The sequence below is a fragment of the Cricetulus griseus genome, chromosome 8, assembly GCF_003668045.3.
Source record: "Cricetulus griseus strain 17A/GY chromosome 8, alternate assembly CriGri-PICRH-1.0, whole genome shotgun sequence".
NCBI lineage: Eukaryota > Metazoa > Chordata > Mammalia > Rodentia > Cricetidae > Cricetulus > Cricetulus griseus.
In genome coordinates, this window is record NC_048601.1 from 89627645 (window position 1) to 89699733 (window position 72089).

A 72089-nucleotide genomic window follows, 5' to 3' on the forward strand; every position below is an offset into this window, starting at 1 on the left:
CCGTGCTGTGCTACTGATGCAGAGGACGCCAGGTCTAGAGGCTGGATGCTAGGTCTAGAGACTAGATACTACAGCAGCTGGCCTCTTGGGAAACCCTGCTAAGAGGCCTGCTGGATCAGCACCGGGGGCCAGGCAAGGGACCCTTTCCTCTACCATGGCTCTCTTCCCCTTGATAGGCATCACTAGCACCCCCAGGGAGGTGGTCTGGTTGGTTTCGTGTGTCACAATTTTCATCTTCCCAGAATTCTGTGAGCTATGGTCAGGCTCTCTCCAGCAACATCAAGGTTCTTAGTGGCTGTGGTGTGCCTTACATATCTGCTAGTCTCATATGGTTAGACTTCTGTTTTGTTAGCCAGTACCTAGTTACCAAAATCTCTGATACAGTCCATGGTGCATAGCAAAGTGTGTGCTGATTCATCTCTATGCCTCCCTGTATAGCCATAAGCTTGGGCTTTTCCCTTGAGACTGGCCCTGGGCATCATTGCTGAAGAAAGGCTCAGTAGACGCCTGTTGAGTGCATGAGTGCATGCAGAATGTCCTGGTCTGAGGGGCAGTTAAGAGTGAGGCATGTGCCAGGGTGATGCCAATCAATTTATAAATCTCTAAAGTAGGTGAATGATTTCTACACTTTGAAAGCTTTATGTGCCATCAATCTTTTCTTTGCTTTTTACATCCTGGCTCCAATTCCATGCCTCCTGAAAATGTCACAGAGCACATATTTGATTTTTAATGAAAAGTAAATAAAGTCTGTCCATTGGGTATCTTTTGCGAATTTTCCAAATCTTCTGAGGCAATGAGAAACACCCATCTGTGTAGGAAACACATGAACAAACAAATGAATTCTGTTACTACTCGGAAATTACTTAGGAGAGACTGACAAGTGACCTGATTAATGAAAGAGTCCTAGCACAACCAAATGAAGAGACACTACATTTGGTGTCTTAGGGGCAGAATGTGAACCTTTGGGAACCGGTAGTTCAGGGTGAGCCATAAAGTCAACCAAAACAAGCACATAGCCACCATGGCTTTCCCCCAGCTAGGCTGCTATAACCTATCACTCCATCTGTGTCAGAAACGCTGTGGAAATCAGGTTATCACACCCAAAACTAGCTTTTATGGCAAAACATCATGGTACAAAGAAGGGAGCAAGAGGGTCACGTTCCTGGAAAAACTGCTTGTCTATGAGCATCTCTGAAAACCTTGATGGGCAAGTGTTACAATAAATCTTTCCGCCAAAAGCTGCCCAAGCACCACAGCCACGTGTGCACTTTACGCCAGCTGCCCGAGTTCTGCCCGCCGAGTTAGGGCCCCAAATAATACACAGAAACTTCTATTATGTACAAATGCTGCTTGGCCAATGACTAGGATTCTCATCTGTTAGCTCAGTCTTAATTATCACAAATCTATATATTTTATAAGACTTATCTTATCGGACGCCTTCCATTAGCGTCCCTCCTTGCTGGTGGATCACATCGCGAATCTGGAGGAAGAGAGGAGGGGAAAAGGGACCACTTCCTGCTTGTCCTTGCTTAAATATGAATCTCCTTGCTATGTCACTTCCTGCCTGGATCACCACTTCTCTACTACATTTCCCAGAATCCTCTTTGACTCCTAGTCCTGTCTAACTTGCTGCCTCATTGGCCAAACAGTACTTTATTCAACAATCAATAAGATAAACATACACAGAAGTACATTCCCCATCAGGCAAGTCTTTCAAAGTCAACACTGCATTAACCAGGGAGGTAGAGTGTTTAATCTAACAGTTCCAAAGCCTGGTTCCTCAGGACAGGTGTGTCTTTGCAGTTACCTCAAAAGGTTTAAGGGAGAATGAGGGAAGGATGGGGGTGGTGTTGATCAAAACACAGAATGCATGTTCAAAATTCTCAAGTAATAATAAAAAAAATTCAGTTGCAAGCGGGGGACAGATTTAGGAAACCTCAAAACTCTCACAATGGTTCCTGTGGCGATCTGTACTTTAAAGCTGGATGCCTGCTTTGTGGTCCTTCATGGAGGGGTGAAGCAGGAGCAGAAATGTCCAGGAGGAAAATGAGTGATAGTGTATGTAATTTTCAAAGCCTGGGAATCATCCACGTTGTAGGAAAGTGCACAGGTAAGTTCACATTACCCTGGTATGTACCACACTTTTAATAACCCCAAATATGGGCATAAAATCATTATACATGAGCTGGATAGACAAGAATCAGTGGGTAAAGGTGCTTGCCACCAACAACAATGTGAATGGACCTAATGCCATTGGATAGTGCACTTTGAAATGGGAAAAAATAGAAATTTCATTTTATATATTTCATCAAAGTAAAAAAACGCAAAGACTGATAACAAAAAAAAAGATGACATCAATGTTTATGTTGTGGGTGGGATACTATTCTAAATGCTTCCATATGCTGCTTGAGTTGATCCCCAGCAATCTATGAAATAGGCACTATAATCCCCAGATGAGAAAGGGAGAGCCAGAGAAGCCAGGAACCTTGCCTATAGAAATGAAGAAAGTAGCAGAGCTGGAAGAACAAACCCCAGGGTCAGTGCTATATGCTGCACACACTGCTGGCTGGAAGATTGTGCATGAATCAGATCAAAGGAGAGGCCCATCCAGACCCCCTCGCCACTGGCCACACTTGTAGACCCATGAGGCAGCCTTGGGCCAGGGCTGCCTCCTTCTGACCTTTGCTGCTCTTACTGAGCACAGCCGTGGTGATGTAGTCCCAGATACCACTTCCATCAGCATAAAAAGACATGAGATCTATGCCTCTGACAAGGGGACATTCTTTAGGAAAGGGCCAGTGGGATTGTGTGCCCTTTAAAGTTATCTGGCCATTACTTACCCCAAGTCCTTTGAAGTTTAGATAAAATGGAATAGCTAATGGTGGATTAGTCACTAAAACACTTGCAAAATCTAGGTTTGAGAAAGTGCTCAGACTGGAGATTTCAAGTGTTAATATTTTACCCGAGTACGTGCCCTGGCTTTTAACATACTAATATATCAGTTTAGTGCGTTGTTAATAGGGTTCTGGCTTTGACATATTTTTTAAATCTCTCTGTCTTTCAGTCTTTATCCCTATCTCTCTCTGTGTGTGTCTCTGTCTCTCTCTGTATGTGTCTCTTTCTCTGTGTGTCTGTCTGTCTTGTCTATCTCTGTGTCTGTCTGTGTGTCTGTGTGTCTGTGTGTCTGTGTCTGTCTCTCTCTCTCTCTCTCTCTCTCTCTCTCTCTCTCTCTCTCTCTCTCTCTCTCTCTCTCCTGGCGTTAGTATTTATTGAGAGCTTATGACATATAAGTTCACTATGTGTGTATTTAACCCTCACACCCATTCCATACCTGAGAAAAACACACATGGGGTTTAAGTGACCTGCTCATCATCAACATCAGAAATGCAGAGAACAACCAGGTGGTGGTGGCACATGCCTTTAATCCCAGCACTGGGGAGGCAGAGGCAGGTGGATCTCCGTGAGTTCGAGACCAGCCTGGTCTACAAGAGCTAGTTCCAGTACAAGCTTCAAAACAATACAGAGAAACCCTATCTTGAAAAACCAAAAAAAAAAAAAAAAAAAAAAAAAAAAAAAAAGGCCGAGAACTGCCTCCCACATACAGTCTGGTAGGGATGTTTCATTTAGCCTAGGCCACGATCTTAGGGTGACCTGTCCACACTCTGTGAGACCCGTTTTCCTCATCTGTGTGTGGTGGAATGTCCCGATGTTTTTGTTGTTTTGGGGTCTTTTGGTTTGGTTTGGTTTGGGTTTTTTTTTTGGTTTTTCGAGAGGGTTTCTCTGTGTAGCTTTGGAGCCTATCCTGGCACTCGCTCTGGAGACCAGGCTGGCCCCGAACTCACAGAGATCCGTCTGCCTCTGCCTCCCAAGTGCTGGGATTAAAGGCGTGCACCACCAACGCCCGGCATGTCCCGATGTTTTGCTTCATTCCAGCTCCAGCATCATCTATGCCCTGGTCCCCTCACTCAACTGACCCTCTACCAGGGTTTCCCAGGTGGGTGTCCATCAGCAGGTTTAGGTGAGTTCTGGTGCTGATGGACCTGAAACAAAGCTGAGACAGGCAACACTGATAGGACCCTACTTCTGTCCTACCCTCCAATTCCTGCCACAGCTCTCCCACTGCACACAGCTCCTAGCTGGCTAGGAATCCCCACTATCCCAATGAAGACTCCCCAGGTTTGCACAGCTCAGTAAGGGGATGTAACAGAGGATGGAAAGGAGGAGGAAGCTCCTTGGTATTCTCATCACACTCTCCTTTCTTCCTCTGGAATCACATGATCTCTTCTCACGAGCCTAACAAGCGTAGGCCTGTATTCATGAATATTTAACCACTAAGCCCAGACTCCAACAAACAGAGGCCTGATTAGAATCATCTTCCAAGTTCTGCAGTTTACTCCCACTGTGGCTGATACCTAACGACCATCTCAGAGTCACTCAGTGGAAACTGGAGCCTAAAGTACTGTCTGTCCATTTGCTCATGCATCCAAGGAATAAGAACAAGGTTTCCCTTAGACATTTATTACAAAGAAAATTATAACTAGCTTTCTTCTTTTCTCTCTAAAATTGTGTGCATACATGTGTGTGTGTAGGTATGTATACATGAGTGTACATACGCACATGTGTACAGGTGAGTATGTGTGTGTACAGATCCATGCACTCACACACATGAACAGAGGACAGAGAAGGACAGTGTCCTGCTCAATCACTCTCCACCTATTCCCTTAAGACAGGCCTCTCACTGAACATGGAGCCAGGCAGATCATTTCCTGTCTCCTCCTCCTTTTTACCCCCATCCCAGTACCGGAGGGTTAAGGGTGTGTGGACACATGGCCATGCCCAGAATCTTTCTCAGGTTCTGGAGATTTGAACTCAGTTCCCCATGCTAAACCTCTCCCTATCCCCTCACTTGTTTTCCTGGAAGATAATGCTGCCTCTTGGGATACAACCAGTGAAGGATGACTTTTCTACTTCCAAATAATTTCAAATTATGAACTGGGGATATACCCCAGTGCTTAAACACTTGCTTAGCATGTGGAAAGCCTCGCCCTCGTACCATAAACAAAGAAGCAATGAAATAACTAGTTTACCCAGGTCATCCTCGTGTGTATCCATCCAGCCTGCTGTCCACAGTTGCTTCTCTTGGGGTAGACATTTTCCTTGACACTCAGGAAGCACTGAAGAAAATGACATCAAAATAGCTTTGTAGTAACCTGCTTGTTGTTGAAAGTTTCCAAAACCAATGAAAACTCAAGTCCCACCACTCACTTGCTGTGGTTTCTTAAGAAAAAATCAATTCACGTCTCTATGCTTTCATTGTCTCCCTATAGAAACCATCATGCTAGTAGCTGTTGTGAGGGTTGAGGAGTTAGTTATACACACCGTGTCTGAGAAGCTCCCTATGGATGTCAACAGTTGTCACCATCAAGCACAGTCAAGAGTTTCCTGCGTGCTGCCCAGCCATCTCTCCAACAGTTGGTGTAGTCCTTGACCTCACTTTGCAGGTGCCAACAGTGCCTAGCGAAGAGGATGCCATAGCAACTACTTGATGAATAAACAAATAAAGCCATTAATTGATGAAATGTCATCGATCAATATGACTAACAAACATCCTTGCCACAAATAAACCACTAGTCTGTCATCAGGACACAAGGCACATTGACACCTTGTCAGCCCCAAGGAAGATGGCCAAGAATAAGAACAGGAATGACTTGCCAGAGCTATTAGCATATGTTTATATTCAAGAATGTTTATTTTTTATAAGTGTGGTGATTTGGAAGAAAATGGCCCCCAAAGGAAGTGGCATTATTAGGAGGTATGGCCTTGTTGCAGGAAGTGTGTCACTGTGGGGGTGGGCTTTGAGGTATTTTTCTCAAGTTTCACTCAGTAGGACAATCAGTTGACTTCCTTTTGCCTTTGAATCAAGCTGTAGGAGTCTCAGCTCCAGCACCACGTCTGCCTGCAGGCTGCCAAGCTCCCAGCCATGATGATAATAGACTGAACCTCTGAAGCTGTAAGCCAGCCATCCCAATTAAATGTTTTCTTATAACAGTTGGGACAATATATGAGGCCACTGACAGTGGGTGCAAGATCTAACTCTGATGCTCAAACTGACTTAGTGGAGCCCATTCTATATGGAGAGATACCTTGCTCAGCCTAGACACAGGGGTGTGGGGGATGGAAAGGTACCTTAGTCCTGCCTCAATAAGATGATGGGACAGACTTAGTAGACTTCCTAGGGGAATCCCTACCCTCTCCGAGGAGTAAATGGTAGGTGGAGGTGGGGGGGAGAGTGGGAGGATTGGGAGGAGAGGAGGGAGGGGGAACTGGGATTGGAATGTAAAAAATTAATAAAAAAAAACTTTAAAAAGAAAAACAAATATTTCCATAAGATGGTCTTCTGGGGAAAGAAAAAAGGAGTTGCCATTGTCATGGTGTCTCTTCACAGCAATAGAAATCCTAAGACAATAAATAAGAACAGGGCGTTGGTAGCACACGCCTTTAATCCCAGCACTCAGGAGGCAGAGACAGGCAGATCTCTGTGAGTTTGAGACCAGCCTGGTCTACAAGAGCTAGTTCCAGGTCAGCTTCCAAAGCCACAGAGAAACCCTGTCTCGAAAAACAAACAAAACAAACAAACAAACAGACAATAAGTAAAAAATGAAAACAGGCTAAATGTTCATCAGCAAGGAAAAGTTTGAGAAAATGATAAATGAGGTATTTGTTTTCAGCTGGTACCTATTAATGTAAAAATTCTAATTGTAATAAATGAAAATATTAGTTAGATAAACAATATAATATTAAAGCTTGCTTTTTAAAAATGTATTTGCATGAAGATGGAAAAAAAAAAGAGACACACAAGAAACATACCAAAGCCGGGCATTGGTGGCGCATGCCTTTAATCCCACCACTTGGGAGGCAGAGGCAGGTGATCTCTATGAGTTCGAGGCCAGCCTGGTCTCCAGAGCGAGAGCCAGGATAGGCTCCAAAGCTACACAGAGAAACCCTGTCTCGAAAAACCAAAACAAAAAACAAAAAAAAAGAAAGAAAGAAAGAAAGAAAGAAAGAAACATACCAAAATCACAATCAGCTATTTCTGATTTATGAAATTTAGGGATATTTTAATTTGTTTCTTCTTGGTATGTGTCTATATTTTCTAGATTTTTCTAAAAAGTGATAAAAAGAAAAGAATTGCTATTGAATGAAGTAGGTCTGGAATATCAGCCCTGGAGTTAATGTAGCAGGAAAGAAACCCCATGTCTGTCTATGCATACAGATTCTCTGGACACTCACTCCATCACCCCCTACATGTCCAACCAGTATCACCTCTTACCACTCCATTCTCACGCTCCCATAGTGTCCCCAGACTGACATGGCAGCACAGTCTCAGTCCTGCAAATACAACACCACCATCCCAGCTACTTGGAAACACCAGGGATCACAGTGTTTTACTGTCTTTTCAGGCATCTGACATCCAGCAAATACAGTGAGCCTCACATAGACATATTCCCAGCTATTAAAACCAAGCCCACATGTGTTATCTCCTGCCCTTGAGGTGCCTGATACAAGGGAAGCATGATTGAACACCTGGCTGATAAGGCTGAGCAAATATGTCTTTTGAAATGGGCTACATGGAAAGCCCAAGTTGGAACTGTGCAATATGCATTAAAGTCTAGCTAGGTTGGAGGAAAAGGTGAGTCTCAATTTAGTGAAGTGTGACTCCTAGAATATTTGTCTAAGAAAAGCCATTTTATTACCTTCAACTCCACTAGGACTTGCAGTATAACATTGAGAGTCTAAAGCAAGGTGGTAAGTACATAAAAGGCTTTCTGGGATAAATGAAAATCATGTATAATGAGAATATTGTTCTAGTCTGACTTGATCCTTCTAATATGTTTTAAAATAACTTATTTGGAATAATAAAGGAGTGACTTTTATCTTCATCAATAGAATCTTATAGAACTTGGAAGAATCAAGGTAGAAATGGCCTACAAACCTCCTCCCTGAGAACTAATTCACATAGCATCTGAAGGTGCTGTGCAAGCTACCAAGAGACAAAACCAATCAATAATCCTACACAGCTGTTAAGCCTGAACCTCAACAGTAACCAGCCTGGCAAGACATCCCCTGTGGTGATATTTTGTTTATGATCTAACAAATAAAGCTTGCCTGAAGATCAGAGTACAAAGCTAGCCACACTAGTCAGCCATACATGCCAGGCAGTGGTGGTGCACACCTTTAATCCCAGCACTAGAGAGGAATATAAGGTGGGTGGAGACAGGAGTACAGGTATTCAATCTACAGTCATGCTAAAGTCAGAATCTCCCCAGCCTTGGTAGAGGTAAGAACTCTCTAGTGTTTGGCTGCTTTGCTTTTCTGATCTTCAGCTTGAACCCTAATATTGCCTCTGGGTTCTTATTAATCATACTATAATCCCCAATGGTGCAATAGTAACACTCTTATCTTGGGGGTAACCACTTAAGGTCCACTCATTAGGATGGAATTCATGCCTAGAACTGTAAAAGATTATAAGAGAAGCTACTGATGCCATTTTCCTAAGCCAATGTAATTTTTAACTGTATTTTAAATACTTTTATTCACAGATATGTGTAGCTTTCACCCCTCATCAAAGAAGCATCTTTTTGCAGATAGAGACCATTACAGAGACCCACAACTGTCAAAATGCAGAGGATAAATTGCTGTGAAGTACCCAGCCCTAGTTGATACATATACAACACAACCCCTGCACCAAAGACTCGGGGAACATCACAGAAGACAGGCATCAAACTTGTGCCTTCTAGATATGACAAAGAAGCTACACCCACAAAATCTCAACAGTATAGTGGCTTAAGAAAGACCTGAACAATGATGACTCTGGTTGACATGACAGCACGAATGGGGAAAATTTCACAAGTCCCACCCCTGGATGAAGAGCTATAGTCAATCAATGGCTGCAGAGAGAGGGAGCATTATTTTTCTTCAGGGCCAAGCCCCATGACTGGTTGTCCAACCCAAGTGATCAGCCCTAAGCGCATGAATGTAAGAGCAACATTAAATGGATTCTCTCTCTCTCTCTCTCTCTCTCTCTCTCTCTCTCTCTCTCTCTCTCTCTCTTCTCTCTCTCACACACACACACACACACACACACACACACACACCCCACACCACACCACACCACACCACACCACACCACACCACACCAATAATAATGAAAGAAGAGGTCATAAATTTGAGGAAGAGTTGGTCAGGGGGAGACATGGGAGGAACTTGTGGGGAGGAAAGGGAAGGATGAAGTGATAGAAACACATGTTCATGTATAAAATGCTCAAAAAAATTAAAAAGTAACTTACTCCCTTAGGTAGAGCAGTTTTCTCAACTGTATTTTCATTCTGTTTTGCATGTGTGTGGTATGATGCTTGTGTATACATGTGTTTGCATATGTTGGGTGTGTGAGGGTGTGTGTCTGTGAGTGTATGTAAGAAAGAGGTTGGCATCAGGGTATCTTCCTTGACTCTTTCCATTTTCTTTATTGGAGCAAGTTCCTTTTCACCCATCTACAGAGATAACTTATGCATGGCCATCCATTGGACCACCAGACAGAGTGGTGTCAAATAAATGTCAGAGGCCTGGGGACAAGAATTAGTCAGGGCCAGATTTATTCTCCAAGAATGATTGGCTGCAGAAGCTTGGTGAAAAGATGAAAGCCACTCGGTCCCTGGTGGGATGACGTAGAGCTGAAAATGGGAAGCGGCCCATGGGGTGGAGCCTAGCATTTATATATGTGAAGCAAGAACACTTATTTATCTGCCATTCTTTCCAAGCCAGATGACTGAGGCATGTCACAGGCTTGTGTTTTGGCAATCCTGGTGGAACAACTCCTGAGCACAAGCTTGTCACTCTTCTGCCTCTTTCTCCAGAACACACATCAACTGCCAAGTCTGAGTCACGTCTACAGAGCTGAGGGCTGACCTACATACACCACGAGCTAACACCTGGCCATCATTGTGAAGAATTACCGTGGCAGTGCCAATTCTCCAAGCGGCTCCCTGATCGTATCCCAAATCACTTATGCTTCATTCTAGTTCCCAAGCTCCGCCCACTGCCAGGGTTCTTCCTTCCTGAGGGCCTCACATTTCTCATTTTCTTTCTATTTCTTCAGCTGCCACATAATTCCACGTGTGAGCCTGTGCAGCTCCTGACATCTGGGGCATCATGTCCTTTCCACCACTTTGGCTGGTCTTCCAAACAGCTCATGCATTGGGAGCTTAGAAAACATACCCCCACCCTGTGACCCATTCATTCATTCTTTCAAGTATCCCAGTGACAAACTTTCTACTCATTCTTGGTTTGTTCATCTGAGGTGCACCAGGGGTCTTACTGGGTCCTGGGGCTGTGCAGTGATCAATATGCCAGAACTGCAGGTTCTGGGTGGAATTTATAACCTTGGCTCTTTGGGGTTTTTTTCCCTGAATTTATATATGTTCACGTGTATTTATTCATACATATGAATATATACTTGTCTCTTTGGCAAGGCATGTCTGAAATACTGTCAAAGGGAGACTGTGGTCACTGCGTTGTATTGCAGGGAAGCAAGTTATATGAGGAATGGCTTCTCGAGTTCTACTCCACAGTACAATAACCACAGTTAACAATGAATAGGTTGTTTCAAAATAGTGGTGAGAATGTTGAGCATTCCATCACAGAGCAAGATAACACAGAGCAAGATAGGTACGCCAGTGGTCCTGATCTAGCGTTACACATCATGAACATACCATGGATGTACCTGGCAAGAAATTGTTTTCCAAAAGTGTAAAAAAGAGAAAGATGGGCTGGAGAGATGGCTCAGCGGTTAAAAGCACTGCCTGCTCTTCCAAAGGTCCGGAGTTCAATTCCCAGCAACCACATGGTGGCTCACAACCATCTGTAATGAGACTTGGTGCCCTCTTCTGGCCTGCAGGCATATATACAGGCAGAATACTGTGTACATAATAAATAAATCTTTTAAAAGAGAGAGAGAAAAAATAATAAAAATAAAAGAGAGAGAGAGAAAGATTTAATTCTAGCACTCATGAGGCAGAGGCAGAAGCAGAGGCAGGGGGTCTCTATGAGTTCAAGGCCAGCCTAGTCTACATAAGTTCTAAGCTAGCCAGAGCTATACAGTGAGAACCTGTCTCAGAGAAGAGAGGGGGGGAGAGGAAGAGAGAGAATTGTAGATATGTACAATTGTACAGTCACTGTGCATCAGTTAATTAAACATGCATGTCTTTGACATGCTGAACACACAAAGTACCATCTGTACAAAGATTAAGAACAACACCTGTACCAAGTCAGAGCTTTTAAAATGACCCGGCACATTTCACAAGCCTTGCAGGACTGGGGTGTAGATACCCAACAAAGAGAGGAGGGACCTACTGGTAGGCCCAGACCCCGCCCATCCCTCTTCCATCATGCAAGTCTTTGTGTCTTGTTCTTGGCTGCTCCCAGGCTTCCCATCGAGTTCTTTGAACAGAACTTTCTATGACTGAGAAAATTTGAAAGGCACTAGTTGCCTCAAGTTTCCCAAAGTGTCTCTGTATCCAGTTTGGAGATCTTCCTAACTGTGGATTTCTCCCAAAAATCTCTTTATATCCTCTAGTTTATGACTTTCTTTTTCCATTTTTAAACATTTTTATTCAACTTTTTCATACAATATATTTTGATCGTGTTTTCCCTCCCCCAATTCCTCCATATCCTCCCCAGCTTGCTGCACACCCAACTTCATGTTTCTCCTCTTTCTCTCTCTCTCTCTCTCCCTCAACAAACAAACAAAACACAATAGGACCAGGACCAAAAATAGGCAAATAAAACAAAACAGAAGAAAAAATGTCACACACACACACACACACACACACACACACACACACACACACACACACAAGCACGCACACAAAGAAGAGCCTGTTCCCTGTAGGTCAGCCTCTCCTGGGCACAGAGAGGAGATTGATACACCCAGGGACATTCTATTCTAGTTGTAATTTTCTTTTTACTTCATGATTTTTACTCTGTAGCCCAGGCTGGCCTGAAACTCACTGTATAGCTCAGGCTAGCCTTGAACTTTCACTTATCCTCCTGCCTCAGCCTCCTACATTCTGTGATTACAGACTTAAGTCACTATGCCTAGTCTTTGTGATTAATTAATGGTTTTACCGATACCTGCTACATGTTGGATATGTAATTAGTGAGCAATAGCAAAAATGTGATCAATAACAAAATCTCAGCCATGCAAGCATGCTAGGGACTTAAAAACCTGGACCCATTTTATCTAATACGCAACAGGGAGGAAAAACTAACCCAGTTAGGAACATATCAGAAACAATAGTGAAAATGTACACAAGTGTAACACTCTGACATAAATTCTAAGTGATAGCATTTGGCATTTATTTAATACTTGCTGTGTTTCTGCAACATGATGGTTAACAATGCTTTTTATCTGATTCTTTTGTACCTTCAAACAGCAGACTTTCATTATTCACACACCACCCCTGTGATGTTTTTAAAGTGATTTTTTTGTAAGCAGCTATACTACTAAATACTTCACATGACAGAATTAATTGGTGTTTATAGACATTTATTTTAAGAGAAAACTTCACATCACTGTCTACAAGTCCAATGGTAGCTGGTAGCTGTAGCATGACTTTGTGATAACGGCTATATTATTTTCCTCTACAGGTGCTGCGGGACACCATGTCTGGGGACCATCATTAGGCTCATGACATCACAGGCCCAGGGAGTGGTGAGCAGCTAGAGCTTCTCCTTGCTGCCTGCCCTTCACGCATGCGCCGCTCTCATACACACTCTCCTCACTCAAAGCCCACTGGCCACTGCTATTTGATAAGCTGTTAGCCTCTTAGTTTGCATATTAATAAAGGATTATTCATTTTTCTAAGCTCAAATTGCAGGACTTTCCTAGAATTTTCGGGATGATGTTGCAGAAACGGAGCGTTTAACTGGGCTCATGAACCACGGGTGATGTGCACACCACTTCCTGCTCACACACAGCCTTGTGCTCCCCGTCCCCAAAGTTCCTGTTTAGGTTTCTCCCCAATGTAGAAACTTGCCCAAGACAAGGTGTTAGACGAGCAAAGGTGTTAGGATTTGACAGGCACGTTCCTCTCAGACCGCGATGGCATTCTGGGAAGGAAATGGGGTTCGGCCACTTCTCACACCAACAGCTAGAGTCCGCCTCTACCTCACCCCACACCTGGCGGTGAGGGAGGGAAGCTGGCCACGGAGTCTGAATACTGAGTGACGTCGGTGATTTGTTCTCCACTCACATTCTGAAGTTTGTGCTCGTTAGACAGCTCTTCTCCCAGGGCATGCTGGGAGGGCTGTCACAAGTGAGGTTTCCCAAGAAACAGATGTGATGAGACGAGACAGAATGCAATCAGGCATTGGGCTCTAGAGAGACCCAACTGTGAGGGGTATCGGGGCTGGGTGGAAGAAAAGGTGAACTCTGTTGCACTCAGCGCAGAGGCCTGGGCCAGCACCGAATGACCTCGGAGGTCTCAGAGCTAGCCTGCAGAGGCAAGGAGTAGGACTCCATGTTGTTCAATCATGAGATTTAAGATGTCCCCATGGAGTGGTCATAAGCTTGAGCAAGGTAGCCCTCTTTGATCAAGTGATTCAATAACAAGACACCAGCAGGTATAGCTGGGGAAATGACAGTTTGGTCCTCAGAGTCCTCTTCCTTGGGGAAGAGCACTCTGGAGCTACCTCAGTAGTGAACCCATTAGTGCCCCTCTCCCCCACCCCGCTCACAAAGAGTGGCAGCAGAGACAAGTTACAAGGCCTGGTCCCAGGAAGCTCCTCGTTGTGGTGTTTCAGTGGGCCCTGCTAGCTGTAAAAGAAGGTGCAAGGCTGTATAAGAAGGGTGGGGAGGAGGCAATATGTGGTGGGGCAGGGGTGGGGAGGGGGAGAGGGGCGGGAGGAGGCAAGGGGAAGGGGGAGGGGAGGGGGCGGCAGTGCACCCACCACATCTATCTTGATATTCTACCTCACCCTTCTGCATTCACCTCTCCTCCACTGAAAAATTTCCTGGGCAGGAAACAAATGAGATCTTGATGCCCACTGGGCTATCAATCTTGAGATACAGCATTCCATTTCATAGCTATTTGACCAAAGCCAAGTTACAAATCTTGAGGGAGCTGGCTTTCCAGAGAGACAAGGACACCTGAAGGCACGAACTGGGGTGAACCTTAGCAAAGCCTCGGGAGTCTTTGGCTGCCAAAGTCAACCAAGCATTTGCTTTCCTTGAGCCTGGTTGGAGCAGGAGGGGGTGGGGGGATTACGGGGTGCTGGAGTGGTCAGTGCAAGGCCCGAGAGGTAGATCTGAGGGAGGAGGCAATCTCCCCCATCCGCTTTCTGCTCCAGAGCCAGAACACAGATGAGTAATGAGACCAAGGTCACTCTGCTCTTCTTGGGAACAGAGTGGAATTAGGAGCCTTTCTCCTCCCACAGCTTTTCCTTACGTGGGTCTGACTCACAGAGAGGGAGGAGTGCCATCATTTTGTAGTAACCCGTGCCCCGGATGGAGATGGCTCATAGAGGACTCTGGCATTAGCAACTTGGTAGAACTCGTGATGATGTCAATCTGGGGGACTGAAGTTATTTGCTTTGATGCCTCTCATCCCGACATTACTTCAAATGACGGTCCAAGGGAAGGCCCAGCAGAGACGCCATGACTTATAATGATGGCAGGAGATCCACACAACTGCATGAGTCACCTTCTCTCACTTGCTTCATTCTCTCTCAAACACTAAGATGTGTTGTCACTTGCAGAAGACAGACAATCCCTGTGGCAAAGAAACAGGGAGATGAGATGCAGCAATATTGCCCTGGGAGTCTAAGGAATGGCCCCAGGCCCTTGTCCCTTAATGGGTTGGAAAACCCACCCCCCAGCAGCCAGGCCACAGAGGAAGGCTCTGCGTAGTCCCCACGGTTGAGCAATACAGTGTGCAGATTGGCTGCCATTGTCCCCTCCTTTGATGCTTATCCGTCCCTCCTGGATAGAAGAAACCCTCCCTTCTTACCTGGAGAAATCAAAAAAGCAAAGAAATGAAGTGATTTGCCCTGGGCTTCCAGACACACACTCAGTAAAAGGCCAAGGCCAGAGTAGGATCCCAGGCTGCCTGGCTCCTGCCTATTTCTGTCGACGGTTCAAAAGTCCCCACTCTTCCCTTGCCATGAGACGGCCTCACAGGTGTCCTTTCACATAAAACAGACACTGCCTAACCTCCAAAAATATTTTATTAGCATGTATTCATTGTACAAAAGAATAGGTTTCCTTCTGAGATTTTCCTACAGATATATAAATGTACTTTGATCATATTCTACTCCCATTATCCTCTTTTGTCCTTCCCTCCTCTCCCCCAAATAGTCCCTAAAAGGGACATTTAATGGCAGCTTAAGGTCTATGCAGAATCCTGTTCACTGCCATGCTCAGCTCAGGTGCCCTGAGCTCAGGTTACCTCAAGGTCAAAGACTTCTCTGCTGCTTTTCAACCTTCGCAGTCACGCACAGCAATGCCTTCAGTATGCCAGATACCCGACAAATGTCGCTGGCTGGCTGGCTGATGTACAAGCGAGGTCAAAAGGTAAATCAGCCAAGGAGAGAGCTGGCCCATATTTTCACAAACAGGCAGTGTGTCACTCCAAATAAAGTGCTTGTGCACTTTGGATCCAACTTCCTTCCCTTATTCTGAAAATCGGGGATCCTATTTGCTTGTGTTCTGTTGGTCATTTACTTAAAAGAAATTAACTTGGGGAGAAAAATGCTACTGCTAATTAAGCCTGAGATGATAATTAATACCTGTCACGGGTTTTGCTGCTGATGGAAACACGTGGGCTGTGTAGCCCTTAGCACGAGTGGTCATACCTGTTTATGTACGGCTTGTCCTGCCCCATATTTCACAGATGATAGGATATGGCTCTGCATCTCTTCATGTTAATTCTATTTGAAATACTCCCCACCAACATCTTAGGGCCCTGCCATCTAATAAGTGCAGCCAATTTATTGATCATAAATCTAGGACAAGACAGACTCACGTTGGTGTGGGCCACAGGGCATTTAAATTAAACAGGAACTCTCCAGCCATCTGTGTTTTAACTTTTTTATGCCTTGATAATAAGCCCTGTTTAGAATAATTTGCTGTGGAAGCTGGGACTTCGTGACTGACAGAGAAAGGCCGGGTATAAACAACCCAAGCAGGCCCCTGAATTTGCGAGAATGTCAGGCGAATTTAGACTCATCATAAAAGAATTCTCAGTGACTGTATTTCAATATGACACTTTTATGGTTTTTTATTTTCTAGCCCATTGCAGCCCCACAGCCCTGGCATGATTTATACAGCCTGGCAGTGCATAATCTTTTGTATAAGATATACAGGCCTCCAGAGGTTTAATTTCTTCTCTCACCGCCACTGACAGCATTTGTGCTTGCCTTCTCTTCTATTTTCATTTCTAATGAGATATTGGACTTTGCTCAGTGAGAGGTGATATTTCCACATTTGCAGGCTGACAGGCTAAATCACCAGATCTCAGTGGTGAGGATACAAACCCATTTAAACTGTGTCAAAATATTCATGGAGCCCCATTGATTTGGGCAACGGTTATTAGGAAGCTATTTGGAAAGTTCAGGTTTAATTTTTGGAGCTTTCTGCTGCAAAATCACTCAGTTACATCACAGAGAAAATGGCATTAGGAGGGTAAAGAAAAGTGAGAGGTGTGGACTGTCTCCTTCCGGAGGTCGGGATTGCTTTTAGTACAGAGACAACCTTTGTTAAAAAACAAAACAAAACAAAAATCCCGGAAGGATACTTTAGTTAATGCGTAGCAGGAAGCAAAGTAAATTCTTCCCATTGCATAAAAATGAATAGTATGTCAAGCTATTGAAATGATTTTTTTTTTCTCTATATATAAAGCAACAGTGAACACCACTGACAGGAGATTAATGCTTGGCGTTGCTACGCTGACTTTTACCTCTGCCTTTGATCTTAAATCTGGCTGCAGCTATTGCAAACAGGGGCTGAGTGCCTGAGTGGGATGGGTTCACATAGCTCAGCTTCACTTAGCATTCAGGAAAATTCCCATGAACTGGGCAGGAAGGGGCACTGAGGTAGCCATGCCACAAATGACCCACAGAGAGGATTGGGGCTCACAGCTGAGCTCGGGAAACGCACATGGATGAAGAAACCCTTCACGTGAGACTTGCTGGAGCAACATTCTGGGATGTCCTTGGATACTGCAAAAGATGAAAGTCCTTTGGTGGGACCAAGCGCAGTTGACCTTTCCATGGTAAGGTCATTTGCAATAGTTGCTTGATTTACAGCCTGGGACTTTATGGGAAGTTCATATTTACTAGGGTTCCTGAGTTCACAAGGACCTCATTAAGTGGCACACATGACACACACATACACACACAGAGGGAAATCACTTTGGCAATTTGCAGGCAATAAAGTGTATTCTGTACCACTTTACAATAAGTGGACATTAATGATTGCTAAATTACTGCAGAATTCCTGTGGAACGGCATATTACATTCACATTAATAGCAAATGAGTTCATTGTGAGACACAGTATCACGGCACATATCATGGGAATTAGTGAGGAATTAGGAAGTGCCAGGGCAATTAGACCCATGTGGAGAGAAGTGGCCACCCATTCGGATGAAGATCCACTCAGATGTCAACACCTCCTGACCTGGCTTTAGCAAGAACTTTGGTGCCAGGAGAACTACAGGGTCCTTGGGGAGTACATATGTCTGCTCTCACACTTGAGAACTATAACCCAAGATCCAAAGTTCCCAGAGCTGTATGAGTTTCTGGCCACAGGTCCTTTTGATCTGAGAAATGTACTCAACTGTAGAGAGGAATTTGGGGTAGATGTTAAAAGTTTAAGATCATCTGAAGGAAAGCTTGTTAAACAGTGGAAGAGCCACATGAGAAGAGTACTGAAGTCCATCTCTCAGGTGCTTCAAGGATGAACTTGTCAAGCAACTGGCTTCCTTGAGATCCTTTTCTTTCAAGGTTCAGGGACTTGACCTCTATGGAGAAAGTCAAGTGAATTCTCACCACCACTTCCAGAGCCACAGCACCCTGCAGCAGCTCCTTTATTCCCACGTAGCTCTAAAACACCCTGCATGTCCTCTTAAAGCAGAGTCGGATGCACCGTAGCATAACCCAAAGCATTATGAATGGACCAGACACTGGGGGCCCTGGGAAAGGAAAGCCCTGTCTTATTGCCAACCTCTTTCAGCAAAGAGGAAGGCTTGTAGGCATGCCCTATGCCAGCTTCCGAGAAGCATCCCAGCTCCAGGGAAAGCACAACTGGTTATTGATTCTTTCTGAGCCTCAATTTCTTAAATGTAAAATAAAATTGGTAGGGTGATTCACAAAACTGTGGTATTTAGATGGGACATTGTTAATGTGTTGTGCAACAGCGTTACTGGCTTGGAGAGTAACAAGAGTGACAAATGTGGTCTCCATTTCCTTCCCATCTTCTCTTCCTATTTCAACTCTGTCTTTGCTGATCCATTTTCTGTTTGTTCTTGCAGTGGGTATTTTATGTAACTAACAATTCATTGGCAGGCTCATAAAGAAAGACACTCTGTCTGGCATTTTTGAGCACCCACTGAATATAAACTCTGTTTTGGGCAAAACAGCAGATAAAGAATCGAGTCATGCTGGACGTTGGTGGCGCATGCCTTTAATCCCAGCACTCGGGAGGCAGAGGCAGGTGGATCTCTGTGAGTTCAAGACCAGCCTGGTCTACAAGAGCTAGTTCCAGGACAGCCTCCAAAGAAAAAGAAGAAAATTAAAAAAAAAAAAAAAAAGAATCGAGTCACACACACCCCGCTGTCAAGTTGGTAGCCTTGTTTTGATTATTATTATTATTATTGTCATACACATATATGTGTGTGTTGTGGGATACCTGTATACTCTGTAAAGATGTATTTGCTGTGATTGTTGTAATGAAAAGCTGAACAGCCAGGCAGGAGAGATATGCAGGATTTCTGGGAAGAGAAGGCACACAGGAGATGCCAGGAGACATGGAGAGGAAGCAGGAGGTGCAAGATGGAAGAGATGTAACTCCATGTAATAGGACATAGATTAATGTAAATGGGTTAATTTAACTTATAAGAGCCAGTTAGGAACAAGCCTAAGCTATAGGCTAAGCTTTCATAATTAATAAAAAGTCTCTGTGTCATTATTTGGGAACCGGCTGACGGAACAGAGAAAGACTCATTGTGTGTGTGTGTGTGTGTGTGTGTGTGTGTGTGTGTGTGTGTGTGTGTGTGTACATACAGATACATACAGATACAACCTGCTAAGTCTGTTTTTGTTGGTGGTGTGTATATGGGAAGTAAGATAGTTGGGAGGGGCTGGGGGAAGGGAAGGAAGGGGAGAAGGTACTGTAATTCTATTTAAACTAAAAACATAATTCGAAAAAATTAGAAAGTATAACTAACACAATAAGCTTAAATCACAGATTTTCAAAAAAGAAAGAAAAAGGAAAGAAAATGCTAAATAAATAGATAAATAAATAAAAACTGAGTCAGACACAGGCATTTACTCAAGAGACCCACAATCCACCAGGTGACATAAGCCCCTGAATAAGTTTGCTTCCTACTTGTGATGCTCAGGGAAAAGCTCATTAGGGCCATGACTCACTGCTCAAGGTGGAGGGACTGAGAACAAAGAGAAGCTGCCTGCATGTGGAAGCTGCAAGCTTACTGTCGTCAGTTCATCACACACTGTGCTGATTTAGAGAAGATGCATAATTCACAAGGAGAAATAAAACTGACCAAAACACTGCCTTATAATTCCAAATAGTCAAAGAATCTCCCCAAAAAGCATTTGTCTGGTTTTGGCAGGCTCTTCTCACCATTCCCACTCAAGGCTCCAAACGAGGCAGGATAGAGTTCTGAGAGGTGTAGTGGCTGATATTTTCATCCACATTCGTGAGTGAAACTAAAGTAGGAAAATGAAGGCATCTGTCAAAGACTGTATGGGCTCATAGATGACATCTGAGCATCTTTGCTAAGTTGGACATAGTATTCAAATACTCAAAGAGTATTTCCTCAGATATTCTAGTGACCTTTACAATGTAACAGCAGCATACATGACACACTTAAGCTCTCTGCACTGGGAGTTTTTTTACCCTCCATCTTTTTCTTAAGTCTAGCTAGTCACCAAAGCAATAAGTGTAGGTTGGTTTTCAGCCCTTGATTGTTTCTCTTTCTATACCACTAGCACAGTCAGTTGCCAAGCTGCTGGAAGCAAAATTGGGACGAGACACATCGTATCTGAGCTCACCACTGCATGGTGGATCCACTTCACAAATAGAGCAGACTCAAATAACCTTCAGGACTCGGAGGAAAGACGAGTGACACCTGGGAAGCACTGGACTCTGAGTATCACTAAATACATCTTTGGGTTGCAGTAGAATTTATTTAATTGAAAATTTATTTAAAAGAAAATGGTGAGTTTTCTTTCGAGACCCAATAGATGCTTGGGAACCTGCACTTTCCTTCACAAGAGCTGTTCTGGCAGCTGGTACCTGAGAGCAGTGGTGGCTCCAAAGGTCACTTCCTCTATGCCAAGAATTGGCCCACTTCTGATCTCCCTGGATGTTTGATCTTTATTTCTAGTGACCCAACTCCACGGAGGTAGTCCACTGCTCTCCCTCACCTCCATGGAAGTGAGTCCATTGCTCCCTCAAAGGCAATGTTTATTTCAGTTCTCTGCAGAGCTTTACGATACAACCACTAGTTTGCACATATTTTTAAATCTAGAATATTTTTTTCTTTTTCTCTTCTCTTTGCACTTTACTAAAAAAAATAGGATTATGTGTAGTTAATTCCTTTGGAAAGGAAAGGGCAATGTTAGCATCTTTTGTTATAGGGAGCCAAGGAAACCCTGAGTGAAGGAAGTTCTAATGTGTGTGGTTGACATGGGGAAGACCTAAGCTCGTGTGTTGTTGACTGGGCACAGCCATGCCAAGGTCTCCTAAGCCTCAGACTGATGAGAAAATGGCAGAGCCTTCCCCAAGCCAGGCTCAGGGGAATAGTAAAGCCTTCCTGAAGAATCCAAGTATGGATATTGATGATGTGTGCAGAAAATGTCCAAAATGGCTTTCTCCCCTCAAGATGTTTATGTCCTGAAGACTGTGCCCTAGAGACTGCTCCTACTGAGATTAGTTAAGCCATTCCCCCTCGATCCAGCTGTCTACCATAGACTCTGCCTCCTTGTTTACCCCTAGGTAATAACCCTGTCTCCTTGTTCAGTGTACGAAAACCCTACCTTTCCCTTCAATTCTATAGAATAAACACACTGAACTCCCATGGTGCCGTGGCTTCTCCATCAGAGAGCTCAGCCCACCCAAGCCCAGCTTTCTGTCTCTGTGTGTTTGTCTTTTCTTCATTCCCTTCATGCTTCCAATCATTTCTATCCCTGGGAGCTGTGCAAGGATGCAGAATTTTCTGGTTTGGACTTTTCCCCAAGTGATTGCACACTCTGTATTCTCTTTGGTAGTAGAGCCCAAAGGGGATGGGAGGAGAGGAAAGAGAAAGCTGGACCAGGGAGGAGACTGAGGAAGCCTGGAGAGAGGCGGAGCCTGGTGAGGACAGTCTGCAGTTTCCCAGTCAGCTCCCAGCCATCCCCTCTCATCAACCACATGTGCGCCCCACACACACACAACTTTAGTCCCAGGTCAGCCTTTTCCTGAGCATTTTTAGGGTGCAGATTCCTAGGTCCCACTCCTGCACCTGCCATAGTTAGAGGCTCTAGTGGGCTCCCATAAATCAGGTCTATGAGTATCTAAATTAGGGTTTAGGGCCACTCCATCAGCCTCAATGCTGGAGACCATCTGACTTCTGGACTACTCTATAATCCTGGTGTATTCACATGGCAAGTGAAAATGGCCTCCATTGGTCGCCTGGCTGTACATCAGCTCCTTCAAGATGTTAGACCCCCGAAAACTCAAGTATTCGGTGTCCCAGGCCACGTTCACGGTCACCCCAATCACCAGGCGGATTCGAGAGCTTGCTGCAAACTGCACGAGGCTTTATTGTAATTTAACGAGCTAACCCATGTTAGCTCGGGTCTTTCACCCACCCGCCATGGCGGACGGCTAGAAAAGACGGCTAGAAGCTGCTACGCATAGATCTTTATAGGGCAGCGTAAGGGGAGTGTCTAGGGGTATGCACAGGCTCACGATTGGTGTGCCTCCAGGCTTGGAGGGCTTGCCCTGTGTTGATTGGTCAACTGGTTGTTATGGCTCATAGGCCCTCCCAGGGTGGTTGCTATGCTCTCTACGTCATTGCTGTGCGCTAGTCCGTAAAGCACACCCAGGGTCGTAAAGCATAGCACCACCAGCTAACTTCTGATTGGTTCCTTGTCACGAGACAGGCATCTGACTTTCTAGTGACTAGGTCAAGGTCATAGAAGCACATGTTCGGCTGTTATGGCTGCCGAAAGGGAAGCTGGTTCCTTCAAAGAGTTTGAGAAATTAATAGTATAGGATGGCAGAGTGACTCTATTCATCGGCTGAAATAATAGATGAAAGTAAGAAAACCTAGCATAAATGACAGGAGAAGGCAATAATCGATATCCTGACATAAAACAATAATGCAGCTGGCACAATAAAGCAATCCCACTGGGAGCCGTGGAGAGCATCGTTAGTGTCCTGCTGTAATGAAGCCCACAGAACTCAGCTCGCATTAGCCAAGATGAAGCCTCCTCATAGCTGACTTTCTCACCACGTTGCAGGCACATTTATTTTATTTGAAAGAAGAATGGTCCTGTTGCCAAGCCATCAGATGCTGAAAAGAGATATGTTTGATGGATAATTTTTTAAAGGGTCTGCCACAGACTCGCAGAAAACATTTCTGATGAAAATACCCATAGTACACAGACTTCACAGAGTGATACGTAGGTGTAGCTGACAAAGTGAAGAGTGCCAGGGAGAGCCTGTAGGTGAGTCAGGAGTTTGGCCAGAGAGAGGGAGGCCATTATTTTTAACAATAACAAACAACAACAACAACAAAAAATAAATAAATATGCCACGAGACCAGCATCATCATGTACTAGCAACCTGCTCTTGTGAAACAGACTGACAGCCCCTTTAATATGAAATAAATCAGGCAGGAGAAGAAGTGTCTGGAAGAACATACAGATTGAGGGCTGACTGACAGAATACCCATTTGCCTTTGTAGCCGCTAACTTGAAAGGATGTGTCAGGTGCTCTGAAAGGCTGGGACACACTTAGAACCTGCAGAATGCAAATGCACTTGCTCCAGGTTCTTCTGGCTGGAGTCCTGCTGTGCACCGCCAAGATGAGGAGCAGGCAGACTCTGCAGATGAATCCAACTGGCCCTTCTAGTCTCCCTGGTGACCTTGGGGGAAAGAGCCACTTGGCCCAATATGGGGTTTCACACTCGTTAGCACAGCAGATCCTCCTGAGCCAGTGCACACAGACCAAGGCATTAGAGCCAGTCACTTCTCAGCAAGAAAGCGTGCTAGTAATGAGCCATGACACTTTCCTAGGAGGTATGTGGTCAGCGGAAGGCCCGTGGAGCCTTCCCACCTCACTCGAGCCTGTGAGATGCTGAAATCCTTTGGTTAGCTGTCCCCTTTGATTTCCTAAACTGTCTGCTGTCCACAGTGATTCCTCAAAGCAAACACCAGGACAACCAAAGCCTGTTTCAACCTCTCCTAATACACAGGAAAGGAAGTATCTTGCTGAGAGGGGAAAATGGTGCTTGAGCGGCACGGGGGAATCAGGAAAAGGAACAAGAGAAACCCAAGAATAGGTGAGCAGGTAGGCGCAGGCAGCCTCACTGTGCTCAAAGTGTGTCTTCGCTCTCAAGTTTTTCTGTTGCCCTTGTCTGCACTCTTGATCCCTTCTGCCTACCCAGACCACTTGACTGCCAGCATTTAATCAGAAGCTCACTTCTACTGTCCTGGTCCTTCAGCAACAGGGGCTAAGCATCAAGAAAGGATGCATCACCGTCTTAGATACCAGGACTACAGTGACACATCCGTCTCACAAAGCTGCTGCCCTTATAGAATTTACATACAACAAAGAAACAAAATGCTTTTGCCAACAAGATAAGTGCATATCAAGATAAATACTGCACAGTCAGGGAACTTGATCTCGCACGTGAAGCTTGTCCAGTCAGGAGGGCTATTGTCCTTGGTGTGACCAGGGACAGGCTGTCCCAGAAGTGACATGTAAACTGACCTAAAATGTACAAAGAATCCATCCACGAGGTAAGGGGCACTAAAGCTCACAAACCTAGAGTTCAAGGCCACTGAGCCCAGGGAGTCCATTTGGGGCTGGGAATCCAAAGCCTGTATGGCTAGGCTAGAGGGAAGGTCCGGCCAGCCTGGCTGGAGAGACAGGAATAGCTGTCATGAGGCCTCTGACCCCAGAGCCCTCCACCTGTGTGATCCTGAGCAGTTAAGCTCCCCAATGCTCTCCCGCTGTGCTGGTAGCACCTGCTGCAGAGCACCTGTCTCCTCTATTGTGAAGATTTCAGCAGCTGAAATGATGCTAGCAGATTGTGCTACACTGTGCTGGGCACAGAGTCAGCATTCAAGCACCTTTCACTGCTACTAGACTTTCCAAAGACATGGGTTCATTTTGGGGTTGGGATGGGAGTATTAACTCAACTTCTGGAGGCCATTCTGAGCCAGCATACCTGAGCTCCCTATGATGTCAGGCCACCACAAGCATTTATAAATTATAAAAAAGTCATAAAGTGCAATTATAAAGAAATTACTTTCCCAGCAATTAATCACCGGCATCAGGTTGCCAATACACATCATTGCAACATTATGACACGTGGCATCATGCAATCTGAATGCACAGTAGAGAGGGGCCCACCGCAGCTGACCTAACTCAAGTCAAATAAGCTGGATCAATTGAAAGTCTGTGGGAGTTTTGTCTGAATAAGGCTGAAGACCAATTATTGGAAAGCATAATAAGACAAAGGGACGTTTCTAAAGATGTTGTGTCCTACAGTGGTTTCTTACAGTCCAAAGATATGTGGAAGGAGTGAATGCCTCTGTAACTCAGGAAGCACATTGCTCAGAAAGGTTTTCTATCTGATCTGCTATTTTGAGAGATGCTGTCTGCATTTTTTGATAGCCTCAAGAACAAGGTAAACGGCTAATGTGAACATAAAACTAAAGGGCCACTGACTGGATGAGCTGTGCCTGCTACAGCCAAATGGCAGGAAGTCACTGGAATGTATTCTAGAGCTCTGACTTCTCCAGTTTGCAAAGCCACCTGTGCAGAGGAGATATAATTGGCCCAGACTCTTACTGTTAAACACTTAGTTATTCCAGGGCTGTGGATGTAGCCTGGTCAGCAGAGTACTTGCCTAACATGCACAAGGCCTGGGTACAAGCTCCACAATCACATAAACAATGTCTGTAATACCAGTGCTACGGAGGCAGAGGGGGAAGGATCAGAAGTTCAAGGTCTTCTTCAGCTGCATAGAGACTTGGAGGCCATCATGGAATACAGGAGGCCCTGTCCGCTCCCCACACACACACACACACAAAGTTATTCTGTATATTTTAAGGCAAACCTTACCTATAGATCAGTGGTTCTCAACATGTAGGGCATGACTCCTTTGGGGTTGCATATCAGATTTTGCATTGCATTTCATAGGAGTAGAAAATTACAATGATGAAGTAGCAATGAAATAATTTAATGCTTGGGGTCACTACAACACGAGGAACCGTATTTAAGAACTGCAGCATTAGGAAGGTTGAGAACCACTGCTGTCGATTGCTTGCTGACCTTACATTACTTACAAGCCTACTTCCTTTGACTTCCCTCCAAGCATCAGCAAGAAGCTAAAGGAAGGTGGATTATCTTTTCCTGGCTTCAGCCACATCTTCCTTCTCTCCAGTCTTCAGGCTGACCATTAACTGCTGGCTCTCACCATCAAGGTTGTCAGCCACTCCAACAAAATCATGTGAATTTGTAAACATCTTGATCAGAAGACTTCATAAAAACATTTTCTAAACACAACCTGTTGAGAGTCAATATAATGATGTCACCTATGTGTGTTTTGGGGACTGACCATTTTGGCACTGGACGGCCAGTCAGTGTATTCTTCCCTAGGGAAGACCATCTCTCCTTCCCAGCTTTCCTCAGTTTCCATACTGCTTTGTGTAGGGCTAAGGCCTCGTTGGCTTTTCTTCATCCAGCTTAGCATGTTCATTGATGTCAGCCTTGTTCAGCTCACATTTGGGCAGTCATGTTGGTGAGACTTTAAAGGTATAGCTTCTGATGTTACTAGGAGACACAATCTCACAACAAAGTCCCTGATGCTCTGGCTCTTACAGTCTTCCTGCCCCCTCTTCTACAGTGTTCCCCAAGCCTCAGATGCAGGGTTTTGTAGATGTGTCCATTGGGGCTGGGCTCCACAACTACGCATTTTGATTGACTGTGGTTTTCTGCAGTGGGTCTCTGTTGAAAAGAGAAGTTCCTTGATGAGGGGTGAATTCTACACTTCCCTGTGGGTATAAGGACAGATGTTTATAGATTCTTGTGAGGGATTATGCTGATTTAGTGAATTAGAGTTGTAGATTCTCCTCCAGTAACCATGGTTTCATTAGCACTGAGTAATTAGCTAGGTTTCCAGTACTAGGTATAGTGGTTCCTCTTGTTGAGTAGGTCTATAGTCATACACATATGTGCAAACAACAACATTTAATGAAAAAAGAAGTCATGTATTTGAAGGAGATCAGGGACAAGTATATGGAAGGGTTTGGAGGAGGAAAGGAGAAGTGTTATGATTAAGTTATAATCTCAAAAATTAAAATATAATAAAATATTTCATATATTAAGTTTGGTGAGTATATTTTCAATTGGGTGAGCAAAATGCATGATAGACTATCAGTAAGTTGAGAATGGAAATCACACCTTTTTTCCCCTACCCTTCATCAAGTCCTGCACTTAAAAATTCTCCTATAAATAAGCACTATGTAATTGCTAAGTTACCAAGAAGTTAAATTGCTCTGTCTAGACAGAGAGGATTGATTTGGCCTGTGTGAGTCAAGCTGATGAAGTTAAAAGTCCAGAATCCATGCTCGAGCAATAATGATAGTGCCTGACTCCAAGCCTGCTCCATAATCTACAGCCAGTTTTACAGGTCAGGGGGAATTAGCTGGACCTCTGCAGTAAGAGGACCTTAGAATTAGAAGAATGCAAAGCTGGAAGGATATACTGTGCTCAGAAGGTTTCTGGCTTCAATGGTGTTTTCAGAAGGTTTCCTAGTGGATAAAAAGGTGAGTAACCCAAATTTCCAGAAAAACAGCTTGAGGCAGAAGCTAATGTGATGAAATGTCCATTGCTGTCTTCAAGTACAATCCCCATGTAGCCAGGAAGGGAAAGGAGTGACCTAGCAAGGAGGAGACGTAAGGAGATGAAACACTGAGCTGGGTCCCCTTGCTCTAAGCCCAGATACTTGCCAGTTGTGCAGGCTAGTCTCAAGGCTACCCTCCGGGTTCCAGATGTCAGCCCACCTGTCAGAGCAGGGGGGGGGATGCTGGGGAGTGGGGGGGCAAGAACATTTATCCTCTAGCTCCCATACCTCCATGTCAAAATTTTGTTTCATCAGATATTTGCCCCTTGTCATGGTTAATTTTACACGTCGGAATGTGTGATTAAATCAGGAATTGCTGTCAGCATCTAGAGTGGAGATGCACTACCAGCTGTCCTGGATCCCAGGGTGTTTCAAAATGTCTCACACCACAGATTTTGTCCTGCCAGTCTCCATTATATGCATAGGTATGAAAACATTACATACATGTGATATACACAGCAATGTAAGTGTATAAATGCATATGGTGCATTCTTTGCTGCTATAACAGAATATCTGAAACTGGGTAATTTATAGAGAACAAAGGGAATTTAGCTCATGATTCTGGAAGCTGGTCAAAGTAAGAGCTCATTGTTGGCCTCTGGCAAGAGTCTTTGTGCTTTGTCGTCCATCCATGGCAGAGGACAGAACTACAAGAGAGGGTGAGAGTAAGAGACAGATTATGACAAATCTGTTCTTGAAATAACCAAGCAACTCCCATGATAATGACATTAATCCACTATTTCTTATTTGTCTCAACCTCCCAACACTGTTCCATTGAGATTAAGCTTCCAGCACTTGAGTTTTGAGGAATCTATTCAAGCCATAGCAACTGATTGACTATTTTCCCACGGCGCCTTTATTGACATTCTTCCGCTGCTCATGGAAGATTTCATGTAGTCTTCTCATTCATTGTTATCCACAGGGTGGCCATGGACAGCCATGAGGTAGGCACTGTGAGGGTTCACCCTACCAGATAGCCATCCTGGAGAAACCAGGAGGAACAAGTAAGCAACAGCAGCAATGCAGATACAAGGGTCTGTGGTAAGGCAGTACATGATGAGAAATGCCAAGACCAGGTTCTAAATCCTCCTACAGTAGCCCTGTGGATAGCATGAGGCAATGTGTGCTCATTTGCAATTAGCAAGGTGGTACATAGTCCCTGCTAAGTTCATAGTTTCGTGCATATCTAGAGGCGAGTCTTCAGGAAAACCTGTCCAGCTCTTGGCTTGCTGATGTTTTAAATGAGAGCATTGGACTAAATGTGCAAGACTTCTCTAAGCTCTGAGATTTTCAGGGTATACACAAATCATATACATTAAACATCAAATTCAGAATCTTTAAATATTTCATTAATATAAATAACAGGCCGAATGAATATGGGGAGATTCAACTGAAAGATAAACGTCACAGCTATATCCAGCAGGCTCCATAGGTGCAGACTAAGAGAACTTGGCTTGAAAGCCATTTGAGTTAAAGACACCAGCAGCCCCGGGGAATTGCTGTTGATCTCAAAGTAAACAGAGTCAATCAGTGACTGAGTGAGCCGTGCTTACTGGAGTTCCTTCACCTTCACCAGAGAAACATGGGGAAGCAACTCATGAGGCCTGTGAGGATCTATTGAAGGCCACACATTTCATCCCTGTGCTCTCTGCCCATTGGTCTTACCTTGGCCCAGTGAGTACAAGTAGATCATGACACAGGGCACATTTGATTCAAGGTCAAGTGGTTTTATAAGGCATTATGGGGTCAGTGAATGGTATAAAATCTTTCTTGGAGCCTCTTGGCTTTGCCTTACACCCCTCCCCCTAAGAGGCAATTGTTCTAGGTCACAACCCTCCCCTCCTGGTGCACAAAGTCACCTAAACACAAAGCCCATAGCCAGAGGCAGCTTCTGGAATTCTCACTCTCTCAGCTCCTCAAGAGTTATGGGCATTAATCGGTGGTCCCCTGGAGCACACTGCCACTCTGCTGACTGGAACCAAATCCATCTTAAAGTTGGAAATATGCCCCAGTGGGGGACAGACTGTGATTTAATGCCATCCAAGTACTACGGGGCACACTTCTTAAAGAAACCATTGTAAATTATTTGTGGATAATTCTGCTGGTGGACGGAGGGCATGGTATGTTCTGAAGAACAAGAGCCCAGCTTGTATCTAATAATTGTTATATCTCCTCTGAAATTTACTGCCGATGTCTCAATTTTAACAATTTAAATAACAAGCTTAACCAAGTGGAACGAAGCTCAGGCAGGCTGGCGCTCGGGATGTAGGCAGGACAACTCATGTCTCAGCGAATTTTCACTTTGACATGAGCGGTGACACACAGAGATGAAATCTGGTTAAAGCGGCAGCTTTGGCAACCCCATGACAGCTTCTTAGGCTCAGCAAAACAATTTCAAGAGAGTGCACACATATACTTGTTAACTTTACTTAAGAAGACTGATTAGAGACAACAGTTATGAATATGCTAATAAGAGGTGCGAGCCGGAAGGTACACCATAGAGCTGGGTAATTGGCACTGCTGTTTCCATCGCTTTTAATGGACTGCTTGATCGTCTTAATCTTTGGCTGCATCTGTTGGTTTGGGAACTGGAGGGATCTTTCGTATGCCTCAAGGATTAATGACCACAGAACGTTGCTGTCCCACCTGTGAGTTGGTGCAGAGATGTTTTGTGGTCAGTCCTAAACCCCTTTAGATTATCCTCCCTTAGGCTTTCTTTATTCTGTGTCCTGAAAGAGTCCCACAATGTCAAAAAAAAAATGCCCTATGCCCAAAGTTTAATAATGCATACAAAGGCCAATTTTGAGAGAGCTGTGCCAATGGCAGCTATAACTCAAGGAAAACTGAAACATGAGTAGCGGTATCTCTCTCCAATTGCAAAGTTGTGAAAGCAAAGAGACCAGCCCAAGAGCTAAAAGTCACTTCTGTGGATCATCGCTTCCTCTTGAGCAAGGAACTAAATGTGTGATATCAAGGGCATATCTGTTTTATAATCTTATGCTTTGACCTACAAGCACCTTAGACTAACTCAAATTCACTTGCATTACCTTAATTAAATAATGGAAACCTTAATTGGATACATTCACTCTATCAGTTTGGCAATTTCTTAAACTGTTAAACATGCATCTGCCTATGACCTAAATGTTACCCAAAGAAAATAAGTACGAAAATCTACAGAAACTCTTGGACATAAATATTCACACCAGCATTATTTCTAATGACCTCAAGCTGGAAACAACCCAAAGAACCATCAACGTACAAACAAATGGATAAAGTGTGCTCTAGCTGTCCAAGAGTTGGCACCTTTAGCAGCACCAGCAAGTCTCACAATACATATGCTGAGTGAAAAAAAGCCAGACAAAGAAGATACACTGCCTATTGCCACTTTACAAGAGACTCCATAAGCAAACTAACCCCTAGTGATAGCCAGTAGATCAGAAGGGTGTAGGAATTCCCCTGAGGTAGAGTGGGGAAAGCCCCCAGGAGGAAGGAGATTGCAGTGGGGTACAAGGGCGTTGTGTGTGTTCACTCTCCCATAGTGGTAATGGCTTCATTGAGGCACAACTATGTCAAAGCTTATTCAATGTTCAAAAATGGATAGTCTAACCTGTTCAACCATATTCGCTGCTACTCTATTCATAATAGTCATAAACTGAAACAACTTAGATGTCCATCAGTGAACAAGTGAATGGATAAAGAAAATGTGGTACATTCGCACACAATGGGATACTACTTAGTTGTTAAAAATGAAATTATGGGATTTTCAGCTAAATGGATGGGACTAGGAAAAAAAATAATCCTGAGTGAGGTAACCCAGACCAAAAAGACAAATAAGGTATGCATTTACTTATACGGGGGTGTTAGCTGTTAAGTCCTTGATAAGTAGGCTACAATCCATGTAATTTCAGAGGTTAGGTGTAAAGTAAGGACCTGGTGGGGAGAGAGGATTGGATCACACTGGGGAGGGAAAGCAGAATTGATAGTTACGGATGGATATAGATGGTGGGCTGGAATGAGAATAAATAGGGAGGGAAAGGTGAGGGAGAGACAGCTAAAATGAAGTGCCATTTGGATACAGCAGAAACTTCCTGAAATATATACATATATGAAGGCAATCCAAGCAGAATCACCAAATAATAAGGGAGACAGAACCACAACTGAATATTTCTTGTCACCAAATGAAACCTCGAGTTCCAGGAATGGATTGTTGGCCAAAGGGGTCCCATGGGAACTCCAAAACAGCACAGGCTATTGCCAAAGCGGTTGGTTGCTCTCCACAAACGCATGGTAAGGCCTCATTGCTGCAGACAACATCTGTACCACTCATTAAACATGGAGACGTTGAGCAGGTGCCTGCCGAGAGCCTTCACCCCCACAGACTAGTTTTCATGGTACTAGAAGGTACTCTGAATGCTACCAAAGGAGAAATGCAAACCCCAGCCCAGCTACAACCCTTTTTTAAATCTGCAATGGTGACCTGCGTGTAAGCTGTGCTAATGCAATGATGGCAAGAAGCTTGTGGAAGTCAGTAACCAATATCTGATTGTATTTAAGGCCTACTCCATGAGATGGAATCCATCCCTGACAAGAACCTGAGACTAGATAGGCCAGAGACACGGGGGAAACCAAATACTGGTTCTGCTACAGGAGCATAGCAATCAAATGACTCCTAACTACATTCTGCTATACTCATAGATCAGAGAAGCTTCCTCCTACAGTAGATGGGAATAAATACAGAGACCCACAGCTAGATATTATACAGAGATTGAGAGACCTTGGAACATTCAGTTCTCTGCAGGATATCTCCATCAATTCCCTCTCCTCAGAGATCAAGGAACCCTGTGGAAGAGGAGGCAAAAGGATTGTAAGGGCCAGAGAGGTCAGGGAACACCAAGGAAGCAAGGCCTTCTAAAGACATCAGGACTGATGCATCAATGAACTCACAGACACTGTGGTAGCATGCATGGGGACTGGGCAGGTCTGGGCCTGATGGGTTCCAGTGCTGAAAGGGGACTTGGACATGAGCCCTCATTCTAACCCAGAAACTAACTCAATTGATAACCACTTGCAAATGAAAAATGAGTTTTCTCCAAAGGAGTCTGACACTTAGGGCTGGACACTTTGTATAGCTGTAGATGATCAAAATAAAATGAACTCAATGCCATTGGGGAGGTTTTCTTTGTCTCATAATGCTTTATTAGTTTATTTTGTAAGCTTATGGGTCCTTCATGTATATATTATGGTTTAAGTTTTGTACCTTGATGGGATTTCTGTGTATATTAATGTGTCTGTCTTGCATCTATATGTATTTCTTGAAGTTTTTCTTTGGCTCTTTTTCTTTTGTTTGTTTTGTCCTATTCTTGTTTGTTTGCTTTTATTTTATCCAAATTTGTTTTATTACTGTTATTATTATTTTAGATGTCTGTTTGTATCCTAATGAGTGAAAAAAAGAAAAGGTGTTGATTTGGGTGGGTGGAGAAATAGGGAGGATCTGGGAGGAGTTGAGGAAGGGGAAACCATAATCAGAATATACTATAATTTTAAAAACCAAATTACAGTTAAAAAAAAAGAAAGAAAAAGAAAAATGGATAGTCTATTGAGTGCCAATTATACTGCCATGGAATCTAACTTTTTTTTATATGTCAGACATTACTATGTCTTAGTTCTTCCCCCACCTCTTTGAGTCAAACTTGCTACATAGGATGACCTTGAACTCCCGTGGACTCTAACTTTTAATAAGTTTAAATACATGCATAAACCTAAATTCTCAGAATTTATCATAAAAAAATCAAAATTATGTACTGGGGTGTAACATAAGGTACATGCACTGCAACACCAGAAACAGACACACACAAAAGGAGGGCAGTTTAAACGTCTGCAAGAAGAGAACTGAGCAAAATGCACCACCTCTGTGTGTTGCACTGAGATGTAGCTATTGAAAGCCCTGTGGAGAAGGCTGGGGAAATGGCTCAGTGGCTAAGAGCACTTGCTGCTCTTGTAGAGGACTTGGGTTTGTCTCCCAGCACCCACATGGTGACTTACAACCACCCATTCCTCCAGTACTAGAGGATCTGACACCCCCTTCTGACTTGCTGCTGTCAATATACGAGGTCCACATCCATACATGCATGCAGAACAATGATACCCACAAAGTGAAATCCTAAAAATTGTTTCCTAAGTCACACTGCAGGCAAAATGTGGTCATGAAGAAAATACCTGTAGATTAGAGCATCGCTCAGCCATCATCAGAGGAGTTCCTTTTTTCAGGAAATGGTGATTAATAAATACAGAAGCCCACAGCAGACGATCAGAGACTGTGGACCACTTAGCTCTGAATAGGACATCTATGTCACACTATCATCACCAAAATCTCACGGGTCATCTCTGAAAAAGAGGCAGAAACAGTGTAAGAGCCAGAGGTAGTGGAAACAGTATTTGTCTGACATAACAGTGCTGTTGCACACATGAACTCACAGCAGCTGCGACTTGCACACAAAAAAACCAGCACAAGATCAAGCCAACCAAAGCCCCAGCGTGAGGTGGGGGCTCATGAAGGTCTACCAAGAGCTGACGAGCTATTGGTGGTTGATAGATGCTGGGAAGATGAAGGAGCCGGTTTTATTCAGGGATCCAGCGCCTGTGGGGTTCCAGTAGATGGTCCTACACCAATGCACATGCAGGCAGCACTGAATCAACTCAGTGTTTATATATATATATATATATATATATATATATTATATATATATCTGAAACATGAAGTTGGGAGGGCAAAGTGGTGGGAAGGCAGGAGAGGAATTGGAGGAGAGGGGAGTCAGGGGATAAGAATAGATTTGATCAAAACACATTATGTGCATTATGAAATTCTCAAACTATAAAAGAAATAAGTTATTTTCCAAATGGGAGAGGATGACTTCCTTTATGAAAAATTAAGATAAAAACAATATTTATTGTATGATAGTATAATATTTTCTGAAGTTTATGTTATAGGCTGATAATTAACCATACTTTTCACTCAGACTCAGAAACCAGTGGAGACACACTAAAGAGCTGGGCAGGTAAAGAACGAAGTGCCATGCTGTTGTTGAGTATTCTGAATGGAAGCAAAAAGGTTTGAGCTAAGGTCTTCTCCACTCTTTCCCTAGTTCTTCTTGCTGACTGCACAGTACAGCCAACCCTGGGGACCTGATCCTGTGTAGTTGTCTCTAGACAACCAGCTGTTAGGCAGGGATTATCTGACAAATTTCAGAGAATTTAACACCCCTATTTCCACTCAATAGGAATCATAGTCTCCTCCAGTTCTTACTGTAACAGGGGAATACTTCATACATTTGATTAGAGAGCTATTGGTTACAACCAAGGAACACATACCACTACTGTGGCCCTCTGGTCATCATGCCGTGTTGATCATTTTTTATGGTTCATAGATGTCATAGCTGGGTAGGACTGTTGGTTGCTTCCCTCCTTTGGAAGCTTGCATGTTACCTTCTGTTTAAGATAATGTGGAAAGTCTAAACTCGAGGCCCTCTTCGAATAGGTTACCAATAGTGTTTCTTCACAGTGGGCTGAATCAATCAAACTGCAGCTATCATACAGACACTATCCAAAGCTTGTGAGAGTAACCCACCAATATCTGATTTGACTTCAGGCCCCATCCATTGGATGGAACCCTACGTTAGACTGCTTGGGTGACCAAGAGCCTGAGACTAGGGGCCCAATATAAAGCGAAGTACTAACTTCTGTTCTGCTAACAAATGACTCCTAACAGCAGTAAAATGATCCCTATCAATATTCTGCTATACTCATAGATCTATGTTTTCTTGCCCAGCCATTACCGGAGACATTTCCTCCTGCAGTAGACAGGAATAAATACAGACTCAGCTGGACAACAGGCAGAAAGGGAGAGGTCTTGGGACACTCAGTCCTAAATGAGGTGTCTCAATCAAATCCCTCCCCTCAAGGCTCGGAGAACCCTGCAAAAGAGGAGGCAGAGAGAGTGTAAAAGCCATCGAGAGGAAACCAAGAAAACAAGACCCTGTAAATCAACAGATCAGCACACAAACGAACTCACAGAGACTGAGGCAGCATGCCCAGGGCCTACATGTGTCTACACTAGATGGGGTCCTAAGAAGGGAAAGAAGTGGACACCTGCCCCCATCCCTAGCCCAGAAGCTATCCCCAATAGATAACCACTTGCAAATAAAAATTTTGTTTTCTCCAAGGGAGTCTCATGAGGGAAGCAAGCTACTCTTAAGGGTAGGCTGCGTGCCCAGCAGTAGATGCCATCACAAAATGAACTCCACATCATCTTTGGAAGTTCTTTGTCGCTTAATGTCCTGTCAGGGCTTTTTCTTTAAAAAAAAAAAATTATCTTATTTTGCCAGGCGTTGGCAGCTCATGCCTTTAATCCCAGCACTCTGGAGGCAGAGGCAGGTGGATCTCTGTGAGTTCGAGACCAGCCTGGTGTACAAGAGCTAGTTCCAGGACAGCCTCCAAAGCCACAGAGAAACCCCATCTCGAAAAGCAAAAACAGAAACAAATCTTATTTTTAGTTTTATTTTGTTATATATTTTTATTTTTTTCTTCTCTTTTTACCATACAAGGCCTTTGCATTTGTATAACACAAATGTACCATGTGTGTGTCCAGGAAAGAGAGTCCAGATACCTTGGACTTGGAGTTACAGACAGTTGTGAGCTATCATGTGGGTGCTTGGAATCCAACCTGGGTTCTCTGGAAGAACATGGAGCACTCTTAACATGGAGACATCTCTCCAGCCCCCACTGGGGAAGCAATGTTTAAAGCACAAAGTTTGGATCCTGTTGGGCAAGCACTGTGCAACCAAGAGTACTGAAGACTGGAATGAGGGTCCAGACTGGCAATCAAGGAGCTTGAGCCAAAACAGGACGGGGACTCATGGATCCTGGCTTATGCTGGGAACTCACAGCATCAGACTTCCTCTAAGTTAACTTATATGGAGGTAGAGTAAGTGTTACAATAAATCTTTCTGCCAAAAGCCTCCTGAGCCCCACCGCCACGTGTGAGCTTTACACCAGCCGCCCGCCCAAGTTAGGCCCAAATGAATACACAGAAACTTGTATTAGGTTTAAAGCTGCTTGGCTAATGACCAGGATTTCTCATCTGTTAGCTCAGTCTTAATTATCATAAATCTATATATTTTATAAGACTTATCTTATCGGATGCCTTATTGGCGTCCCTCCTTGCCGGTGGCTCACATCCTGCCGCTGGAGGAGGAAGGAGAAAAAGGGACCTTTGCTTAAATATGAGTCTCCTTGCTATGTCACTTCCTGCCTGGATCAGCACTTCTCTACTACATTTCCCAGAATCCTCTTTGACTCCTAGTCCCGTCTACTTGCTGTCTCATTGGTCAAACAGTATTTTATTTAACAATCAATATGATAAACATACAAAGAAGTACATTCCCCATCAAGTAAGAGTTACATTTTGCATTGTGAGCCGGTGTAAATATATCGGTTTTAAGGTGTCCACTAAGCACTCCTTCCAGGACCCTGTGGATACCAAAACCTGGAGGTATCGAGGTTCCCTATGGAAAATGCATCTTGCATTTTCCTGTGGCCAGCACACATCCTCTCTTGGACGCTAACTCTTCTCTAGATAACTTGCATCTACTATAGGAGAGATGCTGCATAAATGTATTTTACACTGGGTTACTGGGAAAAGGCCCACGTGGGGCGGGAAACTCATCTCTAAGCTGATACAGACAGAAGCACGTGACTGAAATTGGCTCTTGAGAAGTCAGCCTGATGGGGACTAGAGGCTCGGTGGTTATTTATAGGAAGAACAAATTCAAACAAGACCGTAGGAAAGGGTTTTCCCCGTCACCAAGCATCATGCTCGCCAGTGCTCCCTGTGTTGTGTTGTTCTTTTTGATCTCTGTGAAAAGTCCCAAGTTGCTATCTAGATGTGGTAGTGGGTGTCAGAGTCTGGAGTCAGAGAGCCTAGCTTAGGCCATCCTTACAACAGTGAGACCTTGTCTCCAAAAATAAAATGGTGTACCAACAAGATGTATCAGCGAGTAAAGACAGTTGCCACTAAGTATGACCAGGAGTCGGATTTCCCTGGACCCCATGGTAGACAGAGAAACTGACTCCCCAAGGTCCTTCTCTGACCTCCACATAAGTGCCAGAACTCAAGTACTCACTGCTCCCATCCCCACACACAAATAAATAAGTAGATGTAAAAGGCAAACATAAAAATGTAACCAGTTGCAATCCGTTACAATGACACCGAAACCATTAACAAATAGGAAACTTCAGCTTGGAAATTCCTCAACCATGAACCCCTAGCTGCTATGTTCTGAAAGGACTTTTGTGCCCAAGCTGACACAAGTAATTGGAAATTATTGAAACTTGTCAAGTGGGACAGAGACTTGGAGACACTGGGGTCAAACAGGCAAGCACTAGGGTGTAATCAGGTCAGGCAGAGGAGGATCATCAGGCAGGCCAATGCCATCTCAGAGCAGTAGAGAACTCAGTGCTGGCCTGGGATGAAGGCTCTGCTTCCTGGATGCAGAGCTATGGCCTGGTCTTGGCTCCAAGGCACACGGGGCCTCACTGTCCCTTCTTATGAACCATTCTGCAGACACAGGGAGATTTTGCAGCAGAGTCTAAGTGTACGGGCAATCACTGTGCTCCACTTTCAATCAGAATGGGCGGGGATGGGAGAGACAGGGGTGTTTAAGCAGCTGTGAAAATCATGGAGTAACTTGGTAAATGAAAAATCCACTCAGACCCACAAGGAGCACAAAAGTGAGGAATTAAACAACTTTGTAAATAAAGGGATCATTACTCTCAATGCATTAACATACACTTAAGACCTATGGAAAACTTCCCCGTTTCAAGATAAATGAACATCAGCAGCTCATTTCCCAGGCTGGATGGGCTGTTTCCACAGCCCAGAGCAGAGAGCTGGAGGCCTAGGGCAGCCAGGGCTGGCTCAGGTGGCGTGCCTAGGGACTCCAGAGGAGACCAAGAGCTGTTTCTGCTTTTGTGAAGACTCGAGTCTCAGCCCTGGTTCCTTAGCACAGGGAGGTACATGGGGCACGCCTGATGGTGGTGGGAGGAGAGTTCTACACCACTGCGTTTATTCCCCCTCCCCAAGCTGCCTTCTCCTTCTCCAAATAAACCTAATTGCTCCATGGCTAAGAGGTGCTGGGAACAGCGGCACCACTGGAAATTGCCTAATGGGCAGAAGAAATGAGGTGTGCTGCACGTCAGTGTGGGGAAGGCACTAGCCATGAGTTTATTAACATTGAAAATTAAAATAAGCTCGGCCCCAGCCAGGAGGTCTTGGCTGAAATGAATCCCATTATGCCTGTAATAACTGTGTGGGGCTCAATTTGATGCCACCCAGGGGGTAGAGAGGCCTCAAAATGGGTGACCATGGGTGACCTCACTGCCAGCAGTGGGATGCTGAAAATCTCTGTACCAGCAACCATCCCAGAGGAAAGAGCAACACCCAACCCACCTCATGGGGCCTTCGGCTCTGATTAAACCCATGCAGCATTTCAAAAACTGCACAGGGGAGGCTGGAGACAAACACAGGTTGTTGTGACCTGGGGACATATTGTAAATAATGGTTTACTGGGATTTACAAATGTCCATTGCCAGGACAATAGGAAGGAAGTTGGGACCCTGCCTGAGACTAGCCTACCAGTCCTGCCTTCTTTGGGCCTTGACAAGATCACAAAATATTTCTGAGTGCTAGAAGGAGAGCTGTCCCCGACCTCTGACTCATCCAGCACAGGCAGGAAGCAAGAACTCCATGTAAAGGACTCAGAAAGAGCCCAGTGTTCAATGTCTGCTCTGCCCAGAGCACCATGCAAAGGCAGGGAAAGGCAGGCTGGGGCCGTCAGGGGAGGGGAGCTCAGAAGGCCAATGCTTGGGCAAAGCCAGGTGGAGTGGGTGTGTCAGCTTCAGCTCACAGGCTTGGGGGGGGGGGAGGCACGGACTTGCATGAATGGGTAGAAGGTCAGCCAGGAAGAGGGCAAGATTTCTGTGGAGGACCAGCGGACAGTCAGCTGGGACATCCAGGGTCAGTAGCTCTGGAAACCACGCTGCAGCCTGAATTCTAACTTAAGGGAATCCATGGAGGATTTGGAGAAGATACACACCGTTAAAATTTTAATCTCTTTACATTGGGTTCCCTTTGTGTTTTATAACATGTTAGGAGAAAAGGGAATAGCAGGATATACGTGATTCGATAGAGGAAATGGGAAAGGAAACCAAGGGCTACTTCTGCCTTTGTGAAGACTGGGGTCTTTACACTTTGTAAAGGCCGGAGCCTTTGTGCTTAAATTTACTTTAAATTTCATTAGCTTCTTATTCACTGCCATTCACTTGAACTGAGCCCTCACCCCAGCCCCTCCCACTTGTTCCCTTGGCTGCAGATGACTCTCACGCCCATTTTCTCTCTCAGCCTCCGGGCCTCTGTCCCACCTGTTCTCAGCAGCTGTCCTTTGCCTCCTTACCTTCCCCCACGATGTCTACCCTGTTCCTGGTCCTGCCCCCCTCCACTTCTGACTTTCTGCACATGGGCTCACTGCTCTCCACTGACCTTCAGAGCTCCAGCCTTCCCTACCCATTGGCCATCCCCATTCTCGCCTCTGCCTCCTGCAGCAATGTGCTTAAAGCTTGTCCTGCCTATCACTCAATTCCACAAGCATAGAAACTTGGAGACCATTCCCTGTATTGAAACAACAACAACAGGGGGCTGAGAGGAGGCTCAGAGGTTAATAGCACTAGCAGCTCTTCCAGAGGTCCTTAGTTCAATTCCCAGCAACCACATGGCATCTCACAGCCATCTATAATGAGATCCGGTTCCCTCTTCTGGCATGTAGGCAGAATACTGTATACATAACAAATAAATAAATAAATAAGTCTTTTAAACAACAACAACAAAAAAAAATAACCTTTCTTGACCTCTCATTTTGACTCTTGCCCCCACTTTCCTACTGGGAATCAAACTTAGGACCTCACACTTGCCAGACAAGCAGTCTACCTGTGGGCTACCTTCCCAGTTCTCCCTGCTCCTCTCTGTAGACCAGCCCTTCAACAGTTCTGTCTACACTACCTGGACCCCACTCTCCTTCCTATTTATATTCAGTCAGGCTTTAACTGTCCACTCCCAACAAAACTGTCACCATTCCTGTGACAGTTCTCTCCGGGCTTACTCTCTTGAAGCTTCCTTCTCTAGGTCTCCAGGATTCTGCTCCTTCTCAATCTCTAGCTGGTTGCTTCTCTATTTCAACCTCTCAAAGTCTGAGTGCCCCGGGATGAGTCTTGAACCTCTCTTGTCTAAACTACATCCCTAGTAGATCTCAAGCTCCCATGGCTGCAAACTCTACTTGTCAATAAGTTCCATGTTAAATCACTGGGCTCCAACTCCCTCGACACTGGGAGATGGCTGCAGGGATGTCAAGGCTTCTCAAATGCAACAGCTTCAAAGATGGACTTCTGTGACCGCCCCACCTCCCATCCCCATCTACACACAAAGATCCAATCAGTAGCCTTCTTAGTTACTGTCATCTTCTCCCAGCCTTCCCAGAACTTGCCTTAGTCATTGATGCCTGTCACACCCTCACATCCCAACCCTATTGACTCAATTTCCAAACTGTATCTAGACTTAGATCCCATCTTCCCACCTTCCAGGATGGCTGCAACAGCCTTCGCCCTTGTTCTAATATAGGCTCTTCTCAAAATAGCAGCCAGACGAACCTTTCAAAACAAAAGCCAGACGGTGCTACCCCTATGCTCAAAACCCAATGATTTCCCAGATACCTCAGAATAAGACCCCAATATCCAAGCTGGTATGGTGGCATATAGAAGGCTGATGGAGGAGGATCACAGTCTGAAGGCAGCCTAGATTACATGGAATGATTCTATCTCAAGCAAACAAAACATCCAGCAGCCTCATTGCTTCCTTCCAAAACAAAACTCCTGGAACCTAACTTACAGTCACCGTGGCCTGAAGCATCCTATTTTCTTTGGCCCTGTCTGCCTCTTTGACCCACATCCTATAGTCCCTTCCCTCCTCTCCCCCTGCTCAGCTTCACTAGTACCTTGTGCCTCAAACCCACCACGCACACTCTGCCTCATGATCTGTGCTCGCTGTCCCTTTGGCTGGGAGCCTCATGATTTCCCCTTCAGCATGTCCAGCTCCATGTGACCTTATTCATGAGGCCTTCGTTATCCACTTCATATGAAAACACACGCGCACACACACACACACACACACACACACACACCAAGCAGCAAATTCACTCCTCCACCTTATTACTGCCTGTTTGCTAATCCAGGTGTTAAGGATTAAGGTTGTCTCCTGGCTCTCCACTAGACCAGAGACCCATTTAAGGAAGACACTTGGTTCTGGTCACTCCTATGTCAATACCCAAGTAAAATTAGAGCTCAATAAATATTTGTCAAGGAAACTTTTAAAGTATCTGCCGTCTGTGAAGAAACCTCAGAGCCTATCTCTGCTCCAGCTGTCCACAGTTAAGTGGCTCATGCCAGGCTTTGATTGGTCCCATGGATGCCGTGAAAACCACTCCAAACACACAGTGTTGCTGGCATCCACCTTCCCTCCACCATCAAGTCCCTCAGGACCACAAGATGAGGTTATTCCTGCCCTTCTGTCCCTTGCCTTGGAAAGTCATGTATGTTCTGATGCCAGCGGCTGCCTCATTGCCTTCCTCCAAAACAAAACTAACAGACCATAACCCACAGTCACCATCCATTAAGCTGAGAGGGCAGTGGCTGGGGCATCAGATCTCAGCTCTTCTATGTACTTACTGTGTGATTTTAGCCAACTTTTGAAATCTCTCTGATCTAAGGTGTGTGTGTGTGTGTGTGTGTGTGTGTGTGTGTGTGTGTGTGTGTGTGTGTGTTTACTGTTGAATGTATCCCTATATGTGTGCACATGTGTACATAGTATGAATGTACCTGTGTTTTCCTGCATGTGGAGGTTAGTTCTCAATGTTGGGTGTCTTTCTCAGTTGTACCCCACCGTGTTTCTTTGAGGCAAGGTCTCTTACTGAACCTGGAGTTCACCAACTGATGGGCTGGTCAGCCAGTTCCAGAGATTTGCCTCTATTCCTCAGTACTGCAGTTACAAAGATGCACTGTTGTGCCAGCTCTCATGTGGATGCTGACGGCCCACACCTTTGCTTGTCTGCAGGCACTTTACCAACTGATCCATTTCATCAGCTCCTAGATTGTTGTTGTGGCCACTGTTGGTGGGATTGGGAAAGTGAAATTCTCTAACCATGTCATCATGAAGAATAGACAGTGCTTGGCAGAGTAGCTGTTTACTAAACATTTCCTTTTTCCTCCTGTCACTCTGAAATGGCCTTTAACCTGACGGGTGGTCATGGTCCCAGAAATGTGTGGTCAAGATTGAACACAGATAAGTTCCTTAGGTTGTTTAGAGCTATTTAGGCCCCTCCACCTTCTTCTCCCTCCTCCTCTCTGACCTAAACTCACAGAAAGACAGGCTTCCCTTGGCACATGTGTGTGCATGTGTGCATACACATACACTCGCGTGCACGTGCACACACACACACACACACAAACACACACACACACACACACACACACACACACACACACACACAATGCCATCTCCCATTTATGGCACTCCTTTTCCATCCTGCAAGGTGGTGAACTGAATTCAGGAAAATGACAAGTTGTTACAAATATACTGCCTACTGTAAAGTAAAAGGATGCCCTTGTTGCAAAGCCAAATGACTTAACTTTAAATGCTAGGTGTAGGGTGTCACAAGGCGGAATGCACATGCTACGCTTTGATCAAAGGTTTTAAATATGCATGTGGTTGTGTAGCATCATTATGTGTGAATGCTGGCAGGAATCTTTAAGTGGATTGCTCTCCCCATTACTCGGAGCTCTATTGATTTGGGCTCGTCTCTAACGGTTCAGACTAGGAGAATACTCGGGCCAGGACTCCACTGAGGAGTGGGGCAGGGAGAGTGAGTAATTACCTAACAAATTCCAGTAATTATTTGATACTTGACGAATGCCAGTGTTTCCTGGAATTTTCAGCCCAGCAGTGTCCCCATGAACTTGCTAGAACACATGTGGGGTCAAACAATAGGGAAGCCCAGTGAATCTGTGTTGTCAGCCAGTCTCTCCTCCAACACATTCTAGTAACACATTCCTCATGAGTTCTGCCACCTTTCCCTTCTGTCTCAGGTAAAATAATAATAATAAATCTACTAAAAACAAACTGGCTAAGTCTCTAGGGCTCCCTGGAAAGCTCAGTTTGAACCTTCCCTCATACTGCTCTCTGAACAGGATGGCTAAGGCAATGAGCCTCTAAATAAACTAGGAAATAAGAGGCTGTTGCCAAAGTTCAGCTTGACTTGGTTCCTGAGTGCTTCTCACCTACAGCAAAGACAGGAAAGAACAATGATGGACCTGACAGGACAAAGCCTGTCCCCTATTTCCAGTGGTGCTTCTCTTGTCACGTTAGCACAATAAACATTCTTGATATTCTCGTTCATATCACATTATCACAATGCTCATAAAACCCTGGAGATTTCCTTTTCCTTTCTTGGCTGTGACTTATGTCTTCTTAAACAATCAAAGCAGGAAGAAGCTGTAGTTTGCTTTATGGTAACTACAGGGAAAGATTCAGTGGTTAAGTGTTCCTTAGTGAACTCGGGTTTCTGGCAGGTGCAGCTCAGAGGCACTGGGGCCATTCCCTCAGTCTATACACAGAGACACTAGCCTCTCAGCCACGGTGGCCCACTATCAGTCATCAAGCTAACTGGTCTCCCTCAGAAACATTACAGATTTTGCAAGGCTCACTCAGGTTCTCATCCAAGTTGCCAAGTGTTTTTCATTGAGTATCCATGAAGCGTCCATGTTAGCCACTCTGTGGATCAACCCTGTGCCAGAATGTGCTGGAAGGCAGTTATTAGGGGATACATCACTACAGCCCTCACACTGTGTGCTCTGTGGTAAAAGGACCCTAGAACTTGTTAGAAGGCAGAGGTTTGAATCTCACTCTCCCATTTACTCTTGAAACCTTAGTTTACTGCCAACAAAAATAAAGGACTCTATCATAGGATTCAGCAAGTGTGTTGGCCTGCTCTGAACACCGCAGAACACTATAGGAAAAAATAAACGTTTATTTCATACTCAAACTAACTGACAGCAAGGACTTGAGCAGAAACACATGTATAGCATGCCTATCATAGCGATCCCAGTCACCAGACCCAAAGATTAAAACAACTTCAATGTCCATCAGCAGGTGGGTAAACAAAGTGTAGCATACACATACCACTGAATAATGGTCTATTTTCAAAAAAGAACAGAATTCAATAAACTTTGAAAGCATTCAGCTGATAAAATATACAAAACACAAAGGCATAAGTACTCTGTGCTTTCAGCTAGAATCAGTAGCTAGTCTCAACCAGTTCCAGAATCTAGAAAGAATGGAAGTTACTGGTAGAATGGTAGAATCTATGGGGAGAGGGCTGGTAGATACACGAAGCTTCCGTTTACACTGTTGTGAAAAATCTCGTCATTATGGTGACACACACCTGAAATCGCAATCCTCGTGGTCAGCCTGGGGTATGTAGAGAGTTCCAGATAGCCCAAGACACATAATAAGACTATATCAAAAGAAATAATGGAAAGTATGGATAATAATGCCAATTACACACAATGCAGTATACATAATGTCACTAAACTGTGCATTAAAAACGATGTGGAAGTCAGTTGTAGTGGCGTACATCTTTAATTCTAGCTCTCAGGAGGCAGGGAAAACAGCAACAACAAAATGATGTACAGTATGCCAAGGTAGAAGAGAATATGGCCACAGTTTTTCCTGGAGGAGCTCTTAGCCCAGATCAGTTTGACATGTTCCCACTGACTAGGGTGGTCTTGAGTTCCTTGTCAAGTGTTCAGCACAGTGGGAACTGGCCCTGCTCTTTATGGGCCAGGCCGGATTGAACTGGAACCAGGTATGTGGGGAAGCCAGTCCCCAAATCACCCTGAGTCAGTGCCATCTCCCGCAAGCTTCTGTTGGCAAGTACTCCTGGGAGGTGTCCGGCCAGGCGAAGGCTGTCAGTGAATGTTCAATGAAGATGAGGAAAACAGCTTTAGTGGCGAAATGTGAAGAGGGCATGTTCTTCCCCCACGGGACTTGGAATCTGGGCATCTGCCCCATGTCTCCTGCTCACATCACTGGAAAATGCACCAAACGTGGTCTTCAAGGAGGCCCAAAATCAGCTTTCTCACCCTTGGTTTGAGCAGGTCCCTCAGTCCATGTTTCTGCCACGGCAAACAGTGTTCCTCCTTTCTGATCCAAACCTTCTGTCTTTAGATTTGTTGTCAGGGTGCTCAAGCTGGCGGCACTGGAGTGTGTGGGCTGGGGGCTCCTTCTGATGACTAATGGATCCATTTGCCATTGAAGGTTTGATGCTTCAAGAAGCATAGTATCCCTCCCCATCGAATTTTGAGTGACAGACACCTCCTGAAAGCCCCCCAAAATCCTTGCATCTGCTGCCCTCTACCATTTCCCCATTTCTTTCTCAGCACAAGTGCAGCTAGGGAAAAGCTGCACGCACTCTCTTCCCGGCAGGTGAGCTACCAGTATAAACCAGAGCCATCCCTCCCAGTGACTGATGCGGAGATGATGTGAGCAAAGCCTGGCCTCTTCGCTCTTCTTCCGCCCTGTATGCCAGTAATTGCCCTAGTATCCATGACAAATCTCAGGTAAATCCCAGGCTGAAAGCTCAAAATGGACTTTGGATATTTCTCTTCCTGGCAGGCTCTTATGGAATGAAGGATTGCTAACAGCGAAGATGTCTCCATGGAAATCCACCTGGCGGAGGTCGGGCATGACGACCCAGGGTCAATTTTACCTTAAGCAAATCTGATCTACAGATAAACAGAGAGAACCATGGTTTGAACCTGGCTGTCTTCTTAATCCTCTGTAAACACACACATCACTTATTGCAAATTCTTGGCCTATACTGGAATTCACCGGAAGAAATCAATTTATGGAGGCAGCGGTTTCTTTTCTTGCATGTCTTCTACTAAGGAAGCACATTGTACAACTAGCAAGATTAATGGTAGTAATATTAAGTCCATGGTAATCCAAATTAATTCAGTCAAGGCCTGGAAAGGCAAGCTGGAGGAAGTTAAGGTAAAGCCATGGGACTCGGGAGCCCATCAGTGTGTTTGCTCCAAGGAACCTTCAATGTGGAGCATGAGTATGTGGTCTTGGGAGACGATCCAGCCTGTGGTCAAATCCCAGCCCTTCTGTCATGTCATCCTGAGTCTGAGTCGGACATTTCCTAAATCATAAAATGGCATAATAAGGTTTTATGGGTGAATTAAATAAGTGAAAATGCATCAAAGCTGTGGCAGGGTACTCAACATGTAAGAAGCCTAATAAATACTAAGTCCCATCTCTCGTCCTTACACCCACAAAATAAACACAGCCTGCTAGGCAGGGCTATATCTCAACCCTATGTCCTTCGACGATTTTGCAAACCCAGACCTTTCATAAGTGGCTTAACCTAAAATCACACAGGCAGGTGAACATCTAAGAAATAAACGCCCCATTTCCGAGGTCTCTATACAAATCACAGGGTCAGGGTAATCCAACCACAAACCCAGTGCCATTGGGAGCAGAAGTGAGCTTGAGTCACCCCACAAACGGGTGGCACGGGAAAGATGGTGTAGCAGGAGTTCGGGGGAGAGAGAGGTCACTCTCTTCTCCTTGACCTCCAGCAGGACTTGGGAGCGTGGCCCAGTTCACAGAACGGGTCTCTTTGATAGGGGAACATGTTCAGGGTGTCCTTTCCCTCCTTCTGTCCTTCTGCCATGTCCTGTAAGATTACAGACCCTCTGAGTGCCAAGTGTTTGCCTTTTAAGCTACCCTCCCATTTGAAACCCTCCATAATGACAGCAACAGAATGAGAAGTACCCAGGATTACAATTTGCAGGTGTTAAAGATGCAGAGAGTCATTTGAACCCCCCAGGCCAGTGGATTCATTCCATCTGCACTTGCAATTCAGCTGAGACCAGGGGTTTCTAATGCACCGTTTCCCCAAAATGTCTTTCTCTTTTTATACACTAAAGGAGAAGGGGAAAAAAAGAAAGAAAAAAACAGTGTTTCCATCACATTATTAGGACCAAAAATAGCTCTTTTAATCTCCAGCCCATATCATGCCACATTACAAATACATTTTGTTCATCAACCTTAAAGGTTGTTGTGCTCCCCTTTGCTTTATCTGCTTTCATTATACAAGATTTCCACTTATTCCGTATTTTGTTCTCATTAGAACACTGCATGTCACATGTTTTCACCAGAGACATTCATCAGCAAGGTCAAAGGGTGAATATCGTGATCTATTACGCTTAGAGGAATCTAATGAAAAGCCACATAATTATCCAATTTAAAGAGAAGCATGGAAAAAAGGAGGGGAGCGCTTGCCATAATTTAAATTGTTTTGTTTCCCTGAAGCAAAATTCAGCACCTGATTGACAGGACCTAATGATAATTCTTATTGATATGGTGATGTTAATTGTGGGGAGATATTGAATAAGCCCCGGATTCGGGAGGGAAACGTGTGCTGTAACCTGCACCTGAGCCTGCCTCTTGCCGCAGCACGGGGATGAGGTGCAGATTCAGATAAGTGAGCACGAGTGCATTTTCAGTCTTGTGTGGCAGAATGGAAATTGGAATCTTCAGAACCTATTAGGAGAACAATTCCACAGTTGCTCACACTTTTATAAATTATACTGTATATTACAGAGAGACACAAAGTCAGGGGACTTGCAGGAAGAGGGTATTGATGTGACTTTGCAGAGAAGTCCCTGGATGAGGTTGACAGTGGTGTGGTGGCGTTTTCAGCCAGACACACAATACGCACACTCTCACATGCACATGGGGGGGGGGCAGGGGGGATGGAGAGGGGGGGTAAAGTAGAGAATGGAGTATGGTCTGCAATTCATTGTCAAACAAACTCAGAGATGAAATCTATATCCTGAATCATCTTCACCCACGCCTGGATGGGCTGACCTCAAAAAAAAAAAAAAAAAAAAAGCCAACTTTCTTATACCATGAACAAAACAACTTGAGGCTTTTTCATGGGTCTAAATTCCAGAAGAGAACGGTTCTCTTTACCATTAGCTCTCGGGGCTTCCGAGAGAGCTCTTGGAGCTGTGGCAAGGCCTCACTCAATGCTGGATCTCTCAGAGGCCACCAGATCTGATTAACGATTGGCCTCTGTATGCTGCACCGTCCATTGCTGAGAAAGCGTGTGTTCTCTCTCATGTTTCCACTGTGTGCTGACAGAGTCTTCAGTGTTGGATCTTTGGGGTAGGGGAGAGTGCATGTGGGGCGGGGTGGGGTAGGGGTGTGTGCGTATCGGTGGGTAGAAACATGAGCACATGTGTGCAAATGTCTGTGGAGGCTAGGGGCCAACACCGAATGGCTTCCTCAATTGCTCTCCATTTTATTTTTGAAAACTCCGTCCCTCGTGAGCCTGGAGCACACCAATTTGGCTAGCCTAGCTGGCCCGTGAGCCTGAGGGATCCTCCTGTCTCTGGCTGCCTGGCTCCGGGATTGTAGGCACCCATACATATTTGACTTTTATGTGGTGCGACTACATGCCCTTTACCAGCTGAGCCATCTCCCTGCTCCAGATATCAGGCTTTAAAACCGCATATGCTGTTGTCTTGATTGAGACAGTCCCTTGGATAATTCACATAGAACCATCTTTGGACGAATAATTACAACATGAAAAATGAAACCACTCTGAAGATGAACAGAATATCAAAACCAGCCAGCCTCAAGTTTACAGGCCTCCTGACTTGGTGTCCCAGTGCAGTTACCAGGACAGACAGCCCCCCAGACTGAGCTAGCTCAAGTTGTTTCATGAACTCCAAGTTAATTCCCCATTTTTACTAAGGAAAAAAATGCTAAGATATGGAAAGCATTACAGTGTGGTGTCCCGGCCAACGGAGTCATTCTCGACAAAGTACAGAGACTCAAAATAATCAAGTCAGAGAAAATAACCAAACGTAAGGTCACAGGAAAGGAGAACAACATTTAATCGACAAAATTTTGCAGATATTTATGATAATCAGAGAAGATTCTCCTTGAGCCGAGGATCCAGAGTCTGGCGTGTTATGGGTGCAGGGAAATGAGCAAAGGTCAAGAAATTCATTTTTGCCTCCTGAACTATTTTACCTGTCCTTTTAGTATACACATGCATACAGATATACCTTAGACTGTTCCAGATATAAATTTGTTGACTTTTAGCCAAGCACTTACCTTAACTGAAAATAAAATTAAGCTAATTGGAGACAGCCAAATTGATGGCAGGTTATACTACCCATAGCAGCTCAAACTGCTGCCATGAGTGCCAACTCCCTGGGCCAAAGCATTACATCATGCACAGGAGATTATAATTTCTCCGAAGAACACTTCTGGGTATCTCGCTACTCGAAAAGCGATATGCCAGCAAATTGAAAAGAGTTCAGAGAAAAGCAATAAAAATAATTAAGGAGGCCTTCAGATTGACTGATGGAGAGAGATGAAAAGAATTAAGTGTGCACTGCCTGGCCTGGTGATGACCTACATGGCTATAGGAATGAGCCACAGAGTATCTGGAGGGACAAGATTCCCGTCTGAAGCAGGCATCAGCCCACACAGAATAACAATGCAGTCACAGACACAATGAACCTGTGGTTGCTTCAAGTCAAAAGCCGGAGCCATGCCTACCTTGGACAACTGCCAAGAGCCACTCTGCACTTCTGCATCTCTGTCGGCATGGGGTCAGAGCCAGCATAGCAGCTGTAGTGTCGCCAAGTGCCCTGTTTCCATTTTGTTACTATCTAGCCATACATTCATCTTAGGCCAGACACCTGGGTCCTTGAAATGGCCTGCAACACAAGAAAGGAAAGGTAAGAACCGAGTAACATTGTGGTTCATGTCCAAGTCCAACAAGAGAATAGCCTGGGAAGTACAAACAGCATCCTCTGCCAGTATGGTTGAATGAAACTGTTGACAGAAAGTCTTCCTCAGTAAGCCCAAAGGCAGGGGAAACACCAAGGTTCAACAATGCCCTGACCCTCCTAAAGGAGGTTTCAAGTCCTAGAACATTCCACAAGTCTCATTGCCTGTAAGACTAAGCCAAAAAGTGTTATGCCCACAAACACACAGTTTCCTTTATAGCCCCTATAGACTGGGGACCAAATGTTCAAGTTTGTCCAGGGCCGTCTGATTTTATGCCAGCTGACACAAAATGACCACTGTCAGCTTCCCCTTTCTTTCATCCAGGCCACGGTTGGGATAACAAGTTGAGATGGCCACTCCGGTGACATGCATCCCAACATCTTATTTTCTAAATCGTTCCCATCCTGTACCACCTCTTAACGATGGCTTTTCTAGTATGCTGACATTATTGTGAAGAAAACACATGTTAACTACCTGGCCTTCTTTGGGTTATAGGTTAAAGATTTTCCTCAGTTTTCTAATCACAGGGTCTGATGAATAGATCCATGTTCGTCGGAGCTGTAGATCATCTATATTTTTATGTACCCTGACTGATAGGCAATTCCCATTGTCATTGTGGTTGTAACATTCAGTAGCTATCAGTATGGTTTTATTTTGTTTTTATGTGTGTGGATGTTTTGCCCACATACATGTCTGTGTACCACATGCTTGCAGTGTGCCCACAGAGGCCAGAAGCAGGATCTCCCTGTAACTGGAGTTACAGACAGCTGTGATACGCCTTGTGGGTGCTGAGAATTGAACCCAGGTCCTCTGGAAGAGCAGTCAGTGTTCTTAACCACTGAGCCATCTCTCTGACTCTGTTTTTTTTTTTTTTTTTAATTTCCTTGACTTACTGCACCAGCCAAGACCACTGCTGGGGTGCATGAAGAAGCACAACTCAAACTACCTTGAGCTGTTTAAAGCAAATGAAATTGTCCTTCTTTTGTGACAGTTATGAAAATCCATGATATAAAATATAGTTACTTTTGACACACTCCATTAAAATGGAATGGAAAGACCATGGAAAAGAAAGAAAAACTCAGGGGTCATGGATACCTACTTCAGGAATAGTCTCACAGAACCAACCCAACCTAACATTCTACATATCTTTTGCTGTTGTTGCTTTGAGTAGTTGTTTATTTTTTAGAGTTTCACTATGTGGTCAGGCTGGCTTTGAACTCATGACCCTCCTGCTTCCGCTTCCCACCTGCTGGGACTACTGACAAGTACCACTACACTCATTGGAGCCAGCGGTAGCAACTGACTTTAAAAATCTGCTAACTTTGACCTTAAGACTGAATTAATTGTAGTAACTATCCCCCCCCCCAATTCACCAGACATAGATCTCTCAAGCAATCAAAGTGCCAATGAAATAGCTTTCAAAGTTCTCTGACTTGGCCTGTGTATGTGTTTCCCGGGTGGCAATTCATTCCCAAATAGAAGTTTCTGCATTGCAGATTCACCTCCATCTTCTTGTTTGACTTTGACACACTGGCGTCAGGAAAGCTGGATTAAGCATTAACCCCATCCTTTACCGGCAACAAGAAATCACGAAGCTCAGTCTCCTGACCCTCACTTTCCTCATCTCTAGAGTGACAGTAAATATATAGTCACATCAACTGTGCATTCTGTCTCTACTTCTTCCATTAAATCTGCATAATTTGCTTTCATATTACTCTAGCTGAGAGCTCCTGTAGAGTATGGAGTGAAATAGGGAGACGGGGAGGGGCTGCTATATTTGTACTCTTACGATATCTGTACTACGTGTGCTGCCCGCCCTTTCTTCGCAGAGGTTTCCTCAAGCTGAAGGACTGCCCTGTTGGTTTTACTCCATTCATACTACTGTGTTGGCCACACGTGTTTCCTCTACTCACTGAGATGACGCATTGTTGACCTGGCTATGACCAAACACCCTGGCAGAAGCATCTTAAGAGAGAAAGGGTTTATTCTGCAAAAAAAAACCACTGCCATCATGGCAGAGCGCAGCACGGAGAGCACAAAGCAGCTGGTCACATTGCATGCCGAAAGCAGAGAGAGAAAATGGATGTGTTCACTTCTCTCTATATATACGATCAGGATCCACCCCGTTGTCAAGCCTCTTGTACCACTTTTGACTTCTTTAGACTTCTTTTGACTCTAACAGCACTTGCCTTGCTAATACATTGAGCTATTATTGCTTAAAAACCGTATGCCACTTTCCTAACCACTGGAATAGAGGCAACATTTTTTCACAATGTGTTGTACATGGTAGGACTTAGGAAAATGTAGGCCTAACATATATCCATAAAGATTCCATCGCTGCTTGAGAAAATTAAAGTCTAGCAAACTTTCTCAAATTTGACAGTATCCTAATTCATATATCCCTTGAATAGTCCTGCATATTCTTGTATTCATTTCCTCAGCAAGTGTCTATTGAGCATCTACTATGTGCTAGGTGTTGGGTACAGGTCTAAGTACAGAAGAGACAAGATGGAACACGATGGACAAGACCCTGCCCCTCACATCCTGGGCTGCCTGACTCCAAGGCAGACAGAGGATCGCTGCCTCTTCCCCAGGTCCACCCTTGCCCAGCTCCAGGGGTCTTTGCTACCTACAACTCATATCTGAAGCCCTTGCTCCAGGACAAAAGAAACTGCCTCACAGAAGTCACGGTGTCTTCTTCAAGGATCTAGTCGGTGGGAGGACAAAAGACCCAAACCACTTATTCTCAAGTATGGCAACTCTGAAGGAGCATCCTAGCTTGGGATCCTAGATTCATTACAAATTCTTTACCCAATGAACCCTCTGCCCACTAACTATTGTTTCCAGAACATTCTCTATTAAATAGCCCATCCTCAAATCCCATCTCAAAGTCTGTTTGCTGGAGTAATGCCTTAAAAAAGACTCCAAACCCTAATATCTCTGCTGAAAATGCTACCTCTGGGATAAGATGACATTAGCTAAATGGTTGCATCGTCTTTCTTTAAATATAGTCGAGTTTAAAAATACACCAAGACCTGAGGCCAAAAGAGTACACTGAAAAGGAAAGGACAATTTATTCCTCAAGATTAAAGCCATAGCTGACATTTGGGGGGTGGGGGCTTACACACCCGACTAATATACTCACTTCAAGAGTTCAATAAACAAACAAACCTGCCCACCGTGGAGCCGAGTTTCAAGAACTTTTGTCTGGCTTTGAAAATTCAGGTACGAAATGTCACAGATATTCACTTTGGAAGTAAGTATTATTACTTGGACGGAACTCTCAGCTCTGACAAGAGTCACAGGCTGCCACTGTCTGTGAGATGGAATTCTGACGCACACAAGCTCTCCTGTAACATAGCCACCTGGGCTCTTCACACGAGGAACGTTACTCAACTTGCAGCACAGGCCGTGACATTCTTCCCAGTTTGGTTTCTTTTTGGAGGCAGAGTAAAATCTGTCAATGGTGCAAGCCTCAAGGGAGCTTTCAGACAGGAGAAATGAGGATAACTGGCTTGCACAAGAACATCTGCAGAAAGTACACCACAGATGGTGCCGGCTGCCCGCTTCTTGCCCAATGTTAGCAGTGGTACCAGGTGAAACTGGCAAGCCCCAGTAACTCAGTTGCTCATTCAATAACAACTCAACAGGCATGATGAATGCTGAGCCACATACCCAAAATATCACCCAATAGAGTGGCTGGGAGACACATGGGCTTATTCTGAGCTCATGTAACACCTGAAGGCACATAGCCCAGGTTGGGGTAAGCTAGTCTGTATGCAAGCATCCATGCATGCCCTGCCACTCTCCAGAGCAAGTGTTACCCTCATCTACACGGTCAGGTTGATCACAGGTACCACTGGGCTCTTGGCATCAGCAAAGAAGAGTGAATTGCATATTCTTTCTGAGCAAATGATGCAGAATTAGACATATCTATTCCTTTCATACTCCATAGGTGGTGACGTCATTACCCAGACGTAGCCTTAAAGGAAGCTGAGAAGTATGTTCTGTCTAAGATATCTGACAATGGCAATTGTACAAACTCAGAGCCTGCCATCCTGCTGGGCTGTGACCCCTGTGAGGTTTGTACTTCCAGAGTTTCTGGTCGGGTAGGAAGAAAACAGGTAAGTCAGGAAGCAATAACCAAATCCAAAGGCCCAGGAAGGAGTGAGGTGATGCTGTAATAAAGACAAAGATATAGGGCAAGAAGACAGGCAAGGTTTGTGGGACCCAGTAAAGACAGGGCAGCTAAGTCATAGGTGGGACCTACAGGGGAGGAAAGTTCAGCTCCAAAAAGGAAATTTTAAGTGTACTGACAAAAGAACCTAGTGCTCAGAGCCACCAAAGAGAAAGCCTGGTGTTCAACAAGTCAACCTAGAGTGGAGCCAGAGCAGCGGGAGTGGGAAGCAGTCTGGTCCAGGGATGCAGTGGGAACAAGGATCCTGAACGCCCTCTCAGAGCATAGTGATACTCATACACCTGGACTAGGAAGGTCAGAGGTTAAGATGTCACATACCCATTTGAAGATGGCTGCCGCTACAGTGGAGAAGGGCAAGTCACCATATAATTCACCTACAACTCTAGGAATTCTGAGACCAAATTAATGCACGTGTAAATATCATCTATAACTGGGCGCTGGGAAGACCCAAGTTCCAATGCTAGTGTTGGAGAGGTGGAGACAGAACACTCCAGGGACTCCTGGCGTCTAGCTGCACCAGCCAAGTTCAGTAAGGGACCCTAACTAAAACGTAGATACATACATACATACATACATACATACATACATACATACATAAGAAACAGTGAGGAAGAGGCCCAAAGCCAGCCTCTGACCTCTGACCTCTGACCGCTGACCTCAACAGGCCTGCGAGCACACACACTGTCGTCACACACAAAGGCGTATGTCTCAGCTGTAGAGTACTTGTTTAGCACTCTTGAGATCCTGGATTCAATCCCCAGCACTGGGGGGTTGGAGGGGGGAACTAAGATGAAACATGACTGTCCCAAAGCCAGGAAGGTTCAAAACAGCTTTTCCAGGATAAGACGAGGCCGGAAGTGCATTGTGGAAGGGACGGCGACAGTCTAAACCACAGCCTATTAGGGAAGGGTTCCTCTGACGGCCAGGTTGCAAGGTTCTGCGGCTGACCAGAGAATGCAGGCAGCTAGGAAACAAGTTGTTTTTCCTCAAGGACATAGAACTATCTGGAAAGAAAAAAGATTTCCCTGTTTTGTTGTTGTTGTTGTTTTGTTTTGTGAGCCAGAATCCAAACACACAGTCCAAGCATCCTGGAACTCATGATTCTCCTACTTCAGCCTCCTAAATCCTGGGGTTACCAGTGTGAGTCACCACACCTAGGTGGCAGTGTTTTATGGAAAGTAATAAAATCTTATTTGTGACAGCAAGAGTAGGCAAATGTATCTAGTGTCTGTATGTTTCTTAAAAATACTGCTTGTATATAAATTCCATTCTGACAGCAATAGAACATAAAAGCTGTTAGGATAAAGCGCTAGGGGGACCTTGGCAGATTTCATGGTGGGAAAAGGTGACCGAGGCTGAGGGACAAGCACGTCAGGCAGACAGAGCTTAAGTGAGAAGTTTTATTAGAAAGGGGGAAGGAAAGAAAAAATAGGTAAAGAGACACAGAGACAGTTAGAGGGCAGAAGAGATGAGGGAGACAGGAAAAGTCCTATCTGCCCCAGGGGAACAGCGGGAAAGAGAGCTGGACAGAGCAGAAAGAGAGCATAAGTGGGTGGGTCTATCTTTCAAAGTGTCCTTTGTACCTGAGGGCAGACTAGTAGTCATGGAACCTTGTGCTGACCTGGGTACCTGAGTGCATTCTGCCAGGTGACAGGGGCAGGCCAGCATAACGCCTGAATCCTTACAAAAGTAGCATCAAGTTCTCCAATTCAAAACTGTTGGCCCACCTTACCTTGTGCAGATACTTGGATGCACTGAATTTTTCATGAATGGCTCTTAATAAATAGTTGATATCATTTGACCAGTTGAAATTTGTAGTAGGTGTGTCCTGGCTAGTTTTACGTCAACTTAACACAAGCTAGAGTCATCTGGGGAGTGGGACTCTCAACTGAGAAAAATGTCTTCATAAGATTTGCCTGTAGGGACACCTATAGTGCATTTTCCTAGTTAGTGACTGATGAGGGAAAGTCCAGCACCATTGCAGGCGGTGCTACCCCTGGGCTAGTGGTCCTGCGCGCTCTAAGAAATCAGGCCGAGCAAGCCATGAATAACTAGCCAGTAAGCAGTGTTCCTCAGTGGTCTCTGCTTCAGTACCTGCCTCCGGGTCCCTACCTTGAGTCCCTGCCCTGATTCCCTCAGGGATTGAGTATAACTTGAGGGTTGTAAAATGAAATGATCTTTCTTCCCCAGATTGCTTGAAGTCATGGTATTCTATCACAGCAATAGAAACCCTGCCTAAGACAAGCGGTATGTGTCAACTCTCCCTCATGAAATCCCTAACACAGGACACTTAAGAAATTAGAAATGTTTTTTTCATGTTTGGTGGCTCAAAGTCCAAAATCTGACAGCCCTGTTGAGTGTCACAGGCCTTTGGTCAGTGTGACAGATGGTAGCACACCATGACAGGAATGCCTAGAGGACAGAGAGCAAGAGGGAGAGGTCCCTCCCCTTCAAGGGTATACCCTCAATAATCCAAGTACCTTCTACTCACCCACAAATGCTCTACCACTTGTCAACAGGGCCAAGATTTCAGTTACAGTTGACTTAGGGAGAGCACAACTGAATGATTAAACCACACTTACATGGAAGTAGCCTTGATCCAGGCATCATGAGTATTTAAGTCTTCAGAAATAATCGGTAGGCTCTGATGTCCCAAGGGGTCTTGGTTTCTTGAGCCCTTGGCTTGTAAAATGATGACAACTTTGTCTGAAATGCTGCACATTGTAAATAACCCTGAAACTCTGGAGGAAAGAGGCCATTGCAGAGCTCAGATGTGCCTGCATGAGCGCCAATCCCAATTAGTCTCAGTGTGAGCCAATCATTTCAAGCATTAACACCTGGCCCTGGGATGCAATTAAAGGAGAAGCATTTAGGTGGAATCGTTGAGGAATTACCCTCCAAGTAAGATGACTAAATCCATAAACGTTTTCCTAAGGGAATAGGTGAGAGTATCATCGGCTTCTAATTCTAATAATAATAATAAATTAACCTGTGGACCATAGAAATCAGCCTAGTGCAAGAACACTGAATCTTGCTTTCCCTACCTCATTTTCACTGTAACCAGTATTTCCTCATATTGTTCAACAAATAAATGCAAAATAGAAATGTGTTGCTGACTCATCCTCCACAGGATAGCCAGAGTTACTGTCCAGGTACAAATATGTCCATGGGTGTCCACAGGTGTCCATGTTCAAACACCCACATCAGGTACAGCAGAAGTCGGTAGGTAATTAGGGGTGTGCCAAAAACTAAGTGTGAGATAAACAATGCAAGGGGGAGAGATGACAGCAAAGCAGAAGGAAAGCCAACAGAGAGCACCGTCTACTGCCCACTCTTGACTTCCCACCGGGTTCACACTTCCTACTGGAGACCGGGGGGTGGGGGGGGGGGGTGTTGGAGCATTTAGCCACTTGTCCACTGATGTGCAATGCTCATTTACTATGGGCAGCATAAGAGCTTAGAGTGGAAAAGGGTCTCATTGGAGCCAGAGGAGACACTCAGAGCTTCGGAGACTGTCACCAGCGACCAGAACAGAATTCTACAGAAGCAGCCGCTGCCAGGATGGAGATGTTTCTCATGATCCGGCGCCACAAGACCACCATCTTCACGGATGCCAAGGAGTCGAGTACCGTGTTCGAGCATCGTCGAGGGCATCCTCAAGGGGGAGCCGTAGAAGCAGCGGCTGTACAAGGATGACAAGCTCCTTTTTGACAGCAAAACTCTGGGCAAGAGAGGCTTCACTAGCCAAACAGCAGGGCCGCACAGGCCCAGCCACAGTGGGCCTGGCCTTCCTAGCAGGTGATGCCTTTGAAGACCTGCGCATTGAGCCCTTCTCCAGCCCTCCAGAGCTTCCACGTGTGATGAAGCCACAGGATTCTGCATGCAGTGCCCATGAACAAGCTGTGCAGTGAGGGCCCCAGGCCCACAACCCCTCTAGATACCCGCTTCCTCAATATGGATTTGGATGCTGGAAAAAAAAAAGGAGCTTAGAGTGGCTATTTCTAGTGATGCTAGGACCAACTAGTGAAAAATTGACTTGAGAGAGGAAGGACATATGCTGGTCTCAGACGTGTAAGTCCATCACAGAGGAGGGCCAAGAAGAGCGGCCCACTCCACATCACTCAGGAAGCTATCAGGCCCTCTCCTTTCTCCATCAGAGCCTGTCTGGTGGGACACCATTGTCTCTATTTAGAGCAAGCTGTCCCTTTAGTTAATACTCTCTGGAAATAACCTCGCAGACACACCCAGAGAAGTACTACCCCAGATTCCCAGTTTAATCAGGTAGACTTAAAGCTGAGATTAACCACCACAGAGCTTTTAGAGAGGCACCTGGCAAATCCAGAGAGAGGGCAGAAGAGAAGCTCATTCATTCATTGCCTGGAGTTTTAGTGCAGGCCTTACACAGTAGGTTTTAGCTGGTCCCTGAAGGATGCTGTGCTGTCTCCATTGGCAGAGGAAAGAACACGGTGCTGATGGGAGCCCCAGGAGATGAAGTTTGCCAGGGAGCTAAGAGAAATAGCAAGAGTCCAGGCAGCTGGCTGCTCAGGCTGGATTCTGAAGTTAGAGGACCCCAGTGGCCTTTAGATTAGAGGAGGGGCAGGACTGAGCCCAGGCCTCAGAGGGCCAAAAGTGTGATGCTCTCATCTCCCATCCGACCCTGGGACACACCCTGAGCTGAAGAGTCTCCTCTTTTAGTGTTTACTGAGTATGAACCAACTCTTGGTATCTTATTCAAAAATGAAACAAAAATGCACAGGAATTTCAAAAGTAGCAAACTAACTTTATTCAAACAAAACTTCAGTACAGGGAGACGCACCGTCGAGAGTGACAGCAGAACAAGAGTGAAAGGTACCCAAGGACCCGGGTTTGATTGCCTGAAGCTTCTTTTATGGAATCTAAAGGGAGAAGTTTGGTTATTAGGGGCCTAATTTGGGTGATTCTCTACTTTGATTAGTAGGTTTGTGTTATATATATAACTTTGCATATTCAAATTCCCATAATCTGATTTTAATCATATGCACAACCATCTACGTATGGATAAGATGGTAACTAGAGAATTCTCCCTAAATGTTCACTTACAGGATACAGTTTACCTTACTATGAGTACATCCAAAACTAGTTCAAACCAGATCAGTAGGCCCATTCTTGTGCCCAGACATACATACAATTAAATACAATCTGTCTGTGTTTGGTGAGTGTTAAGCAAAGAGAAACTTATTCCACTGTTCACAGTTCGGAACCTTTCTTTTCCTAGTCTCTCCTCTTTTGTTGGTCACCTTGACCCCCTAAGTTAGTTGTTGTTGTTGTTGTTGTTTTAATTTTTGACAGAATCTCACTCTGTAGCCCAGGCTGGCCCCAAATTCACAATCCTCCTCCTCCTTCGGTGTCCTGAGTGCTGGGATTCCAGGCCTGTGCCACCACACCCAGCTCAACATGCACTATTTTAAAGTAGATGTTATAGTGCAATCAAGACAAAAATAATCCCCAAATATCAGAGGTGTTCATTCCAACAGAAACAACAGGAAAGAAATAGCATCCCCTTACCTCCTTAGAGGGAGATCTTTCTGAGGCTATAGCCATGCAGCTTAAACTGAGGGATAAGCAAGAATTTAGCTGGGGGAGGAGAATGCTTCAGTGAAGGGGCATGGTAGACACAAAGGCCCTGAGCAGGAAATGAGGCCACGTTTGAGAACGTGCCCACGTGATACACCAAGACACCAAGGGGATGAAGAAGAATCGCCTGTTGACTACAGCTAAGCACACAGAATAACCTGCCTATTTCTTCCCATCGCCACAGTCTCTGAAGCCCTCATGCTGCTGCTTCCCAAACTCCCTGTCTTCCCGCTTTTCCATCAGCCTAGAAATCACCACAGAGACTCGTTCAAGAAATGACAAGGTCAGTTCACCTTCTGTTTACTGACTTCTAGTGTCACCTGGTGTTTGGTGTTTTATGTCCCTTAATGTTGGAGTCCTTGGCACCAAGAGATAGCCCAGAATCAGGCTGCATGTTGGGGAACAGACTGAGAGGAAGTACATCAAGCTTCCTGATGACCCATGGCAGCAACCCAAGCCAAGACTGGGGAAGGAGTGCAGAGGGAACTGGATGGATTGGGATGTCTAATCTCTCTCTTGGGCTTTTGAAATAAAGAATTCACTGAGAATGGACAGAAGTAGAAAGGGTACCCAGGGGGAGGATAGCAGGGAGAGGATACAGAATAGGAAAGAGGCCTGCAAAGCATGCAGCTTTACAGGAACAAGAAACCGACTTTAATGCTTTGAAACTTTGAAGTCCCTGCATCAGCAATGGAACAACAGCATCTATTCCAGTTCCCTCCTGTTCTGGACTCGCACTGCAAGGCTGTCAGGGAGACTGCAAGGTAGGAAACAGCCCTATTTTCAAGGTGTTTGCTGATGAAAGTGAGAGCCCGGGCAGGCAGACAGTCCACATCGAATTGAAAAGTCTAGACCTTAAGTTGTCAAATGGATACAGTCAGTCCTCAGTCCTCAGGCAGAAAGAGCTCACAACACAAGTGCTTTGTACTGTTGGGGTAAGATCAAGAAAGACATGTTTCATTGAACAGGGGGTAAAGATGGCAAGTAAACAACCCTGAGTGGCCACACCAACTTCTCACTCTGTAACAAAGAAGAACAGAAAAACAGTAATGAGCACACGCTCCGCTCCTCGCCAGCCTCCCAATGACAGTCACTTGGCACTGTGGTAGCTTCCACTCTGTGTCATTCTTTCCCTGGCGTGTTTTTTTTTTTTTTAATTATCTAATAATCAACCAAAGTCCCAGATAATTTTTCTAGTTGGCTAGCTGGCTAGTATCTATGTATTTGTGTCTTTTTAGAGCGAGTTGTTCGAACCAGGACCCAAACAAGTTCTGAAAGTCAAATCGTGTCGATATACCCTTAGAGCCTGCAGCGGCTGAGCAATGCCATCACGTCTGGCAGTCAGCAGTCATGAGCTGAGCACTGAAGGATCAAGAGTTTGACATGAGCTTGTTCTACCTAGGGAAAACCTATCTCAAAAATAAATAAATAAATAAATAAATAAAGTCTGATTATAGCTGGAATAGTGTATTCACACACACTGTTAAATGTCATTTATATACCTTGACTTTGTAAACACAAAGTAACACACTTTAAGACCCTGTCAACTCTGACCTCACATAAAGGTAAAAAAATTGCACAAAAATCTGAAATGTCAGGATCTACCAAATCATGTTAGGTTCACAAAGGCCACATGGTAAAATGTCCATCCAACTTACACACAGCAAACATGTATGACATGATCTGTGAAGAGTCAGACCTAAGACCCTTCAGATAGACTGTTCAGAAATGTCTTCCTAAATAAGGGGCCTGTAGCATGTGTGTTCGTCTCCTTAGCCTCTGGATACATGTAGTACCATCCTGAGACCCAGAAACTGCAGGGATGGTATGTTCTGTCATGCCGTGACAGTGGCCCATATGTTGGCAAAGGCATTTGATCCGTGCTTCTGAAAGGGGGTGACTATCACCTTGGGTTTAAGTCTGAGCCTTTGGTATGATGCTGTCACGCTACGGAACAGAGATGACATTCCTGTAAGACTAGCTCCACATCCAGGTGACTACCATTGATGTTAATGCAAGATGGAAGAGTATTCTAGAATCTGAGAAATAGGAAGACAGGGGAAGGGACAAACAGGGAGACTCTGAAGAGAAAGGTGGGGAAGCATGTGTCCGTTAACCAGTTCTCACAAGGAGACAAAGGCAGAGAGGGTTGGACAAAGAAAAGGCCAGAGTAAAAGGAGAAAGCACAAGACGGAGGCAGATGTGCCATCATTTTGGGTGTAATAACCAGCTTTCTGGAGACAACCACCCCAAACCAAACCACTCTAAAAGAATTCCAGAGAAGCCTCCACCTCCCCATGGTTTCACACACACACACACACACACACACACACACACACACCAGCCAGCTGTGTGGGTCACCCATGCTGTGCTCAGAACAACCAGCCTTTGTTCCGTTCTCCCCCTAAAAGAGGGGAGCAGCCAGTAGAACACACGGGTTGTTGGTTTCAAAGAGGATCCAAATCCCAGCAACCTCACCAAGGAGAAAGTGGTGAGGGCAGAGAAGACACAGGGCTGCCTGATGTGCCCATTAAGTCGGCTTGTTTGGAGTGACTTCGCATGGTGATGTGATCAGGGCATGTAAATGATCAAAAGCAATTGAGACCCTCTCCCGTCATTCACAAAAGATGCTTAAGGCCGGTGCCTTTGAATGCTGTTTTAGTAGTGGTCCCATACAATACATCTTAAGGCACATTTATACTGTGTTCACTGTGCATTCAACTGTGGCCACTTCAAAGGTTTAGCCAAGTATTTTATGGCCATGGTAAAGGGTTCTTATTGATTTAAATTACAAGCTTGGCTCCCGTCAGCTCCACTTGAGGGCAAAAATGCAATAAAATATCCCCCAGCACAAGAGACAGACATATCGCATTGAAAATCTTCTGAGATCTCTCTCACCATAATCACTCTCAATGATATTTATTTATATGGGCAAGGTTATCAGAGAGATTTGTCTGCAGCCTCCAAGCTGTGGGGGGGGGGGTTGCTTTAGGTTTGGGTTGTTTGCTTTTAAAGAAATCTGGTTGTGACCCCAGCCAAGGAAAGGTCATAAGTACGCTGGGTCCCTGGGTTTTGTTGCTTCTATCTCTTCCTGGCTACTGATAGAGTGGCTTGTTCCCAGCACAGTGACATTGACATACTGGCCATCACACTTGAGGGATTATGGTCTTCAGCCCTCTGATCATTTGCATATCCAGCAGGCCAGATTCAGATGAATGAGAGGTGTCAAGGAATGAGTGACAAGCATATCAAGGCGACTGAAGGCTGTCTCCAGATTAACTGTCAGGGAGACAAACTTCACTCTGGAGACAGACAAGAACACGCATTCCATTGGAAGACTGAGCAATTGAGAAGGATCTGAAGGCTGTCGATATGCAAGGCCCTTGATGCCACTCAGTAAACCCCGGGTATGGCCAGCACAAAAGAGGCCGTCCATCTGGGGCTGAGACAAAAAGCAGAAAACCAAAGCAAGACACTCTGATCCCCTTCATTCCTGGTTCCTTTGTAATAATTTGCCTGAAACATACCAGAGATGGAACTAACCCCTGGACATACACAGAAAATAGCAAATGACTATTATGTATCTGACATTTGAAATAACATGTTTCTGGAGGGTTGGCATTACAAGAGTCATTTCACTTCAAAATGTTATTCCTAATGTAATTTTTTAAAATTCATAAGAGGCACTTGCTAGAATTCGGTGTAGCACCAGAGTCACTCAAAAGACAGAGGTCAAATTCATTTCATTTCTTTTATGTTTTCTTCTCTCTGCTAGATGAAATAAATGATTAAGCCTAGAACACTTGGCAGTTCTGCGAATGTGCTCCGTGGCACCATTACAAGATCGATTTTCTCAATACAGGAGTCTTTCTAGGGTGCACATTGCTTAGCTGACATCTGTCGCCGTTGTCATGGCAGCGCACTCTCCAGCATAGTGAGAGGTCAGGCCTGACAGGGAAGGCCTCGCCAGCTCTACCCCAGTCACTTCAAGGTTAACAGCCAATGGACCAAAGAAATAGGCAATTATAGTACAGTCAATTCCGGTTAAGGAAATATCTGAGAAGTAAATATGTCTGATAAGTGGATGGAAATGAAACAGCCAATGCTATTGATGCAATCCCATAATATCAATACCATTTTGTGGTGGTGTTTGGTTATTCCTTGGAAATTTTCTACACCCAAAGAACTCTAGCAGGAGAGAGGATGAGGGAATTTTCATTGTGCTGCCATTATCCCCTGTACCTGAAGAGCAGACTTCCTATGGAGGGAAAGATGAGCAAAGAACAAAGCTGCTTCGAGGAGATAATGAAAGACTGGGGCTCCCAGCCCCATTGTTTGAGTCCCTGATAGTTCAGCTGCATGTGTGAGCATCCCAAAGAAACTGACCTTAATATTTCTCACAGCTACTTCATATTTATTAAATTTGTCACTCTTTTGGATGGAAATCCTTCCTACAATTTCAATAACCTTAAAAAATCACATTACTGCAAAAAAAATTTTTTTGAATCGTCAATATGCTAGCATTAATGCTTTCCTATATGCATTCCCACTAAAGCAAAACTTTTGGTAGACCGACAAAAGGTATTATTTTAATAGAGACTTGCTGGGTAAAATTAGAAAAACAGCAGGTGGAACTAAAATGTAAATATTTTCAATTACAAATTGTGTAGACAGGGAATCCGGTTACTGACAGTGTCTGCAGCTGGTAAACTCTGAGATTCTTTATTGCATACATTCACCTTACCCGATCCTGATTAAATCCTGTAGTTAGTATGAAGAGACCTTTAAATCTCAGCAGACACCTGAAAGAATGCCGATGGCCTCAGCTATGAGCTTGTGCTAAGAATGAGGGATGATGAATGTGTTTATGTATATATAATACACGCATATGCATATATAACCATTGTGCTGACTCGTCTCGCATTTTTGTAAAAAAGTCTTCGATCATATCAAGAGGTACAGTTTGTCTACTCATCTCACCTATCAGCCAGAGTCATCGAGGCCGTCCTGGCACCTCACTGGGCCGGCTGCTGTAGCCACTAACTGATGAACTGACAGGACAACTTTCACTTCATTTGAAAACTCAGCTCTACTCCAGGATTCTGCATGTACACGGAAAATAACAGCCCACCCAAATTAGTGTGAGTGGAAAGGACTCTACAGTAAAGACACAGCACGTGGCTCTGAAGAACTGGAAGTATTGACAGGAAACAATGCATGTGGCCATACAGGAACCAGACCTGGATCTGAAGCACCAGAGCCCAGGGCTCCTCTCACCGCGCATGTCTTGGTTGTACCATGCATGCCTTCTCTCTTTCTTCGAGCAGCTTCCTCCACTTCCAACACAGCCACCAAATTTAGCACACACTCTGGTTTTGCCACCAGCCTCGTCTTGCTCGTTTTCTCAATACACTGACCCCAATGTCCCCTAAGAGGGAGTTGAGTCAGCTTAGCCCTCATAGCAAGTAGGTTCTCCCAAGGTCAAGTATTCAATTTGATTTAATGAGCTTGGTTGTAAGGTGTGAGCCAGGTTGTGTAGTTTCTGTTCTGCTTTGGTTTTTTGTGGTATTTGGGGGGGCGTTTTTGAGATTAATTTATTTTTATTTTACCTGTTTGAGTATTTGCCTGCATGTATACTTATGCACCATTTGTGCAGTACTTGCAGAGATCAGAAGAGAGAGCTGGATCCATCCCTGGAACTGGAGTCACCATGCAATGCTGGGAATGAAACACAGGTCCTCCGGAAGTGCTCTTAACTGATGATGGCTCATCTCTCCAGCTCCTGGGTCATGGAATTTAAACAAGACTGTGTAGACCCACCCTTGAGTAAGGTCAAGCACATACTAAAAACAGAAACAAAGGTAATCTATGAATCTAGAATTCCCTGCCTGACCACAGCTGTGTGGAAATCGTTATTCAACAGAATAGTCATGGATATGTATTGTGTTACTTTTGCTATTATCTGTGTTAAGCCCACCATGTAAAAAAACCACACCAACACAAAACCACAGGACCCCCTCCTTCCTTAGGAGGGACAGGAATGAACACAGGACAGGCAACATGCCCGGCCTCCACAGTGGGCCTTTACTGGCCTGGCCTCGAACCCTCTGTTGTGCTGTGCTGTGCTGTGCTGTGCTGTGCTGAACAGGGCTATTTCCTGTTTCCTATTGCCCACGTGAACCCCATGCTCCCATCCTTTCCTTTCCCTGTGTTTTCCCCCATGCAACACTGACACTCCATCTTTTCTCTGGGCCACAGTTATAATTAAATAAAGCGAACACCTGGAGGCTTCCAAAGAATAACCAGGGAGAAATGAATGGCCTCTGGAAAGCGTGCTTTATCAAGCAGATAGCTAAGTGGACATTGAATGTCACTCATTAAAGAGGAAGCATGCAGGGTCTGTCCTTGAGGGCCAGCTCCTTCATAAAGCTTCCCCTTGACTATCTGGGTGAAAAATCTATATTCTCTCCTCTGAGGAAGCATTTATTGTCTCTATCACACCAGCTATGAGAACTTGTGGGTCCTGACAATAGACACAGTGCATTAGAATTAAGCCCTGTCACTCAGGGGGCCCTACGGGAGCCAGGGGAGCTATATTGCATCATAATCACAGGACCTGAAATAGCTGTTAGTCTAATCACTGGGAATATTTGCTAGTATTTAGATGAACAGCAAAATAAAGGCACAGCCCACCACCGCCATCGCTGTAACTCAAGGACCTGTGAAGCCAGCCTTGGGCAACAGGTTCTCACTTCACACGGACCCACATGGAATGAACTGGATGTCACCGCCAACATCCTGAGATGACTATGTTGCTCGGCTTCTGAAAAGCTGATCACTCTCCACAGCTTGATCAATTATGTGTCTTCTGTGTATACTTGGTCAGAGCCATATATCCAGGCTTGTTTGGGTAGTCTAGAATTGATATAGATCTGCCATTGTCTTCTGAGTAAGAACACCTACCATGGGGGATGGAGAGATGGCTCAGGAGTTAGGGTCACTGGCTATCTTTCCAGAGGACCCAGGTTCAATTCCCAGCACTCACAGGACAGCTCACAACTGTCTGTAACTCCAGTTCCAGAGGTTCTGACACTCTCCTCACACAGGCACGTATGTAGACACACCAATGCACATAAAATAAAAATAAATAAATCATTTTGGAGAAAAAGGATGCCTACTGTTTATTAAAACAAGACTCAGATGACTACTTTCCATGCTGACACGGGGAAAAGAAAAACCACAGTCACTTCATTTGAGGGCTTTCTGCTTACTAATCGCCTCCAATCAAAACTGAAGATAAATGCTACAGTTTCAACTTGGAATGTGCCCCACAAGCATTTGAACACTTGATCCCCAGATGGTGACACTGTTTTGAGAGGTTGCAAATCCTTTGGGACTGGAGACAGGGCCTAGCTGGAAGAAGTGGGTGTCTGAGCAGGGTGGGGTTGTATGGGCGGGGAGGTCTTTATGGGTTACAGTCCAGTTCTGGCTCCAGCTTTCTGCTTCTGCCGTGCCCGCCATGGAGCCACTGGCTACCTTGCCTTCCTTCCTGTGACTGTGAACCAAAATGAGTCCCTCCTCCCTTGAGTTGCATCTGTCAGGTATTTGGCCTGAAACATAAAAGTAACTAATATGATTACTGTAGCCAAGATGAAGACAAACGCTTTTCACTCTTTATCTGAATTACCTTTGGGGCATCTTTACTTCATCTTTTATCCAATATGTAAGATACCCAAAACTTTACTAGGCATCTTGGAATACAAACATTTCATGGTCTAATGAAATAGGCAGATATGCAAATAGTTGATCGATGGAATAAACTCTGAGAACAACCATTTATTAAAGGGAAATGCCTTGGTCCTCACTTGGGGCTTCAGGAGGTTGTCTGTCAACCTCCTGAAAGGAAAGAACCTTTCCAGCACAGGGACACTTACATAAGTCAAATTCGTCTGTGTAACAAGCTATTCCAAATCACATGTAAAATTGGTACACTCTTCCCTCCAAGTCTCTGTGGGTCAGGAATTCAAAGGTTATCTCGGAGTTCCTTCCAAGGCTGTGATCTAAGAGCTCGTGTGGTTTGGGGCCTGAGGCTTTCATTCCTCTGCTCACTCTCTTATTGACTTCCCCACAGACCTGCTTGAGCAGGCTCATGGAAACTCAACCAGCTTTCTCCAGAACAAAAATACAGGACAGAGAGGACCAAGCTGGAGGGAGAGAACAGCAATGTTCTTTGTGTGGGCGATAAAAATAGTCTATCATTTTCTGCAAAGTCTACTCATTAAAACTTGCTAGGAGCTGGGCCTGACATCACTGGCCTATAATTTCAGGCCCTCCGGATGATGAGGTAAGAGGACCACAAGTTCAAGGCCTGCCTGTGTTTCCCAGAGACTCAAAGCCACCCAGGGCAACTTGGTGAGACCCTATCTCAAAACAAACAAACAAACAAAAAACAGTAAAATAAAATCACAGGCTATGGTATAGCTCCATGGTAGAGTGCTCGCCTAGCAGGCACAAGGCTCTGGGTTCAATCCCCATTGCTTGTGTAAACACACAAAAAAAGTTACTAGGTTCTGCCTACACTTAATAGGATGGCAATTACCAGGGCTACTGGGAGGTCAGTCCACAAGTGCCTGTCACACAAGCTTGAGGACCTGAGTTCAGGGCCCCAGCACCCATGTAAAAAGCCAGGCACATTGTCTACAATCCCAGTGCTGGGGAAGTGGAGCAGGTGGACCCTGAGTCAGCCAGCCTAGGCAAGCTGGTGGGTTCCAGGCTTGGTGACAGACCTTGTCTCAAAAAATAACGTTGAGAATAGTTGAGGAAAACACCAGCACCAACCTGTCTTCTACAGCATTTTAGCTACTTTTTTATTGCTGTGATAAGGTATCATAACCAAGGCAATTTATAGAAGAAAGTTTATTGGGCTCAGAGTTCCAGAGGGTTTGAGTCCATAGCCACTATGGCAGGAAGCATGGCAGCAGGCAGGCATGGCACTGGAACAATAGCTGAGAGCTTACAACTTGAGTACAACCATGAGCCAGAGAGAGGGGAAGGGGAGGGAGGGAGGGAGAGAGGGAGAGAAAGAAAGAAAGAGCTAACTGGGAATGGCTTGGGCTTTTGAAACCTCAAATATATGAGCTTATGGGGGGTCATCTTATTCAAACTACTACACCCAGGCACAATCTATCTATCTATCTATCTATCTATCTATCTATCTATCTATCTATCTATCTCTGTGTCTATCTCACAAGCACGCACGCACGCGCGCACACACACACACACACACACACACACACACGCGCGTGTGTGTGTGTGTGTGTGTGTGTGTGTGTGTGTGTGTGTTCACGCACATTCACTAACATATGAATGAAGAGATTGGCAATTAGATCCCATATTTTTAAGTCGCCACAAGTTTTACAGAATGACAGGGAAAGCAAAGCAGAAGAAACAGCACAGAGAACATGGAAAACAAGGGGTTCTGAGAGCAATATACACTTTTCACTGCTGCTTTTCAAATGTGTTTCAACCTTTTACGTAGATAAATCTTACCAGCTAACCCAGTGTACAAAACAACTAAGAACAGTTCCACCACTTGAGCTCAGGATGACCCTGAATGAGGGTGGGAGAGAGGACTGGACGGGCCTCCCTCCCCCCACCCCCCCCCCCCCCACCCCCCCACCCCCCTCCCTCCACCCCCCCGGGGCCAGGCAGCTTTCCTAAGAACTCCCTGGAGAGCCTAGAAATTCAGAGGGTGTCTGAAGCCCTTAGTGCTTACCTGTAGGTGCAAGGCATGGACTTGGTTAATCTTCGTCCTACAGGCTAACAAGCTAGGCTCTTTTTCTATCACTAATTTGTAGGGGAGAAGATATGCTCCCCCCAAAAAAAAGCCCCATCAAGAGACTAGCACTCTTGGGACTGATGCTATGGCTCAGTGTTTAGAGCACTATTCTTGCAAAGGACCAAGGTTCCCTTCCCAGCACACACATAGTGGCTCACAACTATGCATAACTCCTGTTCCAGGGTAGACTGATGCTCTCTTCTGGCCTTTGTGGGTATTGCACACACATGGTGCACATTCATACATGCAGGCAACACGCATACATCTAAAAATTAAATAAATCTTTTTTAAAAAGAGATCCCCGTTCACCCTTCTCTACCCTTTCCTAAGACAGAAGTCAGTTGTGGGTTGGAGGGATGGCTCAGAGGTTAAAAGCATTGAGTGCTCTTCCGGAGGTCCTGAGTTCAATTCCCAGCAACCTCATGATGGCTCACAACCATCTGTAATGAGATCTGATGCAGTCTTTAGAATCCACTCTTAAATGATCTAAAAATTAGACATGTAACAGTCATGTGCACATAAATATATATATATATATATATATATATATATATATATATATTTATATATATATATATGCTGCACACAATATTTCTAGAAGGATGTGAATGACATGCACATACATAAGTTCTTGATAAAGGGAAAGTGGTGGAGCCCCAGCCCAATGTGTACAAGAGACTGAGCCTGATCCTGGAACCCATATAAAGGTGAAAAGAGAGAACCAATCCACAGTTGTCCTCTGGCCTCTGCACGCACGATGTGGCATGTACATGCACACATGTGTACACACACACACAGACACACACTCACACACTCACATTCACACACACTCTCACATTCACACACACACACAGACACACACACACTCACATTCACACACACTCTCACATTCACACACACACTCACACTCACATTCATACACACACACTCACACTCACATTCATACACACACACTCACATTCACACACACAGACACACACTCACTTTCATACACACACACTCACATACACACACACACTCACATTCACACACTCACACATTCATACACACACACTCACATTCACACACACACTCACATTCACACACACTCACATTCACACACACACATTCACACACACACTCACATTCACACACACACTCACACACTCACATTCACACACTCTCACATTCACACACACTCACATTCATACACACACTCACACTCACATTCACACACACTCACATTCACACACACTCACATTCACACACACTCACATTCACACACACATTCACACACACTCACATTCACACACACTCACATACATACACACACTCACATACACACACACTCACATTCACACACTCACACATTCATACACACACTCACACACTCACATTCACACACACACTCACATTCACACACACACTCACACACACTCACACTCACATTCACACACACTCACATACATACACACACTCACATACACACACACACTCACATTCACACACTCACACATTCATACACACACTCACACACTCACATTCACACACACACTCACATTCACACACACACTCACATTCATACACACACTCACATTCACACACACACTCACATTCACACACACACACTCACACACTCACATTCACACACTCTCACATTCACACACACTCACATTCACACACACTCACACTCACATTCACACACACACACACATTCACACACACACACTCACACTCACATTCACACACACACATTCACACACACTCACATTCATACACACACTCACACATTTACACACACACACACACACTACAACTTTTAAAGAACAAAAAGCTAGGGAGGTGGCTCAGCAGTTAAGAGCACTGGCTGCTCTTCCAGAGGACCAAGGTGTGGTTTTCAGCATCACATGACAGCTCAGAGCCATCTGTAAGCACAGTTTCAGAGGGATCCAATGCCCTCTTCTGGCCCTTCTGTGTCTTCAGCAGCCGGGCTGGTCCTCTCATTCTGTGGA

The 72089-nt window shown here is 44.8% G+C and overlaps 1 long non-coding RNA gene and 1 pseudogene across 3 annotated transcripts; one reads left to right on the top strand and one right to left on the bottom strand.

Annotated features, from left to right (window-relative positions):
* Positions 1–12587: 12587 nt before the first annotated feature.
* Positions 12588–35884, bottom strand: LOC118239153. Of its 3 annotated transcripts, XR_004771133.1 has the most exons (3): positions 33634–35884; positions 14049–14828; positions 12588–13873 (listed from the first exon to the last, which is right to left on the bottom strand). It is a non-coding gene; the product is annotated as an uncharacterized LOC118239153 (long non-coding RNA). The 3 variants fall into 3 exon arrangements; XR_004771134.1 differs by lacking the exons at positions 12588–13873; positions 14049–14828 and adding an exon at positions 25732–26519; XR_004771135.1 differs by lacking the exons at positions 12588–13873; positions 14049–14828 and adding an exon at positions 25732–26566.
* A 22324-nt stretch (positions 35885–58208) lies between these two features.
* LOC100756224 lies at positions 58209–58558 on the top strand (annotated as a pseudogene).
* Positions 58559–72089: the final 13531 nt, after the last annotated feature.